We start from the raw sequence: 72,089 nt of genomic DNA on the forward strand, positions 1-72,089 counted from the left end.
GTGCAAAGCAAAGTTCAAGGCTGGAGAAAATGCCTCAGAGATTCAAATTTTTAATTGGACTTTTAATGAATTTTGTAAATGACAGGAACACCTTATTTATTAAAGTGGTGTGACATTTTGTGGAGAGGGTATTCTTATTTGAAATATAAAAAGAAAAAAAACATACAAAGAAGCTCTGAGACACAAAGATGGAAAAAGAAAATAAATTTTCACAACCCGTGCAGTCTTTATCTTATTATTGTAATTCACCACATGCAACATCTTTTGTCAGCATTCATTTGCATATGATTAAGGTAAATAATGTGCCTGTATGTGCCCGTTTCAGCATAACAGGAAAACGGGCTCCAGTCTGTGCTGTATTGTATCTGTGTTTGTGTTTCAAACACGTATCAAGGAAACAGGATATTAAGTCGAAAAAGGGTAGACAATGACATCCAAACAATCAGGTGGAAAGTTTGAAAAAGAGTGCAAACTGAGAACACAACTCTCACAAAGCAACAGTGAGCAAATAATACTTTGAAAACCTTTGTTGTAGTTGTGACTCCCAAAGCAACCTGAGATGAACACATTAACGTGTGCGAGCTTTAGCACTATTCTCTCACCCCAACACACCTTCTGCTGCCACTACTATCCCCATTAACACACCTATAATGGAGTTTACTACACTGTACTTTCTGTCTGAACCCGCAGCAGAGCAGTGCAGTTAATAGCAGCTGCACAGTTGGAAAACATGGGTGTGAGCTGGAGTTAATGTATGCCGTTAGGGTAGCGTTGGCAGACAGGATCTTGTTATCTGCTGTGGTGTGTATGGACCCAGCCCATCTGTACGGTGACATCCTTCATAAATGAGCCCAGCTGAGCTGTGATGGCTGTCTCTTAGCCTGCTGTAGTCTTACTTCTGCACTCTGATGCCAGCGCTGTATCTTGTCTTTGTATCATGAATAGTAATATGATGTGCCACATTTGTGTATCACACCTTCAGGTTCTTTCAGCATGAGCATGTCTAGCGGTTTGAGTTAAATGGATGGAAATTACTCTCATTTAGCACTGAAAGATTGAAAAGACGCCTTACTCTCCTCAGGATTTTGAACTTTTCTTCCCCTCTTGTCTTGACTATTGTAAAAAAAAACATAAATCTGAGTTAACATCCCTCTTTTGTTTTTGTTTTCCTTAAAGGGGCAGATGGCATGTTTTCCCAGCAGCCACAGGACCTGGTGGTAGTGGCAGGCCAGCCTGTGACGTTACCATGCACCATCCCCGGTTACCATGGCGTTGTTCTGTGGATCAAAGACGGCCTGGCGCTAGGAGTGGGCAGAGACCTTTCTGGTATGAAGCACCATTTATCATCATTTGTTTATTAATAACACTCTCATATGTAACTGTCAGATTCAAATGGATGCTTTTGTCATCTCCCGCCTCCACATGTCAACAAGCTACCCTTTGCCAAATGCATGATATCACTGACAGATGAAAATAGCTCCCATAATAGTGTGCTGAAGAAAAACTTCCCCACAAGAGAAATCTTTTTATTACAGTGTATTACCAGACAGAATCCAAAATAAATCCAGGACTATATGCTTTATGTGTTCTGCTTTGTGTTTGGTAAAAAGAAAAGAAAAAAAAGAGGAATTAAAAAGGGGCTAACAGAAGTTTTACTGGTCTTTCTCTGGCGCTTCAGGCTGCTAAATGGCATTCTGATAAGTAACTGGTGCTCCACTAATTTCATCACACCTCATGGATAATTGTTTAATTTGAAGTAAAGTGACTGCTGCACTGTCATTTAGTGGCCCGTTGCCATACCGACTGTGGCTTTATACATATTCATGACCCTGCTGAAATTCAAGGCAACACATCAACCCCTCCAAGTAAGAATTTACAACCTTTGGAAGGAAAAGGCCACAGGAAAGTCTGGTTCTGTACCGTGTTTTGTGAAAGTCATCCCATGTTTCTGTGTTTTGGTCTCATGGAGTTAAATTTTCCTTCAATTTTAAATTGATCTATGAAAGTTTATGAATTGATTTATTATTTATTTCATTCGTTTTCAATCCAGCCCACTCCAGTCCCATGTAATTGACTATTTTCAGAGGATTTTTTTTTTTTTGTTATTGTTTTTGTTTGCTTGTTTTTATTAATTAATAACTAAACTGTGAATCACCAGCTTTTCAAGGCTTTTCAGTAAATGGATTAACCATCCCCACATTATAAATAACACACAAAAGTTTAAACTAGTTTCCCTTGGCAGACACACCAGCAGCATGTTGGATAAACATATGATCTTTTATGCAACATAGTGACAGTTATAAAATTATATAATTGTGGGAAACTTATAAATAAGTTAACTCGACAAACGCAGGGCAAAATAAGTGGTAGGTCTGAAAATGTTTCTGCAACAGATAAATGGTATCTAAAGGTATTGACCTTAAGAAATATATTTTAAAAGAAAATAAAAACCCTGCAGCAGGACATGAAAGATGCATCGTTCAGTTTTTTCATCTACTGTTTGTAAAAGCTTCATCCTCAACAATTCTTAAGGATGGAAAATGGAATAAAACACTGAGGCGGGAAAAATTACAAAAGAACTGGAGAAAAACAGCAGCAACAGATGTTATGGGAAAATAAATCTGTAGACATTGTTAACTCATAAAACTCTAAACCATTTTTTGCTATTTTTAGGACACATTCACATCAGCCTTTTTGATTCGAATCCGATTCCGTTTGCTCAGATAGTCCGCTTTGTTTGGGGAGCTGTGAATGCGCCAAACATATCCTGATTCGGACCAAAGAAGAAGACTCTGTCCACCTACAAATGCAAGTCTCGGCCCGTTTCAAGCGGACCAAATACAGGAAGCGGGCTGCAAAAAAAGTCTCTTCCTGCATTTGACCTAGCGTTGCATTGCAGGTAAATACATAGCAATGGTGTAAATAGTCCTCTGCCTCATCTGTTGTTCATACTGCACCCATTGTTGCAAGGTATTTTTGCAGTATACTTGCTTAAGACAAAATAAATAAAAAAAACATAACAGCGATAGTTTTCTGCTCCATGTTTAACTTGTAACAGAGTTTTCTTCTTTACATGGGTCTTGTCCTCTCTTTTGCTAAATTCTAGTGCAGCACCACCTTTGGTGGGAATGGGGATATATTATTATAAAAATTTGGCTCGTTTGACCAAAGTGCAGGGTGGATACGATCTCGCTCTGCATGGATACATCCCCCTACAACTGAGCCCAGTCCCCAATCGGACCGAGTCCAGTGGACTACCCTGATGTGAATGCACCCTTAGTTCACTTTCTTCTCTGATTTTTTCAAATGAAGGTCAAACACTTGAAAGACAGTCAACGTACAAACTTTTTTTGAAAAACGGTCAAAAGTTTGACAGGAAGTGGCTTCATCACAATTTCCACATTGACAGAAGGCTGGATTTTAGACCTCCTTGATGGGATATAAATACCTGGAAAACTTTCATTGATCCCCTAAATGGTAAACTATGGATGACAATTAACCCACAGAGTTCCACTCCACTATTCCTGAGAAATGCTGTATGATGTAAGTGATAGTGTGTTTGATTGTCTGCAATCTAGCAGTTTTAATGGTTCAAGTACTGTGGGATTATAATGGCAGAGAATGGAAAAAAATACAACATCCAAAGAAAAATTGTAGCACGAAGACCTTAGAAGTATTTCAAAAATTGAAAGGAAATGAGGGTTAAGTAAAGCTTTTTGTACACAACATAGTTTACAGTAATTCTCCCAAATACATATAAATGTGTACTCAGCAAGCAGTACAAAGCAAAATGCATTAAGTTGTTGGCAAAGTCTTTGTTTTTGAGGTTTGCCTCAGACACCTCCAGACTGCAAGCACTGAAAATTCTGGATTTAAATGCAATTTAGTGCACAATGGCACAACTGTGGCCATTTTCAAAACCCAAATGCTTCTTGTGGTCGTGAGTGATTAAAAACTGTTATGTATTGCGATGGGGATTGAGGGTTTTCTACCCTCTGACCTTTGGTGAACTCCTTTCTGTTGCAGATTGGGCTTGTAATTAAACCTCAGTGGCTGACAGAGCCCCTGTAAAGCCATCCTATTCTCTCTTCAGGTCCTTATCAGGCCCAGGGGAGGCTGAGAGGTAGCTGTAAACAATAGTCCTGCAGCCTTCAAGTCTCCTTTGGAGGAAGAGAAGGTAGATGGGGAGAGTACTTATGATTGCTTGAGGTAGAATGAAATAAAGAGGCAGGGAAGGAGGGAACGAGGGAGAGAAAGTACAATTTTATAGTGGCCAGGAACCGAGCTGAGATGTTTATCACTTTCTATTTTTATTGATTTAACATGACAAGATGATCAAGATGAAATCTTATTTCAACAATGTGAAAAGTCAGGGGAAGGCATAAGAGGGAGAAAAAAAAGCAAAACAAAACAAGAACATTGGGTTGCAACACTCGAGGAGCCGACAGTAGATCACCCTTCAATGATACATCTGTGAATAGCTTAATAGTCATGGACAGGATGAAGTATTCCTGGCCCTCTTCACATCCATTCACTCTCAGACAAGAGCTGAAGTGTTAAAAAGAGGATGGGGACTTTTATGAAAAGGAGTAGCCACCTGGGTGCAGGAAAAAAAAAAAAAAGACATATGGACAGAGGTCGAGTGACTTCTATTGAGACAGATGACACTTTCTCAAAGTAAACGCTCCACAGCTGTCCTCTTTTATCACTCCTGCCTACCTAAACATGCAACACATGCAGCAGCAAAAGAGCGATGGTACATCAGCGCAAGATGTACACAATGAAAGGAAAGTGGCAGCTGTATACATGAAAAGTGCAACGAATCACATGTCGCACGGAGCATTTCAATAATATAGGTCTGCTCGGCTTTTCATAGAGAGAAGCTGCACTGGCAGCGTGCTCCGCCTGGGACCTGTTTCCATTCACGGGAGCAGTGATTAAACCAAGAGAACTCTTTCACCATTCAGAGCGAGAAATCACAGCACAAAAGCCAATGATTCCTATCTGTCCCTGAATTTCCTCTTCATTCCCTTTTGTGTCACGCTTTTCCACTCTAATTAAAGAAAAGTGCAGTAGCCCCACAGCGGCTCAACATACCAATCAATGTCATGAATATGCATGACGTGGAATGTATCTGCTGCACATGACGACGGCAACAATGGAGGCGGCGGCTATAACGGAATTCTCCTGGTACGCCACCGGATGAGAAGGAGAGGGATGTGTTTGTATACGTTTTGGAAAAGAGGCCGATGGCAGACCTTTGGAGGCACGTGTGTGTCACTCCGGCCTCTCATGAGAACAAACTGAACACCAGTCATCTTTTCTCAGGTGCAGCAAACCTGTTTCTATCCCCTGGTGGTTACACTGTGCAAAGCGTGTTCTAGGTGAATGCCATAAATCACCAGGCCATGCCTCAAGTGTCTGTATAGTTACATACGCGCACGCACACACATGCACGTACACCATTGATTCAGCCTCAAGACAAATCCATTTCTCCCTGATGGATTCATTACTCCTTAATGGGCCTATTTTACATTGTTTGCTTTGGGTAACACATTGTGTCTTTGAAATGTGCTGAGATCTAAGATCAATGGCCCTTTGTAGGTACACATCACATGTGCAGAGGTGATCAGTCTTCATGTGTGCTCGCATAATTTCAATCATACTGACAAAATGCGTGATCAAGGTGCTTATAAGGTGGCAAAACACATTACGGTATGTTTGTGTTCTTTGAAAACGAGATGATAGCCGTCTTATCATTTACAATCCATCACAAATGCAAATGACTTTTCATTTTTTTGGATATGACTAATGCATCACGGTGAGACTGGAAGAGAGCCACATCCTCACTCGGTTATGTTATCCTTAGTCGGCTGGAGATGCAGATGAGCTAACTGGCAAAAATCATCTGTTTGTGAAAGGGAAATTTACACAGCTGATGCAGCACTACCATGAAGACAAGCTAAACAAACTGAGTGTGACGTATGTTCTGTTTTGCTGCTTGGTGCTGTTAAGCAAAGGCATGCAGAATGGAGTCAACTCAAGTTCACGTGCGTTCAGATTTCTGCTATGATCATTACCCTTGTGATCCACAGTGGCATTATTACTTTGGATCTCATCAATGCACATAAAACCAAAGTAAAATGGTTCTCTGGGTGACCTTGTGTGTATAATGGGGGTTCCTCAACTTTTGGCATCATTCTTCGCATGAAACAGGAGAGAGCCTGTTCTCAATGGTTATTAATGGAAGCTTTTACTTGTGATCAGGTCCCTGTTAACCCCGCAGCAGTGACAATCTGTTTTACTTAAGATCTGCTTTTTGAAAATGTAGACACGTTACGGCGAGTAATGTCAAAGTCAAAGTGAGGAGACGAGTTTTTCCTTCAAAACATCACCCGATGGATCTTTCTTCTTTGCTCATTTTAGTTGTCTCACCACCTATTTTGCCTCCCACTGTTTATGTTCTGCCTAGCTTTAATATTTTTGTTAAGTCGTTCTTTTGTCCTCCTTCCTCCTACAGTATAGACCCTTAAGATTAAAGGCTTCACGTAGGAGGATGAAATGCAGAAAGTGGCTTAATCGGCTGGAACTCACCCCACCAGCCTATAATGAGGCCTACTTCATGCTCTATTAAAAGCTACTGGATTCAATAAAGCAACAGTCAGTAATTGGACCAAGAGCATACGATGGCAATAGACATATTCAAGGGCTTATGAGCTGCCCAAACTGGGTGTGAAAACAAAGAATTAGTAAAATCAGTGCATATCAGTTAGATGTTGGACTAATCAGTCTTAACCCTCAATATTTGGAAACAATAAACAACATACTTCTTTTGGGAGCCGACTGACAAGTTAGCAAGCTCAAAGTATGAAGTTTGGTTTCACTCAACAATGTATAAAGTTGTAGTGAGGGTTAGTGACATGTCTGGCCTTGTCCTCCAGTAAAATTCAATACAATTCTTTGGTTTCATCGCCAATCAGTTATAGAAGGACAACTGGAAAAAAAAAAAGTCATTTAAAATACTTCACATTTTTTTTAAGTGTAGTTTTTTTTTTAATTTCTTTTTACTTTCTTTATGAACATAAATTCTCATTTCTGTTCAGCAATTGTATTGACAATAATCATAAAGAAGGAGCAAGATAAAACAAAAAAAAATTAGAAATAAAAAGGGACCTTCAGAGATGAGCAATTCTGAGAATGCCCAACTGTGTGCTCTCTGGTTAAACAGATAGTTCTTCCCATTTATTCCCCCCCATGGACAGATGCTTAGTGCAACAGAAGCGCAACAGAAATTTTGATAATAGTGAAGTGGATATCTTTAAAACCATCTTCCTTGACTTTCTCAGGTCTCCTGGACATTTTTCTGATTTGCTCCATTATTAAACTATAAATCATTTGATGGAGAAACAAGTCAGACTATAGTTGTTCCTGTTTACTGTTGCAGTAAAACATAATCCTGCAGGATGCCGCAATCTCCTCGGCTGCTCATTAACACTGCCAAGAGTGCTGTAATAAAGATATGCATGAAAAGGTATTACCCAACAAACAATTTCACAATATGCACCAATAATGTAACCATACTCCCTACCAACCCACATCCCCCTCCCCATTTTTAAATGATCTGCTTGCAGCTCACTTAATGTGCTCACAGCACTACTGAAACATGGAAACATGAACACAACTGTTAGTACATGACAATAAAGCACATATTGCTTATGAAAAGCTTCAAAATGACAAATCTACCTAAAGGCAGATGAGCAGGTTTTTGTGTGTTTGTATTGGTTTTGAAGGTGGTTTAGAATAAACAAATGTATTTGCACTGCAGGCTATCCGCGTTACACGGTGATTGGCGACCATGGTTCAGGGGAGCATCATTTGCGGATCCAGCGCGTGGAGCTAATGGATGATGCCGTGTTCGAGTGCCAGGCTGTCCAGGCGGCCATGAGGTCCCGTCCAGCCCGACTCACTGTGCTGGGTAAGTCCGAACTGAGCAAACATCGACATCAAACACTCCAATTCAAGTGAAAACCCTGATCCAATCACTGCGGCTCAATGCAATTCACGGTCGCTAACTAACTTCCCACATTTTTTTTTTTCTTTTTAGTGTGCTGTGCATGTGGTTCTGTCAAGTTTAAAAACACACTGAAACATCAGAAGGACACATCACAAGAACATGCCTTTTTCTATCCTGGATTTGTGTGTGATTTTTATTAGAGTAAACTTCTGTATTTCAGTACAATGAACAAGACAACAAAATCTCTCAGAACTGACAATACCGGTGCTCAAGAAGACCTTCAAACATTCCTGCAGCTTTACGCCAACAACAGCCTCAGTTTATGACCTTGTTTACTTTTAAAATACAAAGAAAATAGACAAGTAGGTACAAAAACAACCTATATTCTTTTTAAGTATTGAATAAAGCATGAATAATCTCAAATTTATCCAAGAGGGGGGTGGGAAGACAGTATAGCTTAAATACAGTTACGCATGTGTAACTGAGAAGCTGAACTGATCAGATCAATCAGGGATGACCTTGTGGAGATGCAGGCAGTGGGATTAGTGTTGCAGCTATGGAGAAAAGGCCCCATGCACAAAGCAGCTGCATGTTTTAAATGACCAATACTTTGATTTGTCTGTCAGCCTTCTTTGTTTTGACTTTAGTTTGGGAACAAGACAAGGAAATAAATATCCAGGGAACTGCAATCTTATCAGACTCTGTTGGTGCATCTGTTTGCAGCTTATGACAAGTATCTTTATGTTAAAGGTGTTTAAAATAAATCAGAAATAACCGAATAAGTGCTTACATTTAGTAGACATTTACAATATGTATGAATGTTAATGCTGAAGTTTCCATCCTCTGGAATGCAGCTTCCATTTTCAATATGTCTTTAAGGCTTGAAGGTTACGGGCTCTTAATTAAACTTTAGGGGGTTTTCGTTTAGAGTTGCCATTTGTGTCTTACTGTGCAGCGATCTTCCAACCTGTGGCTCATCTTGTCTCTGGCTTGGCCCCCCCTCAGCCTTCCCACTTCCCTTCATAGCCTCCTCTAAATGGCTGCTGAGGAGAAAATGTAGCTGGAATCCATGACCGAGCAAAAGAGAGCAAGAGAAAAGAATGTATAAGAGGAGCAGGGAGACTGAATGGGGTGTCTGCCATGCACTCCACACCACCAGCGACTGATCCGCCTTATTGATCCGGCCTAATGAAAAGTGAAACTAACGATTTGTAGGAGAGCAGGAAGCAAGCGAAGAAGAGAGAGAGTAAGACAAATTGTGGCATAACGTTTCTCTGGCTGGTGAGCCCCCTGCCGATGGTTATAAGTGAGTAGTTATGGATGTTGCCACAGCGAGCTGAAAATGTCCGTCGTGACTGCACTTTCCTTTCTTCTTTTATTTTGTCTTTATTATGTTTATTATTATGTTTTCAGATTTTTTAAGAAAAGGCACGGTTAAAAAAAGAGAAACTTACAAATCAAAGAGTTGTTTACTGAGAATGATTGCCTACTTCCTGACCATCCACTCCCAGCCAGTTCTCTAGCAGGTCCAAAGCTGTAACATCACTCCTACTGCATGGGAACTGGCTGGAAAACGGCTGACCCACACATCTGTACCGGACCGCTGCTAGCAGATTGGATCAGTTCCACTGTTTAACCATTCACATAGCTGTATTTCATTTCAAATTTGAGATATTTCTTCCTTTCAACTTCCAAGATTCTCCATTACACTTGTCATTTGACAAAGCGATGTTACCATGACTGAAGACTTGCAAATACAGTGACTTATTAATTTGCATTGGTTTGTGTCTCATCTCCACGTCGCACTGTGGTTTTCTGATCAGGCTTAACTGACGCTGACTGCACCAAATATTTAAAACAACAGTCTTATTTGCTAATGCTTGATGTATGTGTGCGAGCAACAACTAAGCAGCACCGTGCTGTATTTATGTGAGGAATCACAAATGAGGGGGAGGGAAGTTTTTCTTATACCGATTTGGCTTACTGAGGGTGAGAGAGTTTATCATTTTCTCCCCAAAAGCCAGAACAGAGGGTGTTTGTTTAATCCCCTGCCAAGCTAGATGACTTGTGAAAGCACTGCCAAAGTGAACTCCAGGCTGACGTACATACAAGGTAATGGAGGAAATATATGCAAGGCCTGTGTCACTGCAAACTTCAAGCTGTCAATTACTTGCCAGTGGTGACAGAGTGTGTCTATCAGCTTGGTAGACAGCTACGACCACACTCACACTCACACACACACACTGCACATGCAGACAGAGCTACTAAGGCACATACACATTATACTTTGACACACACAGACACACACACACACATGCAACCTCACCTTCTTTGAGCTGACAGCAGAATAAATCTGCAGTAAAACTCTCTCCTCCATCTTTCATAACTCAATATCAGCCCAAACTCTTCATGTGCCATATCAGAGGAATCTCTCTCTTCCTGACTTCCTGACTCCCGAAATAAGACAAACATTTCACATCACTGCCAAACAACAGAAACGGTACGTTTTCCACTTTTCTGCTTTTCATCTTAATAACAACTTGAGGTTTTCATTGAAAGGGATGCGGCTTGCTTGAACCCAATATGCAGCACCGGTGACCTTAGCTAACCCGCTTATGTTCACAAAACTAACAAAAAGCCTTCACTGTACCTCTTGCGCTTCAACGAGCTGTTGAAAAGTAAGAGAAAAGAGGTAAATATCGCTGGCGGCGTCAAAATGTATCAACACTAACGAGGTTTCCTCATCATAAAACACTGGGAACTAATCAGACGGCGATATTAAACCATCCGGTCCTTCGCCCGTTTTGCAGGCTAAACCCAAGATGCCAAAGGAGAATCAAGGTCTTGCGAATAAGTTATGAAGGAGGAGATTGCAGGGTCTGGGGGCCCAAAAAAAATATCCTCACGGTTAATTATACACCTTGCAGCAAGTTGCTGCCTTTCTGGATCTTTGCTCTAATTGTTATACCTTAGGTCAAGAAACAGCGAAATGAAGGGGAGAAAGATCAGCATCATTTGATTAATGTCTGTGGCTGGAAAACTATTCTCAGGTGTCCTTTTTTTTTTCTTGTTAATCTGCAAAGTGGTAATCCTCTCCCCAAATCAGAATGTGTCTTTATGCTATAATTAAAGATGGTGTTTCTATTTGACTGTCATTTTAGTAGATTAGTCTCTTACATAAGTCTTTTTGTATCTTGGATTCTTTGATTTGTTCTTATATTCCTCTTTCTTTCGCTCCCTGTCTCTCTTTTGATAACTGTGTAAACTCATTATTACTCGTGAACTTAAGTCATCTCAAACTGAAGAAGTCATAAAAGGAAATGAATGAAGGTAAAAACCAAAGCAGAGAGCTTTTGCATGAAGAAATGTTTAATCCAAGTGATTTCTCTGGATTAGTTTCCAAATCACCCATCAGGGACTTACCAAACAAGGGTCATAACATTTAATTGATCAATAGAGTTAATACAGATTTGCAGCTGATCTGGAGTCCTTATATTTATCACTGAAGCAGGCAAATTGTTACTTTTCACAAATATAACACTGAAAGTGGTTCAAATCGAGAGGATTTCATGATTTTCCATGAACCTGTTGCAGCTCTGCTCATATGCAGCTCATTTTACTGATCAAACTGCTGACATTGGCAGGTTCCTGTAAATATTTTGAAATCCCAACCTTACTTTAAGTAAACAAAGCAGTTAGTTCATGGCTGTTACATTCATTTAAAAAAAAAAAAAAAAAAAAAAAAAAAGCTTTTATTTATATATTGTCCTCCCAGAGGTGCTTCATGTTGTACTTTAAATAGAAAAAGGCACACAGAGAAAATATGGTATATTCTTTAAAAAGCAAAAAATCATTTAAATGCAACAAAAGATTGAAGGATTCAGAAAACGAGATAAAAAACTCCACTTAAGTCGGTATGAACATAGAACTAAATACTAGAAGAGAGCGTAAGCTATCTAGAAGTTTCCTATTGATGTGATCAATTTTATTGAACTTGTGAAGACAAATAGAGATTCAGCAGCAATGTTACAGTTTTTATATGGATTTAAAATAAAACCTAATGACAATCATTTATTCAACATAGCATCCAATAATAAAAGTCCTATGAATTAATTCAGTTAAAAATATGTAAATGATATTTTAACACATAAAATATAAACTATTAATCACAATTATGAATGCAGTTTATTTGTCTTCATAGCATGCTCTTTACTTTGTCTGATTGCAGTTTTATATTTACATTTGACTCAAGTTGACTGTACAACACTTTTCTTTTCAGTAATTACAATAAGAGTTATGTGCAGTTGTTGCAGACAGTGAAACTCAAAGACCTTCCTCAGCATCTGCCACAATGGAAAGCAGAAACAAAACAATATGATGCAGGTTTTCTGACAAACATAATTGATAGCATGCCATTGGAATGAACCATTGTGCACAAGATATTTGTTTTCCATTTCCTGCATTGTTAATGTTTTGGACCCACGCTTCAGCAACAATACTCATGTGCACAAAAGCCCAAGGGTATCTTTTGTTATTGTTGCTCCCAACTGCCAAAGCTGAATCAGCCATTTCTGTGAATAAGTCTGAATTCATTATTTCTCAGGGATCACACTGCCATCCTTTTGGTAATGAAAATGAACTTTGAGGGCAGCGTAAAAAAGACAGAACGAGGCAAAAGAAGGAGAAAAAGGCACTTAGGAATTTAAGTTTACATTGTGAATACGGGGCAGAAACTGTTCACGTTGCACGTTAATGTCATTCTCTATGTTGCTTTTAAGCTGCAGAACGACTCAGGAGGAGACTGATATGAGATTAGGTTAGTTTAGAGAGCATTTTTACGATGACTTTTATGATGTGTGATTATATTGCAGGGGTAGGCAACTCTCCTCGAGCGCCACAGTCCTGCAAAGGTTAGGAGTTTCCCTGCTGCAACACACCTGGCACACATCAGACCTGATTCGCAAACTTGTGCAGAGCTTCACATCAAACTCTGCACAAGTCTGCTAATTAGCCATTGATTTGAATCAGGTGTGTTGCAGCAGGGAAACTCCTAACATTTGCAGGACTGCGGCGCTCGAGGAGAGTTGCCTACCTCTGTTATATTATTATGGTTTTTAACACATCATGTAACTTCAAGGATTTTCACCAGCTTGCTACCGAATGGTATGACGTCATATTTAACCCTTTCATGCATAGTGGCCATATCATGGACACCTATTTATGAGTTTTTTTTCTTGCAAATTCATGAACGAGGATGCTATTTTTGTAAATAAACCACTTCAGTGGATGTTAGTGAGTCATCCAATGCCTTTCCACTCACTGGAGAATAAATAATTACAGTGGGGCTCCAAAGTTTGCGCACCCCTGGTAAAAATTTATTTTAATGTGCAAATAAGGAGCTTTAAAAAGATGGAAAATCTTGAAAAGGCATCAAAGTACAGTTTAGACATTCTTATAACATGTAAAAAAAAAAAAAAAAAAAAGTTACATCTTATTTCCATCATTTAAACCTTCAAAATAACAGAAAACAAAATATGGCTTCTGTAAAAGTTTGGGCACCCTGCAGAGTTAGTACCTTGTACGCCCCCAATTTGACAACAGAGACCTGACAGTGTCCTGGATTGTTTACAGTTAGAGTCTGGAAAGACCAGTCAATGTCAATCTCAAAGGTTTTAAATGCTCAGACTCATCTGACCTCGCCTCAACAATCGGCACCATGGGTTCCTCTAAGCAGCTGGCAAGAACACTGAAAATAGTTGATGCTCGCAAAGCCGGAGAAGGGTGTAAGAAAATAGCAAAGTATTTTAAGATGCTAATATCCTCTGTTCCGAATGTAATCAAGAAATGGCGGTCATTGGGAACAGAGAAAGTTAAAGCAAAATCTGGAAGACCAAGAAAAATATCAGACAGAACAGCTCGCAGGATTGTAAGAAAAGCAAGTCTAAACCCAAGTTTGACTGCACGATCCCTCCAGGAAGATCTGGCTGATACCGGAGTTGTGGTGCACTTTTCCACTATAAAGAGGTACTTGTACAAATATGGCCTTCATGGAAGAGTCATCAGAAGGAAACTTCTTTTACGTCCTTACCACAAAAATCTGCATTTGAAGTTTGCAAAGGAACATATAGACAAGCCTGACGCATTTTGGAAACAAGTTCTGTGGATTGATGAGGTTAAAATTTAACTTTTTGGCTGGAATGGTACAGGTACGTTTGGAGAAGAAAGGGCACAGAATTTAATGAAAAGAACCTCTATCCTACTGTTGAGCATGGAGGTGGATCAATTATGCTTTGGGGTTGTATTGCAGCCAGTGGTACAGGGAACGTCACGAGTAGAACGAAAAATTAATTCAATGGGATTTGAGCAAATTTTGGATGCTAACCTAATGCCATCTGTGAAAAAGCTGCATTTAAAGAGAGGATGGCTTCTACAAATGGATAATGATCCTAAAAACACCTCAAAATCCACGGTGGATTACATCAAGAGGCATAAACTGAAGGTTTTGCCATGGCCTTCACAATCTCCTGACCTCAACATAATTGAAAGTCTATGGATAGACCTTAAAAGAGCAGTGCGTCACAGATGGCCCAGAAATCTCAAAGATCTGGAAGACTTTTGCAAGAAAGAATGGGTGAAGATACCTCAAACAAGATTCAAAAGACTATTGGCTGGCTATAAAAAGTGTTTACAAGCTGTCATACTTGCCAAAGGGGGGAATAGAAGGTACTAACTATGCAGGGTGCCCAAACTTTTGCCATAATTTGTTTTCTATATTTTAAAAGTTAAAATGATGGAAATACGATTGAACTTCTTCTGACGTATTATAAGAATGTCTAATCTGTAATTTGACGCCTTTTGGAGATGTTCCATTTTTTGCTAGCTTCTTTTTGGCACATTAAAATAATTTTTTACCAGGGGTGCCCAAACTTTGGAGCCCCACTGTATATGATATAATTAAACATAATGTAATTACACAAGTTTGCCTTTGCGATAAATAGGAAAAGAAAATGATGCAGCAATATTTTATAAAAGATTTACATAATATAAGGATGATTATATATTATTTTGTAAATATTTTATGTAATATAATAAAATGAATCATAAATCATTATAAATTCTAAATATCACTAATAAACAAAAGAGTATCATTATAGCTGTAGAGGTAATAACTGTCTTCAAAAATGTTGCATTGCTTTTTATTATTCATGCTTAAAATGGTTAAGATTAATTTGAATATAGTTGTAAGTTACAGTTAAATGTGCATACTTTAATACAGCGCTTTGTACTGTCAAGTCACAAACAACAGTTTATATTTTTTTTCTTTTTTTAAAGCATAAAAATGTATTGAATGTATTGTTCATTAACGAGAAGCACTCCATCGTACTTAATGATGCTAGTGGGGACATTTATGCTCACTCTTGCACAAAGTAGTGGCGTCACAACTATCAAATGTGAAATAAATGTTTGATTATCTCTTGTACGTAACAACTGACAAGTTTGGAGACTTTGTAAAAGTCACGTAGTGCTGCCAAAAAATACATCAGCCTCACTTGTCCAATTTCTTTCATTATCATTATTAGCATTTTTCAATAAATTTCTTGATGAGGAGAACAAGAAATGAGCAATAAGTCACATGCAACCAAATGTCTAAATATATCCAGCTGCAGAAGCACACACACAGTTCAACCAGGCATCTGTTTAAATAGTCTGTGAGGCTTATCAGCTTAATTTCTACTTACAAACAACTACTTGCCTCCACCAAAACAGACCGTAAAATGATCATCTGTGTCGCTATAAAGAGATTTGAACTGAAAATTGCATCTGTACATGAGCTTCTCTCCAGTTCAGCTCATGTTTATTTAACAATTATTTAAAATTTAAAGCTGGTTTTGTGTTAGATTACTCAGTGAAATGTTCTTACGGATCAATCTTTCGTCGCCAGTTGTTTAGGAAGTTACTGGAATTTACACTTATAATCCACTGGAAAGGCAAAATGCTGTCTCTTATTTTGTTATTTCAGGAAATACTATTCAAATATCCTTTTATTCCTTTTATTGTGCAGTTCTGCTTAAAAATGGTTTTATATTTTTTTGAGAAACCCATATTAAATTTCTTGGCCTACTGTGTAATAAACCAATTTGTCTCATGCAAAAGCTGATTTAAGATATAGCCAAGCATCTCTACACTTGTGAGCAGAGATAAGGTATCCTAAACAGCAGTCATTTTAGAAGAAAGTCTGACTGTAACGGGCGCATTACGCTGCTTTTTATGCCATTTTGTCTGCAACGCGAGATGGGATGATAACTACTTCTATGATATCAGAGATGCTGTGAACAGGTGCGTGATTATGGTTGACAGACTGCATGTAGGATGAACACGCACACACACCCCTCCCCTTTCTCCATTTCAACTGAAGGAGGAGAACTGATGTGAATACATCTGCAAGAAAACAACAGCGCTGACTGTGTACAGGTGTTGACCTGATTGGAATTCATATTACAGCAACTTTTATCAGAAGGTTGATTTGCATGAAGAAACTTTTAAAACTACAAGGCCAAGAAAGTGGAAATAAAACCTAAATATAAGATGATTTTTCTATGATATTTTTAACTTTGATTTAGAATCAGTGAGCCAAAACCGCCTCCTGACTTTCAAATAAACACACACACACACACACACACACACACACACACACACACACACACACCCATGCACACTAATATATATAAATCCACAGTAAAAGCGCACAGCTCAGCCGGATGGGGAGCGGCAGTGTCAGCACCCTCCCAATCTGTGGAGAGCAGCTTCTGCGGCTGCACATGGCTACGCTGTGACGGAGCAAGTGCTGCATGTCTCTGACAGCTCTGGCATCTCCCCACTCCTTATTTCATCTTCATCTTTCCTTCCCTCCTTTCACTTGGCGCCGTTCATGGAGATTGTGGCGGCATTGCCACCCAAAGCTAACTGTTCCCCCCCACCGAGCATTTCTTTAAATAATGTGAACGCTTGACTCTTTTATATCCCTTCTTCTGTCAGTTTGTTTCTAGTTGCCGTGTTTGTGTTCTTATGGTGCTTTTGTGTACTTTTTGCGTGTACCATTTGCCATTTTTCTCAAATGTGAATTAGTTGATTTGTTACACGCGCATTTCTTTCTGACTTGCATGTGTGCAAAGACTCTTGTACTTTCAAACAGATGTTCAATGACAGCTTTCAAAGAGGTGGTGCTGATCTGGGCCAGTGAGCCACACATGTTTGATGTATCCACCTGTGCTGGGTGGTACTCTCTTTCTTTTCTTTTTTTTTTTTTGTTTTCTATTTTTCCCTGATCCATCAGAAACTCTGCAAGCTGTCGTGGTGGGGGTGACAGGCGGCCCGTGTGAGCATCTTTCTGAAATAGACAGGACAGTCAGGAAGCTCGTTGCTTCTCTGGACACGTCTGTTGGAGCACGGCGCTACAGCAGCTACACATTGCCAGACTTCCCCTCCTTTACATCATCCAGCCACCCCACGAGGAGCCCTCTCTCATTCTTTTGCTTCCAAATTGCTTTTCCTTCTGTTTTCTTGCAATCCTGGGAAGCCAGAGTGTTTGTAGGATTCCATTGGCTGGTTTGGAGAAGTTCCCACAATATTGGTTTGGCCCCTGAGAACCCAGCGGGTCCACCGTCAGCAGTACCAATCTGAGGCAGACTTTTCAGCCAACTACAGTGTGTGTAATCAGCTTGCTCTCATAAACTCTGGTTTTATGTTTTGTGGTGGGGAATTTTATGTTTTTTTTATGTTGGGAGAATTCATATGTATCACAAGGGCAAAAGGCAGCTTTATAAGGCTCCAGGGTTCATTCCGACCCCTCTTGGAGGTGACGGGCTTACAACCTTGCTCTGTTGAGTTAATTACACATCAATATGCCTTCGCCTCATTTATGGATATCTTTGATTTTGCACTAAAAGTAAATGATCACACTAAAGTCCACATTTTCTGACATCATCGTCTCCTCTACTTTTATTTGTTTATTTATTTTTTAGTTTTTGGGTCCAAGGCAGGGTTTGTAATTATTATGTTGGCAAATGGACTGGATTTATTTCAAGTAAAAATTAATCTAACAAAGCAACTAATCTGACAGATTGATTAAAACTGGGACATGTTCATTTGGATTTCTCCCAATGCAAGAAAAAAAAAAAAACAAAAAAAAAACACGACTACTTGGAGCATTCAACCCACTATGACATTTGTAGTCCAGGAAGTCACTGAATCAAAAGCCAAATCAAAGCAGCTAAAAGTATTAAAACCATTTTAATGATTAAAACAATGAACTGGTTGGATGCTAAAGTTATTTTTCTCCCACTGGAACACACACCTTACATGTTTGATTACTCCAGACTTGCACAAAGCTCATCATTACACAACTTTAGTCTTTTAGCTTTGATTTTTTTTTTCTTTTTACAAGACGTGCATTCACTGAACTACTTGCTTGAGTTGGTATCTGCAGGTGTGCACGCCTGTGGTGTCCATGTCTCTGCATGAACAGGAGAATGCAAATTTGCTAAAGTGTTGAAAGGGATTACATTATTATTTCTATGGGGGAAAAATGCAGTAAGTGGAGCAGGGTTAGCAGTGAGTCAGCCTGTAATTAAAGAGGAGCGATCAATCTGTACCACTGACCACACTACTTATGCCAAGTCCATCGAATAGCTGCAGTAAAGAGCTAATTTAGAACCATTAGGGACTGCCAAGTTTGCAAACAGCCCAGTAATGATGATGGCTGATTCAAGTTCAAGGCTTGGCCTCTGTATAACTGTCAGACCTGGCAATCATGAGACGGGATCAGCGAAAGATCTCACATGAAGAAAGAAATCTTTTTTTAATTATTTCCTTTTTTCCCATTCATTTCTATCTTCAGTGGATGTTGCGTTATTGATCAAACCTTCCTGTTTCCTCAGCAAATAAAAATGCTCCCATTTGCCAGGAAACACAAAAGTTTCCTGCTTTGCAAGATCAAGTCTAAATGCCCCGTTGCCTTGATTAGAAAGCTTCCCCTTTCACTGGTGACCATCACACGTCAGTGCTTGCAGATTTGTTCGTTACATACAGTAGCTGACAATTTTAGCTCTGGCTGTATCAGCTGGCTTCACATTGGCACTCTGCAAAAGACCTCAAACACAACGAAGGACAGAAAGATACAAAGGTATGACTGCTGGGGGGGGAGGGAGGCAGCCAAGCATGTCCGTCATCTCCTTGTTGAGCTAGCCGTTCACCTCAGAGTTGTGCTGGCAAGCAGCCCTCCACCTCCAGAGGGACATGACCTGAAAGTGCACCAGAGCAGTGTTCGCATGTGATTTCCATGTAGCTCCACTATGCATGAAATCTTAAACTCCTCTTGCACTCTACGCTCCAGCATGCCTCGATACAAACATAACACTGAATGATGGCAGAAACTGACACTAAACGCCAAAGGGAGGGGCATTGCCACTTATTAAAACCACCCATGAAGGTATAGCCGTATTAATTAACTGTGTCACTCTCTGAACTTTGTACCGTTTTATAGATTTCGATGTGTTAACCTGCATGCGGCCAAATGTTTCCTTGAAAAGGAAAAAAAATAAATAAAATGGGGTTAAAAGCCTCTGATCTCACTTTCTTTGAGAGTTTAAAGCACTTTAAGGAATAACAGGAAAATCACCTCAGCTGAATGTGAGCTATTCCACTCTGAGTCCTATCAGTCACATCCTGTCAGACTCCTCTATCTAATCTCCCCCTCTCCATATAAAACCTTTTATGGCTGCCTTATATGCTTGACATTTAATTAATGTTTCAGTCATGTGTGGAGGAGAGCGCTGACAGCAAGCCAATAACACTGGATCTTTGCAATCAGCTGTCATGGAGCAATCACTGAGCCTCTCTTCTTTTTTTTTTTTCTTTCTTTCTTCTTTTTGGCGTGAAGAGTCCTGGCTCATAATGCTTTTCACTTGTTCACTGTCTCATTTGCATACAGCCATGCAGTTGCCCTATTCTTAGAATGACAACAAACTAATGTGATCCTCCTGACCTTGTTTCGGGTTGGCGATAGAGGACCAGAAGGTGACCACATTCTCACAGAGATTCTTTCTTACTTGCCAAGATCAGCACGCTCCCTTGTCTGATCTGCTTGTGCTGACCTGAGATTCCTCTTTGTCCCTCAACCTTCCGCATGTTAATGAAGAGCAGATGAAAGAGAGCTTGCCAGAAAAAAAAAAAAAAAAAAAAATACCGCATCTCAAACTCGAGCACATATAGGAACCAGGGAGTCTAAAACGTCTTTGAAATCGCAGATTTACTGGTCCAGCTGGTCAGAGTTAGAGTTGTCTGGTCTAGTCAGGGGCACAGACTTTAATGTTCCCACGCAGGACTGATTCAGTGATTACTCACTGTAAATTTGAGCAAGAAAACATTTTCCATGTTTTAATCTGTAATGTTATGCAAATGCATTAGTCATGAGTGCAAAGAAACATTATGCCACCCCCATCCTCAAATCAAACTGCAGCAGGAAAACTAAGATGCCCTTGTCTTTAAAAAAAAAAGGGGGGGGAGTCCATAATAAAAAATGCAGTTGGACTGTGGTGCTTTTAATATCCAGTCTCACCAGATAACTTGTAATTGGTACGTCTATCCACATGTTTTTTCACATGATGTTTAAATCCATGAGTAGATGTGGTGAGATAGTATTGATGGCAGTGATCTGCTGCTGTTTTGTGCAGGTTGGAGCAACATCAGAGAACAGCAGTTTTGACCAATGAATATTAAAATATGTATTCTGGTAATACGAACTTTTGTAATTCAAACTGCATATTTTTTTTAATATCTCAACTGAACCACAAGCTTTTAATGTGTAACCTTGACATTTTGTTTTTCAGAGCAAAACAGATAAAATAAAGCTTCCACATACTAATGCACGAGAGTCATCGAAGTATCACCATCCTCCATAATGAACAGTGTATTATTGGTACTGTGACACGTACCTAGATGTTGCAAGTGAATGGCATCAACATTCAAAAGTTGAACATCATTTTGTAGAAATAATGTGAATTGAAGTAGAGCGTAAACAACATTACATCAGCTGTGTCTAAAATGAGCAACAGAAATGTAGTTATGGTGGAACCGTTTTCCCTAAAATGTGACATTTTAAAAGCCGTCATGAGATCACACAAACTGTTCAAACTTAACAGCCCATGAGTTAGTTTAGAGTAGGTTTTCAGGCCTTTGAAGGCATTTTCAAATGATTTAATTGCCATTAAGCTCTGCATCATGACACTGTCAGGTAGTCTCAGGTTTTAGCTGGATGTGTCTCTACAAGGCACAGTTAAGAATTCAATACTCACATTTGCATGTTTAAATCCAAGAATGGGAAAAGCTTGTGTTTATTGGCTGTGACATCTCAAATGGAGGATCCAAAACTGACAGTAACAGGTCGTGTACATAAGAAAAAGATGGAATGGGTTAACTTTACTATCATAAGAAGAGACAACAGCTCCTTCATTGCGACATCTGATTTCCTATTAAAAATAATGAACTGGCTTAAGGTTCTTGGAGATTTCAGATTATCAGAAAACGTTGTTGAACACGCCCTGAGGGATCTCATGTAATGCCATCTCTTCATGTTGTGGTATTTGTAGACATGTCCCTTGGGAGGCAGTGACCTCAGAGCCTTCAGAGCACTGAGGGTAAATAAAGTACTACTGACAACGGCAGGATTTATGTGGCTTGTTTTAGAGGATGTACTGATGTTTAAAGCATCATGTTAAGACATTTTCTGAATGGAAAAACAGCAGGGAAATTTCAGCTGTTTTACCATCATCTGCAATATGTAATCATCTATTTTGTAATTTTTGATTAACTATTATCATTACTGGTACCAGCGCAAACACTGAGTTTCCTTTTATTGCTATACAGTGAATGTAACAACCCAGCTACATGTAAAATATGTAGTTCCAAATTATTTCCCATGAATGTTTGACATTAATAACAGTTCATTTCAGGTCAACTGGAGCTACTATCATTAAAAATGTGATATAAAGAGGAATTTATGAAACATACACCAATTGGCCACAATATTAAAACCACCTGCATATATTTTTACTTGAATAAATTGAGATCTAGTGAGTTCAGAGAAGAGGTTTTCTAAACATTTTGCTTTGTATTAAAGCAGCATTAATATAAATGCCAGCAGCCATGGTTTATCAATGGAAAATTACATTTTAATGAGACAACCAGTATCATTCATTTCACACGTCACTGGTTTTAATGGTAAAGTTGAAAAAAACATATTTATATACTGCAAAGATATGTCATCCATAACTATAATCAATTCTGTGGTTTGTTTTAAGTAAGATCTAATAAGGCCGCAGCTTTTAAGTGAATGTAGCTATCTGGGACTGAAATAAAACTTAGAGGATTTGTTTGATCACTGGGGGAAAAAAAAAAAAAAATCCCATTTACCATCTTCAAACTAAAACTAAGTTGAGGAAAGTCATTACACTGTTTCTTTTTCTTTTTCTCTATCAGCTATTTCATTTCAAGATTGTGCAACGCAGAACTATAAGCACGCTTTTATGGCCTCACGCTCTCACTCACATCTGCCATGAAAGAGTGCTTTTATACACATTGTCATTAAATCTACAAACATATCGCAAATTACATTTTCTCTCTTTTCATCCATCTCAGGTCTGTTTGACAGCAGAAATCTAACCCATAACAACCTTCCATCCAATCATAATGCTATTGCAGGGGAATATGGCAGCTGCCTGCAGCCTTTGATTTCATCTTGCCCCAGATCTGCATTGTAATGAGCACTCAGGTCAATCAATAATTCACTGCAGTTTCACTTATGAAAAAAAAAATAGAAAGAAAGAAACAGATCAGCTCATGGGTAAAACAGGAATAAGACTTTGATCTGTGCCATTAGAGGCGCACACTCGATTGAAATGCTCTCTACCGCTGTTGTATTTGTCAACAGTGAGAGAAGTAGAGGACAGAAGTGTACATCTGCCTCTTTGATCAGATCGGATAACTTACATTTAGCGCTGACACGTACTGTATGTGTGTATAGCATCTGTGCTGACTGATGACAGCTGATGGTTATTTGGAGACTCACGCTGTGACTTCTGCTTTTAATGTCTCAAACCACACTGTTCAGGTTTTTCTGTAAGTGCAGGGTAAACATGTTTCTCACTGTGAAGTCATCACCTTCACAGAGCAATTCAACAGCAGTTATGGGTTTTATTTGTCAGGAAAAACGCAACGAAACAAGCTTTTTGTTTCCTATCAGCATCATAGCAACACTTCTAACAGTAAAGTAGCTAAATAAAAAAAAAATAAATAAAAAAAAATAAAAAAAGGGACGTTGTATGTAGTGTGCGATTTATGAAAAAAACCAGAGGGGGGGGACATTTTAAAAAATCTTTTTTTTTATAAAATAACAGGCAACACGTGATTTTTCACACGGGTTTCCGCATTCCAAACTGGAAGAAAAATCTGGAAAATAAAAATGAAAATCAGTATAATGTTCGCAAAATTTTGGCCTACTTAAAAGATTATTTTTTAATGCCCTTACCTGTAAACTTAGCAGAACAGTTTGGTATGGGGGGGGGATCTCCGCTTTGTTTGACCTTTTCCCCATGTATATAGCTTTTAATATAGCTCTTTGGCTGCCTCGACCAAAGACTGGAACATTAGTCTATCCCAGGATGGAAGGGGGGGGGGGGGTAAAACCCCCTCATCCCCCCAACAAATTGCACCCTGGTTATATGTCTTCAAGTCCTTGCTGGTAGCTTACATTTGTGTTTCCATCAATGTAGTTCCCCCAGAGGACCCTGTGATCAGCGGTGGACCAGTGGTGAGCCTAAGGGCAGGAGACCCACTTAACCTGACCTGCCATGCTGACAATGCCAAACCTGCAGCCTCAATCATCTGGATCCGCAACGGAGAGGTCCTCAATGGGGCCATGTACTCCAAGGTAAGCGCAGAGGTGTGTGTCACAGCAGGTATGTAAACAAGGGTTGATGGATGAGACTCTGGGAGAACATTTCATTGGGAAATTTATTCCTTTAATTTCCATTTCCACTATGTTTCTTTTTGTTTTTTCACGTGTCTTTATGTTTAATCTTTTTTCATGTAAGTACATTGTCATAAAAGTAATAAAAAAACAAAAAAAAAAGTTTCTAGAATGCTGCGCTTGGAAAAACTTGCAATACAACAAACCTTTATGACCCAATGATTGGTGGGTGTTTGTCTTGGCATTCAAAATACTTTTAAAAATATAATCCTTTTCCTTCTTTCCTCTGGTCTACAAAGCATATAGCGAGCTCCTGGAACTATCATACAGCAACAAGTTTGCATCTCTGTAGTGTTTTAATATCCACCTACCGCTGCTTATGTCATCCCAACCTGTTGCATCCCTGGAATCTGCCTGGATCTTTTCATGATACACATCCCCCCCCAACAGCACACTTCTAATGCTGCAACACACCAGGGTGGCTATTGCCGCCATCTTGTGCCACCGTCACCTGACCCCACGGAGTCTTGATTGACACCAGCCCTCAAGGCTAATCATCCATTCAACTTTGTCATGTTCTATTTCTGGTGAAACAAAGCGCAGAAAGAAACGAGGCACTTAGAGCTCAACACCTCCCCCGACTCCCTGCACTGCCTCATCCCATTATTGTTTCTTTCAAAGAGCAGATAAATGTCATTGATCTGACTGAGGTACCACACCAGGTCGTTTTAAATAAAGTGAGCACTGGAGGTGCTGTTTGCTAATGGTGGGTGGGGAGTGCGTTTTCTGCCGTTCACTTCCTCCTCGGAGCAAAGGCAGATATGAAGACATTCTGTTCTGGTGGTTGACTGATGCTCGCATCCTTTCGCTCACCCCAATATGTGCTGCTCGCCTCTTATCTCTATTGCCTGGCATTAAAAAGCAATGGATTCAATTAAAAGAAGATGACTTTTTTTTGGGTCCGGAGAGCAGCGGGGGGGACATTTTCCAAGCATAATCATCTGCTCTGATGGTCTTCTCATATCCCACAGATGAAGAGGTCTAATGTGAGCAGATGTGGTGGAAGATTCACTGAGATGGCTTTCCTGATGGTGTCATATGTAATGATAGTTCTGACCCCACCCTTAATTTCCCACTAAACCTCATCTCTGTGCCCTCATAGAAAATTATTTACTGGACCAGTGATTAAAAAGTGCGCGACTCAAGTTATCACTTGGCAAAACTGTGTTAGTTTTCAACACAGCAGAAATGATGCATTGCTGATCATTAGTTAAGGTAGCTCTAAAGAATTATAAATGTAGTGTATAATGGAGGAGGCTCCTTGTGTTGTTAGAAGAAAAATGAAGATAAACAATTCAAATATGAAGACCCTTAAAATTTCAGCAAAGTGGGTTATGTTGAAGGATGCCTCTTGGTGTATGAAGTATCCAGCTACAATCAGCTCAGGCTGAGATGCTCAGAGACAAACTGCAAAGGAGCTCCAGCCTCTTGGTCTGAGCTGTTGCTTAGAGGTGTCGCAATGCGCATTAGAGTCATTCACCAAATTAGAAAAAAAAAAAAAAAGAAAAACATGCTTTCTTTAGTGAGAAAGTCTGTCTTGTTGACGAGTTACATGTTGTTGTTTTTTTAAGTTTTATGTGGCGAGCTGAGGAAACCATCAGTTTTAAAGACCTTAAGGAAATAAACTAAAACAGTAAACACATCTTTTTTTTTTTAAATGTGAAGAACAAGATAGCATTTTCTATTGTACACTAACTGAGCCTTGCAGGTAAAGTTCTGTCACTCTTTGATGGCGAGTAAAGTTTAATGCATGTTAACTTCAGCAGGTTTTGGTCTTTTTCTCTGCAAATGTCCAAGTTGAAGCTTTTAACGCTCTTTCAGTCGTTCAGTGTTTTCTTACATTTAAATCTCGACTGTCACTGCAGAACAGCTGGGAAATTACTAGAAAACAGTAAGTAAATAAAAGACTTGGACATTTTTGTATGAAGCACGGGTATCATGTTCTAAGTCATACAACCTGTTTTTGGTCTGTCGCTACAGATTTATGGGATCTTAGAAAATTTTAGAGAGCCAATCAACACCATTTAGTCATCACTTATAAAATCGGTACCGACATTTTGGAAATTTGCTGTTAAAACTGCACAAAAAATAAAAATAAAAAAACAATTTTCAGATCTGCATTAGTATGTAACGTAACAATTCAGCAGTTAATGTCACTCTTTTGTTTAAGGCAACCCTGTGTGGTGGAAAATTAACAGTGGCTGATTGAAAATACATTTGATATCAAATCAAAGGTGTGTCGGAAGGTTATCTGAATTTTAATGATGCATAAATTAGCCTTTTCTTACACGGTAAGTTTAACATCATCGCTGTGATTCTTTCCACTGCTTTCCAGCCAGTTTGCATTCAGCCATCTTATTTGTTAAATTCTTTTCATGAATCAGTGAATTTACGACTAAATGAAATAGTACAGGGCTTCAACTACTTGTAAAACACATATCATATTTATGATGTGCTTATAAGGTACAAACGTTTTATGATCCTTTGCCTCACCAGTTTGTGTTGCGGTAAACATGTAGTCATAGAAATGGATCAGGAGCAAAGAAACAAATGTTCAGAGCTAACAGTAAATGAGCATGACTGACAGCAAGATACAATCATTTCGTTCCGGAAAAGTAGCCTTTTAGAAATGAGCAAATAGCTGCAGACAACAACCTTTCAAACCTGCTTCCCAGCAGCACGTCTTTCTTTCTCCCCCTCAGCTTATCCCGCCTCTGAGCTTCTTTTAGTTAAATGGCATCAAGGATGCTTGCTAAGACTTGCACAGAATCCTCTTTTAACTGAGGATTGACTTTTTCCCTCCATGTAATTTGCCGGTTAGAGTCATTTGTGCATCATTCAGTGGACGTAAGGCATAATTTTCATTACTTGGACGATGGTACCCTATGCTTGACATTTTGTTTTTGGCCAGTTTTCTCTCTCGCTACTAAAGTTGTTTGTGGCTTGCAAGTAATATTCATAACAATAATAAAATATAATGCACCTCCAGATCCTGATTAATTTGATTGACACATACTTTTATGGGCAGGACAGGTGAAAGGAAATTTTTCTTGCTACTCTATGGTCATATTCCACTTATAATTAGGGTGCAAGTCAACATGTGGTCAGGAGCAGTCCCACTGTAAGAATGGAAAACATTATGTAGTTTATATGAATTAGTTCAATCATAAGTCTTTTGCTCTCTGCATATGCAATAACTTTTCAGGTTCACAACAAGATTTTCTGTGTAACAAGGCCTTCATCAGTTAACAGACTGTTTTACCTTTTATTTCATTCCTTCGATATGAAACAACCACATGGATCACTAAAATCAATTTCACCGCTTCTGAATAAATCATGTTGAGCAGAAATTCGACATCTCTGCTTAAACGCTTATCAGACTCCTTGTAGTTCCTAGTTAAAATGCCTGAGAAATATTTAGGAGCTGTCTTTTTAATTGAAAAGTTCCTGTCTCATTGGGTTATACCACGGGCTGTTGTCATTTTTAAAACTGATAAGCAAGGTAGATTGGTAGATTGGTAATATGGATTTTTTTCCTCTTACCCCCTTTCAGGTAAAAAATTAAGAAACTGTGATTACATCTAAAAAAAAAAAAAAAAAAGGAGAGAAATGTCAATCTAGCTACCTGTGTCGTTCTTCCCCTTGCAGGATATTCTTCATAGGAGCAGGGAATATGGAAATCTATTAGTTTATAATGTGGAATGGTGTTGAGTTCTGTGCTGCAGCCAGCTAACCCCCCTTTGCAAGATTAATGACTGCAGACAGGTCCAGAGCGACGAGGGAAACAATCCCGATTGTGTCACAGAGGATATTACATTGACATACCCCACGTCTGACAGCTAATGTGTTCTCCTTTAGAGGGGCTCACGCACAACTATGAATTTCATCACATGGTTCTTCACACTCAAATGGGCTTCATGGGGCTGGGGATCTATAATAAACTTTTACAACAAAGTACAAAAAGTAGAAAAGAACATGTTTATTTTGGACTTTGTTAGTCAGATTCTTAAAAGTCAGATAGATTTCAACGTTGTACATTTAAGTGCTTGAACTGTTAGATCAAAAGATCTTTCTTAGAATGTCTTCCAATCTGATTCCCATTGGCATTTTAATTACATTGTACAAGCTATGATACTGTTGAGGTAGCAGGACAACACATCATGAGACTTTGGTTTATCAAATTAAAACTCTCGCATTAATGTGGAAAAGATTAGCCCATGATTAACACTGGTTGTACTTCCACAATGAGCCAGAGTTTGACACATGCAGTGATTAATGGGTAGTACTTGAAGTCCACATGTTGCTTAGGGGCTTAAATGTTTTAGTATAAAGAGCGCGTAGCTAAATTTCAGTCATGACATCTAAATTCATCATCCACGTCATTTGTGCTGTAGAAGTTGTTGGTTTTTATTGAGGCAAGCTGCTGATATGTAAAGTGAAATTTGTCGAAGCATTTGTCTGCAGACCAATATGCTGATTAGTTGATGATTTGGCACATCATTAGTTTTTTCCTTTCATGTTGTGTTTGCAGGATATGTCATTCCATTTATTCATATGTATATACTTATATGTCAAGCTAATCCAAAGCTAGCAGTGCAGCAAATCAAGTCCGCGGTGAGCTTCTAGCAGTCATACTATTAGTTCTGTTTCTACTTTAGGAAAATGTTTGATGTTCTTCACTGGTTGGGTCTTCTTTTTTTTGTGTGTGACAACAGCAGAGCAACAGGGAGCGTGCTTTAAGGGATGGCAAGGAAATGCATCTTGACTTTGTGGTTGACCACACAGCGCCCCGTTGCCCACGCAATTTGTTCTAGTCAGTGGCTTTGTTCTGTCCTGCACTGTTTAACATACACTCCCAGAGCCCTCCTCTGAGCGTCTCAGAGAAAGTGAGCGCTACTGAGCGCTACCAACCGATTCCAGATGGCTTCCACAATGTAGGGCTCAGAGGATGAGCGCTGAAAAGAAGATTGATTTCCTTTGTGGAGTATGACAAGCCGTGCACTAGAGCGCAGCTCTCCAGACAGACAAAAGGAAGCTGAAAAAACATATTTCAAGTTTTTTTTTTTTTTAATTTATTATTTTTCTCCTCATATCATATCAATCTACTTTGCAGTAACACTACGAGCTTGAATGTTCTGATGGTTTGCCTCTATTTTCCCAAGGGAACAGATATGTGCATTCATGAATTGTCTGCCATTTTCCTTTGATTTTATTCCTTTTTTTTCCAGTTTCACACCTTCTTCATCAAAGTTTACCCAGCAAAGTGTTTGCTCTTTCTCTGTTCTTCGTTTGCAAATCATTCACACAACTTCAGTCGACAGTATTGAGAAGTGTATTTCAATAACCCCCCAACCCCCCTCCGCTTCCTAACTGTTAACAGATTTCTAACAGACTTGCCTGTTTACTGCCCCAGTAGAGATAGCCGGGTGTTCTGTTCATTGGTTGCAAACACTTTTAAGCACATTTCATCTTTTGCTTTACAAAGTATTTCTCCGCTCCTTTCAGACCTTGCTCCGAGATGGCAGGAGAGAAAGCACCATGAGCACACTCTACCTATCACCGACCAACATCGAGACCGGCCAGCAGATCATCTGTAAGGCCTCCAACAAGGCCGTGCCCAACGGCAAGGAGACCAGTGTCACCATTGACATTCAGCGTAAGCACTCCACTGCTTCCATCCTTTTTCACGTTTTTCAATCCCCCCAACTAAAATCTTAAAGTGAAGTTTTAAGACAAAATTGAAAGAAAAAGTCTACACATGAAGAGCATCTTTAACTATTTGAATATTTTTCTTATGTGGCAGCATGACACTGTCAAAACACTACACGCGCATAACACTTTGAAATGTGTAGGATTCATTGTAGGCTCTGATGGGCATTTATAATTGCTTTTCTTTCTGCTTTCATACCATCTAGGTAGATGGACTGGTGATGCAGCACAGTTTTTATTTATTTATTTTTTTTTTTGTCCTCTATGATAGTATATCAAAGGATCTGTCCATCTCCAATGAATGGAGCGTCTTCTTTTTCTGGTCCAGCTACCTGCTTGCTGTAGCACAATGCAAACTCTTTCTACCTCCTTTACTTCCTCTCTCATGCCATCAATCTTTTTGATGAGAACATCCACAATCCCCCCCTGCAAAATAGGCGAAGTAAGCCCAGCGTGTAAAACACATTCAGCCTCAATTGTCAGGGAATCTTTTTTCGATCAAGAACCGCTCACAGTAAGAGAGGGGCTCAGAACAATGGGATTTTGCATCATTCACAACCCCTTCAACGCCATTAAGTATGACTAATAAAGCAGAAAATGCTATTTAGAGAGCCATTATGACTGACGGCTCCATTCTTTTCATTATGTACATTGCAAGAGGCAAGCATGGCGTGAGCGGGCACAGCACAATCAGACCAACTCAGGCACGAGAGGGAAAAAATGATTAACAGTTGTTGGTGTTTGCAACCCTTGCAGTTTGTCCTCTTCATTTTTCTGCCTTGCACACCGAAAAAAGGGAAGCCTGCCCACATGTAAACTGATTTGTCACCACGCATGATGATGTGTCTGTGATAAATGCTTGCCATCTTAGCGCCATCCTTACTTCTGAGTGTATGATTTAACCCTGAAAAATGAGCGGGGCGGATTTCTAATTAGCATTCCAAAATGTCTTGACGCAATTAAATCTCCCGAAAACATTTTTCACAGTGTGAGATCAAACCGACTAATTGTCGAGATTCAAACTGTCTCCCACAAGGCTAAAGCTCCTGTCGCCCCCCCCCCCCCCCCCTCCCCCCCCAAACCTCTCCTCAGATTTTTGACAGGTAGTGTTTTCAGCAGAGACGTTGCAGTTTGTGCTGAGATCCTCTTCTCCAATTAAGTCCCCTCTGGAATGTAACACGCTGCGACTAAACTTTGAATCATTTGGGTATTAATTTGCCTAACTTCTGTGCAGCCTAATTTGATTGTAAGGTCAGTGGCTTGAAAACAGCATGTGAAATGCTCATACACAAACATGTGTGACAGGTTAGGTACAGATCGCTCTTTAAACTTTCACCTTTATATGTAAACACAAGCTGGAAACCTGCTCCTCGGGCAAACACTTGTGTCTGAACACACTATTGAACAGGTGCTGAAATGTATTATAGACACAGTGTAACAGCTGCTGGTCTTTCAAGTCAAGATGGAGGTAGGACACATGTTAAATGACCACCACATATCTGTTGGCAAGATTACACGTGATGGAAAAAACAAGTAACTTCAGCATCATTTCGAACACTTTGTTCTTAATCAGCAGTTTTTATTCTTGTTTTCTGCTGTCACGTATTCCCAAAGTTTTTTGCCTCTTCTTGTTTCTGCTGTTAGGAATTAAGTGATTCACCCAACAGTGCTTGTTCATGCATTAAATAATAACTATGGACCTTGCATTAAAATGTTTGTATCTATCACATTCTCACAAAACAACGTCACTTTCTTATTTTCTTCCATCCTTTTTAACAATGTTTTTATTGTACATGTCTTTCATGGCAGTACTTTGGCTATTTTTTTCTGAAAAAAAGGACCCATTGCACAAATAGGCTCATTCTAAGGTAATAAAAACATGATTAATTTGTGAAAGCAATTAAAATCAAATAGAAACATGGGTGATAATAATACCTTTTTGTTCCATCAAAGATATGTTATTGCTGTGTGCTGCTAGAGGTCAGAGTTGTAATTATTTGCAATTATTCCACTGTCTACTTTTGATATCTGCATGAACTAATACAGTTATATTAATTTGGTTTGATTGAAAATTATAAGGATAAAATCTGTGAACAAGTTCAGTGAAAATGCAGTGTGAGTTGCAGAAGATGCATCACACAAAAGCTGCGCTTTAATCAGGATGCTGGATCCTCCACTGAAGATTAGTCCTCAGAGAAACTGAAAGCCAGGTGGTACCAAATCGGATGATCTGGATAATTCAATTATTTCTAAGTTAATTACCAGGGCATTTACCTCAAATAGCTCGCAAAGTGTTAATAGCAGTGACTTAACACGTAGAATGATACTTAAATGATGTTGCTTACGTTGTTGGGGTTAAAGACTTGTCTGAGTGTCCAGGGCACGACTTACAGATCATTCACAAATCCTTTGTGAGATAATCACTTGTTTTTGGAGTGCTTTTTAGGAAATACATCATTAAAACATTTAAGGTAATAAGGATTTTTCACGTTTACAGATTTGCACACAAAATATTATTTAAGACATTTAGAGGTATTTCTTTTTTAAATAAACTTGAGTTTGCTTATCGGCATGTTGAAAGGCTTACTTGAAACTGGGCAAGGAAACCGTCATCTGTCTTTTTTTTTCAAGAAGCAATAGAAAGAAAAAGAAAAACGTTAAATTTAAGCATGCACAGGACAAGAATCAATACAGGACACTTCACAGTTGACAGGAGAACAAATCAGTCATATGCCATGTTAAAATTTAACATCATTTTGTGATCCATTTGCTCTCACAGGTCTCGAGAACAAGACTGATATAGTGATCTTTATCATCAAACCTAAATACTAACAATTTACCTGTCTTTCTTTCATGCATTGCTAAAATACTTGACAAGAGCATATTGTTACCTCTTTGGAGCAGCAGAAACCTCTTACTTCGCTCCACTTTACTGCTCTCTCAGTGAGCCTTTTCTCAGAAAAGATATAAGCCATCACGCTGCTTATCAAGCAATGGCTCCTTCAGGGGCTTCCTGTCAACTCGTGAAATAAATTAAACACTTGACAATTTAGTCTTTACAATGGTGCTTGAATGTTCTCCCTCTCTTTTTTTTTATAGCAAGAGTCAGTCACACGTCACTATTCAACTAAACAGATTCATAATTGTTGGCAGTGTTTAATGCCTCAGCCGGTAACCAGGAAAGCACAAATGTACAATGCGATAATAATGTTCCACATAATTTGATCCTCATGCTGCTGGATGTCTTCAGATGTTGTCAGGGTTTCCTGTTGTTTCTTCTACTGTTGCAGGTAGAGAGGTATATCATCCAGTGTTAATATAGACATAAATGTTTCTATATAAACGTATAGACATTTTTTAACTTGAAGCGTTGCAATGTGGATCAAACAGTAGGTTGGTAATAGTCTGTGCCAAAAAGGACAGCAGAAGCAACCGGAACGCAGTGATGTTGCATAGTAATTATATCCGTGGCTGCTGTACACATGCCGTATGCTCAGTAGATGTGCATAACAAAACGCTGCCTTCCTCTGTGGTAGGATGCATTTTACATGAGTTTTATCAGCGACGCTGCAGTGTGCCTCCGATCCACAACAACGAAGGAGGGACTGACGACATTCTTTGGTGAACAGATGCTAGCAATCTCAACAGGACCCTGTTGACTGCACACTCAAACCACTTTTGTCCCATCAGACATCTGCCACTTCAGGTGTAACTATTATGGGTTTTGTTTTTTGTTTTTTGTTTGTTTTGTTTTAGCAAGGCATAAAAAGTCAAAAGTGCATGAGGTTAAAAGTGCAACCTCATTTGGACCACATTAAACCTTGCTTCCAAAAAGTTAGGTTTTCAAGTTGGGGAAAATAACTTTCATGCCCAATTGTTCTGAATTGCTCAGCAACCAAAGGGTTAACGCCTTGCAAATATTTCTCTGATTCGGCTCTGTATTGACCGTGCACAGATGAAATTGATATTGATGCTCCCATCTCGCTGTCAGTAAGGCAGCAAATAAGCAGATTTCCCCAAATGGTACTGTATTCCCTGAAAATGTGAATTATTTTTTAAGAAGTCAATATGATTCTAATCATAGATTTAAAAAAAAAAAAAAGTTATTAAAACCTTTGCAATCCGTCTGTTCTTTTTCAATATTCATTATTCCGCTAACTTTGGTGCTCGGAGGACATTTTTTTCACCCCAATTTCTCCTCATTGCAATCCAAATGAGAGTAATCTAAACACAAGCAGGGGCATTGCTCCACAGCTTAAACTATCCTAAAACCCAATGGTTTTTTTTTTTACAACATTATTTTCTTTTATCATGACTTTAATGCTCATGGCTTACACCTACCTCAGCATTTTCATTCCTACCAAAAGTCCATCCAGTTATCTGACCATGGTTTAGACAAATTAGCATCTAAATACAGTATGCACTGACGATGTTGCCAAAATGAGAGGGATTTAGAGCCAACAGAGTAGATTCAGAAGCTCGGATAGACTGCTGACTTCAGTTGTCCATACCATTCCATTAGCTGGCTGTAATTATTTGATAGCAGAGGGGCGGCTACCCCCTGATGCTGTTTTCTCCGGCAGCACGTCTTAACTTGCATTATGCCTCGCGGACTTAAATCAGTAAACTTCCCCGACACCGTCATGATGTTTGCCACAGTTTCATGTCCTGCTAATTCCCTCTCATCACACAAATTTAAATATTCCTCAACTATTTTCGAGTGCAGTTGCATATCTGCAGAGCATTGCCCCACATAGAAACACGCTTTGAAATGCGAAGGGGAAAATGAATGCACTGGGGACGAGCAAAGCCAAGGTTCTTCATGTGTTTGCATTGCAAACAAGCTGAGCCATGTGGGGGGAAAATGAATGCCATTTGTTGAGACTAATTAATAAAGAACATGCAGATGTGCAATTGGGGAGGATTTGTTTGGAGTAGCTTGCTCAACGACAACCTTTCCTTGCTTAATCAAGTAGATAATGGCAAATTTATTTGAAGCAGGATGTGAGTCAGAGGAAAAGAGTACATTTACAGGAAAACTTTAAGCTTGCGAACATATTTCGCCACATATGTGCTGCCAGAAACACCGCAGAACATCTGCTTTCATTAAATTAGGCAAATTCTGAATTTACGTAAGTGAATAACTTATGATCAATATGTCAGACCCTAGGTTGTTCATCAGTCTGTTCTCCCTTGAAGTATCCCACTCAGCCAGGCATGTGACAGCGTGCACATACTGCAGAGGCTATAATCCACGAGTGAATTGTCCACAAACAGCTTCTCCATCCTTCAGAGGCATTTGATGCTCCTGGAGTTTTGAGGCTGGTCCTGCCGGAGAACAGCTGTCTACAGTGACCCAGAGAGATTGGAAATTGAGCTTTAAGAAACAGGAAGGAAACAATTTATGCTGGCACAATTTCCAGGAAAGAGAGAAGTTGGAGGATTGTTCCAAAAACACCATCTGTCCTCCACTTTGAACTAACCCATCAAACGCTGTCAGTAGCTACAACGCCACTCTGCTCAATTCATCCCGTTGTTTTCACTGAAACTCCGATCAGTCTCGGTATCCCACCACCCCCTTTCCTACCATCTACCCTCCTTCTATTCCTTCATTACCCACTACTCTTGAAAAAAAGTGAGGAATTAACGGTGCTGAATATTGATGCCAGCACACGACACGTTGCCCAGTAACTCATGCATTTATACATCAAAGCGCAAAGTGGACTTCTTTAGTAAGTAGATTTCTGTCACATCAACAGGGTCAAAGGTTGGAGACGGTCCCTGATTCACAACCCTGGGTTACTGCTGACAGACTTTTGACAGCCGTTGCTCCCTTAGCTGTCTTTTTAGCTTTGGGGAGATGGAACGATCAGCAAATTGAACTCATCATGACATTACCTCTTGCTGAAAGGGACTGAGGAGGAAGGGTTCCTAAGAGGGGGTCAGTTCAATCATTTAAGAAGAACATTGATTTTGTGGTGGGATTGACGGTAATGAGCATTTGTATCCTTAGAAGTCTTCTGGCAGCCAGAAGAAAGGTTGGCATGATTAAAAAGTCTCAGAAAAGGAAGAGTTTCTAGTGAAAATGGCTTCTGAATTAACTTCTACATTGAAATGTCTATTAACACAGACACTGACTTCAGATCTTCCCACTTTCTTTTTATGTGTGCCTCTCTCTGTATCCTTGCAGATACTAACAGAATTTTTATTACCACCTCCACTACTGCCACACCTGTCATTTTGCCCGTTAGGATCCTTCTGCCTACATCTCCGCTCAAACAATTAACACAATGTTGGAAACACCTACTAAACAGTGAAGGCTATCGCTCAAGGCATGGATACCTTTCTTGTTTTATCTGTGGTGCACACCCATGTTCTCTTTCATATACACGCTTCTACTCACACATGAAAATAAGTAGTCCAGCTGCCCGGTACCGGGGGAGAACTACTGGTTGATTTTGGCCTTCGGTCTACCAGAATCCACAGCGTTGTTTGTTGGCTTTACTGGCCTGGAGAGAACTGGCACAGATGGATTTTTTAAGGTGTTAGAATCATTGGTGAGAGTAAGGTTTGCATGTTGTGGAGGGGGGTAGGAGACGGTGGGTGTCCTGGAAGAGGAATTTATCTGTTGATTGGGAATATGGTGTGCAAGTGGGAAGGAATGCGGCACCTGGACCGTTGCCTCTCTGGGGTTTTGTGGCAGCTGAGCCAGCCTGGAGCATCTGCACAGCTACAGGGTAATAAGCAGTTTTCCTGCACTTCATGCCCACACACACTCACACACACACACACACACACACACAAATACACTTACAGGAAGACTTTCCATAACTATGCAGAGCCATTTGGTTACATCAAAGTGGTTTGTAGTGTGATGCTTTAACTTCTGTTAATCTCTGTGATCCTTATCCTGTTCCTTGTTTGGTATGGTCATGTAATCAAACAGAAAGGAAATATACCTGTGAAAAATATTGTCTCCCTTATGTCTAGTGACACCCTGCTATCAAAAATCTTGGTTCCATGAATGAAAAAGTTAAAAATAAAATAAGAAAAATATCCTTCTATTTTTTTTTTTTCCCCAAATTCAAGTCTCACAATTCCATTATCTTTAATTCCCAGTAAACAGTAAAGATGTTCATGAAGCCACGTGTTGGCTAAAAGGCTCCGAATCAAAACACATGTAGCATCAGTTTTCGAAAGCCTGACAAATAGCTTTACCTGCTTGAAATTCATCCTCTGGGCCTGGGAGGTAAATAGCTGTTTGTTTCACATGGGACCGGATTGATATGGAAATTAACACGTATCTTCAAAAAGAATCCCACCTTTGTCAATTAGGATAAATTAAGTTGTTTACGAAATTTGCATAATCCGAATATTTGTAATTGTAAGAACTGTTTTAATTGTACTGTATCACTAGAGGTTGTTCATTGTTTTAATCGTGCTGAATTACACTATGGACTATACTCTGTTTGCAAATTAGCATTTCATGAAACTCATTTTCAATTCAACTTTTTTATTCAGTTTGTTCCTCATAGCTTTAATAATGAATATATTAGAAAACAAACACACACACACACACACACACACACACAAACAATTCTGCACTGTTTCACACCTGTGAAAAACACTACAGTGGTGCTAAACAACATGGGCTTAAACGCACGGTGGGCAGCAGGAATATTAAAGACTGAATTATTTAATTGTCTATTATTTGGGAGATAATCCTGACACAAACTGTGATAAGATGTCACAACTGCTCACGGCTTGAAGATTATGACAAGTTTTGGCTTTAAGGGGATCATTTTAACCTACAGGCTAGTACACGTGGTAAAGCCATTTACAGACCTGCCACATCACAGCACATTTGCAAAGTTTAGGGTCTCCTGAAGCGACTGAAAAAGGTTATTTTGCACAAGCGTCTTCCTTTCTTTGAAGGTGACAGTTTTCCCGCTATCTCTCAACTAAATGTGTAATAAATTCTTCATTTTGTCCACAAATGATGTCAGAAGCAAAGGGTCTTGTCAAGGCTTACAGTTGTCTGCACCATGCTGGAGGAGATGCCAATCGTGTAATTGGTTGTCTTTGTGTCTCTATGTTTTTATAGATCTCCCGCTTGTCAATCTTTCAGTGGAGCCTCAGGCTGTTCTGGAGGGCAACCTCGTGAGATTTCACTGCTCTGCAAAGGCCAACCCTCCTGTTACGCTCTACAGGTGAGGCCATGAAAATAAGCATCTCTACAGTTTAAGCCATGCATGTGTATATTCTGTGAAATATTCTGTGAGTACGGGAGAATGAAGAAGAGTTATGTTCGAACGAGGTATTTTCTGATTGATGGAGCTGCTGGATAATAATTTTTCACATGGAGTAAAATTTAACACTCAATATTGCTGGCATTAATCATTGTCAGACACCTTCTTATGATGCCATGACACCATTATTTCTACTCATACTGTGAAATGGGAGAAAGACAAACAATGAAACGCTGAAAGATGTACGATAATGGAAGCACATCAGAAAAATCAGTCGGGAAATCTCACCATGTTCCACTGGGCTGTGGCAAAGCGACACAGGGTTTTGTTGTGCCGCTGTTTGCTTTGTGGTCACATCCTCTCCCTTGAACTTTAAATGTCCATCAGCGTGTTGGAGGGAAGCTGAAAATATAATTTACGTGACATCTGAAGAAGATGTCAAGATTAAAAGTCTTGGTTCTAAAATTGAAAGACAGGACCTGCCCCAAGGATCTGCAAGTGTTTCTGGTTCAGTGGTGCTTGAATTTAAGCCTTTGATATTATTTGAATGGCTCACTTATTTCAGCAATTGAATTATGTACAAAAATAGTCCATTTTCAGGAAATCCATTACCTCTACTGTCAAAAAAAAAGTGGTCATTTTCCTAAACTCTGGAGAGAAATTCATGCAGAAGTGACTGAAAATATGCTGTTAACAAGTCAGACTCGCATAGTGTGTGTTGAGAGCCAAATATTGCCTTTTTTAAAGCCACAAAGACTACAGATTGGAAAAATTATATGTTTGGGAACAACAAGAATATAAAACCTTTTCAACGGCTCATGCTACACAGCACATACTTGACTGTCTCTAAAAAAATCACTTGAATGACTTAAAGATTACTGTTGATAACATAAGTGGGCCACATTTACTCTTTCTCTGATGTTCAATAGGTCTGCTGACAGTTCGGAGAACATGTTTTTAGTCTGGCTTTCATGTGAAAGTTGCTGACAAAAGTCTCTTTTAGTTCAGCCGTTTCACAGAAGAAAAAAACATACATAAAATATTAAGAGATTTCAACATTTTCTGAAGCTTTTTTATTGAGGAAAAATATATTTTGTTTCTATATACTTGTTATTTTTGCTACTGTGTGCTCTCAGATGCACTTGTTTCCTCTCACATCTGTAATTGTGATGGAGCCAAAAGAGAGAAATTAGTTTCTCAAACTCTTGCATGGCCTTTTACACGCACAACACTGAAGTGATTTGTCAAGAGATGGTTCTCTGTGTGGGAGTTTGTTTTTTTTTTTTTCTTTTTTTTTCTTTTTTTTTTTTTTTTTAAACAAGGCAAAAATAAATGGAGTCAAATCGATAGGAAAGGGAATTGGCTGGCTCTGAATCTCATAATGGTACTGGGAAATGAAATGGATGTACAACACACTCACAGGTGTCAAAACAGAGATGTTGCCTTTTTGATGGATCATGCCCTTTTGAAAAGGAAAAGGTGGAGGAAGGGCAGTGATATTGTGGAAAACGAGGTTTGTATTTGATTGTGCTGGTGCACAGCAGAGACACAGCGTCTATTTCACCTGCAAAGGGATTTCACCTCTGTTGTTATGGGACTGGATCAATGCTAGAAACGGACTTCTCCGCAGGGTATCAAGAGCTAAGACGCAATGGAAGCTGAGATTACATTTTCTTTTAGTTTGACGATCTACAGAATAAAAAATGGTTAAAGGTTGGATCTAAAAGGAACTAAAGCGCTCCCTTTTTATTCTCTAATTTATGTTTTTTTCCCATTTTCCATCTTTTCCCTTACCTCTGCTAACAGAAATAAATCGGTGTAGGACTGAAATTATGAAGTCTTACTGATAAGGTTTAAAGCTTCAAGGCTGCACTCTGCAGCAGTCTTTCACTGCCTCACATTTAGATTTATCTGGAGTTTATATAAGAACTTCGGGACTCCTATGCATCGCTGGCATTCAGGAAAAAAGGGATTTTCAGCCTCATAATGCTTGCCTGAGGGGCTTCAACTGGAGGCCCCCACAAAGTCCCCTCTAGAGAGCAATATCACAGTGGAAAGCAGGAAGCTGGTCAAGCAGTGTGGGATCATTATTCAGTACTAATACACTCTGTCTACCCCAGATCAGATAGAGCACAAGGACATAGTAGTTCTTAGACGGATGGCCTCCTTTCCATTCCCGAGAGAGCCATCCATTCCCAATGTGAACTGCACTGCTCTGCCATCCTCCAATTCAAGACACTTGAGACACAGAGCTAAAATAGTGCAGGGCACTAGTCAAAGGGTTGGTTCCTCCTGCCGTCTATACCCCCTAGTGATTACCACAGTGGTTCAATAAATCTGAGTTAAGACATGAGAATGGAAATGAGATATATTTCTACAGATAGCTAAACTTTTGCCAGATCACAGCTCGAGGGGAAGAGTGACGAAGGCAGAGTAGGTGAGAGAGGTGGAACAGAAGATAAAAGTGATGCTGAAGTGTCTAAACTAAGTAAAAGTAAAAAGGCACGTGTTTCAGTCAGCACTCAGGGAGACAACTCACTGTGGGAGGGGAAGGCATATGGGTTGGAACATCTTCATTACTGTGTATAATAGGAGGAGGAGGAGGGAGACATTGCAAACATCACAAGCACTCAGCCAGCATCTGATGAAGACACAGAAGGATTCCTCAGATCCACATGACAACTCACCAGAGAGAAGAGATGAAATAACAAACAAAGAGAACCAGGTCCCTCGTCTGCACACATAACCACAAACAGACAAACAGACCAAAAAAAAAAAAAGGAAGGACTTTAAAAAAGAAAAAAACTTTTTGAGCAGGATTTTCATTCTTGAAAGGTTTGAACAACAGCGATGATTATATCTTTATAAAAATTCCTTCCTTGTTCAGGGTTTAAGCTTGTAAGCACTTTCTTTTGTCTTTTAGACCTTTTCTGCCCAGAAGGTCTTAAATGATGTCAAATTCTTGACCTAGTGTCCCTTTCCTTTCTTTTTCACTTCAAAGACGCAGTTAAACTCCATGCTTGATACTCCATTCGATGGCACAGTGACATTCATTATGCACATTTCTGCAGCTGTCATTACCTGGCAGCATCGTGGGGTTGAGACAATGCACTTCACAGCTTTTTCTTTTCCTGCCCAAGGCATCGTGTGACAGTTGTGTTTCGTTTTATGGCACAGTGTCATCCTCCAACACCTAGATATCAACACAGTGGCCATTTTGAACACACGCTGTGGCTGATTCACATAAAGAAAAAAAAAAGAAAAGAAAAGAAAAAAAGGAAATTACTGAAGAACATAAGGAGAAAAGGGAGAAAGTGAAATAGCAAGAGATATTATTACTTTAGACATACTTTCCGTCTTTTGAACTTTTCTTCCTTGTTTTTTTTATCATTTTGTTTTCCATGAATGTCCTACTGCTTCTTTAAAGTCCAAAATAAATAAATAAATAAACATAACCCAATAGAGCTTTAAAAAGAAAGAAAGATATATGCTAAATGAGCAAATCAACTGAATTAATGAAACATTATGTAAATCTAGATGTTTTCAGGTGTTCAGATATTAGTTGATCTATGAGCTGTAAGAAATAAAAATATCAAAATGGATTAAGAGCAAAGTAAGACATTTGTCTTTTCTTAGATCTACTCTGCAGATTCTGACCAGTTCTTATTAATACACTGCACTGGAAGTTGAACTTTATGGGGTCTTCAGGTAAAACTGGCACCCCAATGTGGGATATAATGCTAAGGAGTTAAGTGAAATGCGTACAGAGTCCTCGATGTGCAGGATAAATGACCTCTGTCAACATTTTAAACAACAGATTATTGAGGAGTATTGTGGATTGTTATATATATATATTGTCTATAAAAGTTTAAGGATTGATATCAGCATCCCATATTTTTTCTTATTTTGTCCAAAAGTAAGATGCAGAACTTATTTCAGTTTCCTGAGACATCATAAAATAAGATTGTAATTTAAGTCCATGTAGAAATGACTGGATTATATTACTAAACCTGCATACTTATTTTATATCCAACTGGGAGAATTCATCACTTTAAATATGCATGGAAGGCTGAATAGAAGCACACTGTGCTGTGCTTAACCATGCTGATAATAACTGTAGGGCCTGATTTAGTGTTGAGTCTTGAAGCTGATGGCGCAGATACCTGCTTAATTTAATTGTTACTCTTTTATTGCCTTAATCACATTCCGCAAATACAAAACTCTCCCCCTGTTCCACGTCACTTTCATCCTCTGATTCCATTAAAAGCAGACCTTTTATCTTTGAAACAGTGTTAGCTTACACACTCATGACAGCTATGCATGTACACACACACACCATGGACACACACACACACACACACGTATATATACAGTGTACTGCGTTTCTACTTAAAGATTTTACATAGCTGGATTGGATTTTTTAAAATACATATGGTATATAACATGCCATAACCCCTTAAAGCTCTGTGCCTGTTTTCTGGCCTCCATTCAAAAATTGCACCCATGTTCACATAACAAAACAAGTAAATCTCTGCAACCACAAGGTCTACATAAATACTTTTGGAGTCACTGTAAAGGGAACACTTGTGGGTTTTTTTTTTTACATAAGATGTAGGTTTCACTACATGAAGAATAAGTGAACATGGTGGATAGCATAAATAAAAAAAAAAGTTCACTTAAAAGATTAATGTGAAAATCCCTTTGGATTGGTGCAGCTGTAGCTCTAAACCTCTGTCAAATAATATTACAGTATTTGAACATTATTTTCTGCCAAGGCCAGCTTTGATAAAGTAAAGCAGAATAGAATTAGAGAGGTTTTACCACAGACAGCAAGCTCTCCAAAAAAGCCATTTTGGCACAGTTTTCCACCATCTGTTTTGAAAGTCCCCCAAAAACCTTAGGTTTTAGAAAGGTTAAAATTCAGCAAATAAAATCTTAGATGAATAACAACATGGTATACTGTACTGTATAATTATTTATTTAACAGAAACTAAGTCAAAATGCGAAAGCAGTGTGTGGGAAACTACGATTAACATTAACAATGGCAGTAACCCTTTTCTGTATGACAGGAAGTTGCCGTTTAGAATAATACTATATTTTCACTTATATCTTTCCTGTTAGAGGTTAATAGCCCAGATACTACTTTGCAGGTCAAATCTGTGCTCCTCAGTTCTTTGAGAAAAGGTTTTCACTTGAAAACCTTTCCAAACAAGTAATATTTGTTGAGTTGTTTACAAATTTTACTATCATGTACTTTTAACAATTACCATGTGAAGTGAGGTCTGTTGCATCTTCAATCCGTTTTCTGAGTCTTGGGTTTCTCTGAGGATTGCGCAATCTGACCTTGGGCTAAACTTGCTGGGATGTCCATTCCTGGGAAGACTGCCAACTGTTTCTGCATCGCAACTGTAAATAACCTTTCAGATTGTCCAATTATAATTGAAAACAATTTAAAATTGCCGCTATAAGCCTTACCAGAATGATGACTCCCATTTATTGATAACCAGTTATTCACGTGCATTTGGTTTGCAGTACATGCTGCTACATACCTTACCAACTTACCTCCTGTTCTGACTTCAGTTTTGTTCATTGAAACATGTAACAGAGTCAAATATGTTATGCATTGTTGTATTTATTTCATTTTAATACCTGGTAAGGACCAAACGATGTCCTTATATGTAAAAATTTTTGAAAGTGTACTTGAAAGATGGTGTACCTTTTCATAAGGCATACAAAGTCAGACATCCAGGCTTCACACCCCTTGTCTGAATCAAATCCCTGAATAGGGTACGGCAGCATAGAATGAGTCAGCTATTGAATAAGCTTCCTTTTGGCCCCTCCTCCTCCCGAAGGGACTGCAGGTGTTTGTGTTACCCTGGGCCAACTATGTTTAGACATGAGTTTTGGACAAGGCCCAGCACACCAGCAGATCTGCCTTGTTCCCTGAGGAGGACAGCATTCTGTCTCTGTTCCCGCTAACACCGTCAAGGGCTCTTAAAGCTGGCATCTGCAACCTCCACTCGGGAGAAGCCGGCAGCCCAAACATCTGTGCTTACCTCATTATGACTCCTGCAGTGTGAGCCGATAAAGTGGAGGTGGAAACGGTGACATACTCGTATGATGTCATAGCCATCAGTATCACAGTGGCCTTGATTATTGCTGCCCCGGCCAGTTTATGAGGTTTGTAGTTCAGGAATTATCAGATGTATGCATCATCAGAAGTAAATTTAGCATTGATGCAAATATAATTATTATGAGCACATCCCAATACCCCTTTTCTTTATTTACGTCTAAACATGGATTTAGGATTTACATGTGAAACTTCCAGGGGAAAGACTGGTTTCTGAAACTCATCATTCCAACCCCCTCCTCTTATACCAATATCTTATTTGTTGCCAACATGGTCCTCATCAACACCATCATTCCCTCCATGTTATTCATCATCATTATCATCTTCATCAGAAGCATGATTAATAACTTATTAACCATATTCATCTTTATCATTTTAGTCATATACCCTGCAACCCAATCATTAATTTTCAGAAACAAAAACAATTTTCGTCACACATCCTCTCCATTTCCTTTGTTGATATTTTGAATACATTTGCAATGCAAATAATTCAACTTTGCTGGAATGAGACGTGTGCGCTGATATTCTGCCCCCAAGCTATCCAGTGTACAAGCACTACTCAGTCAGATATGTGGGCAGATGGGCCTGAGATGTCCATCTGCGCCGCTTTAAACAGTTTCAGAAATGCAGGTGTTGCAGAACTCCCCCTGTCAAAGAAGAACCAAAACTCTGAAAAGATCTACAGCTTAGGATAAACGAGCACGAAAAAAAAAAAAAAATCCCTTGAAGCCCAATTAGGATTCTGCTTCACTTCACTTACTGATTGAATGAGGTAATCTGTTCTCATTTAAATGATAGCATTTCAGTCAAGCATGTGGCCAGCTTAGTCATGGAAAACAAATGAGTTCTCTGTCCCATGAAAACTCTTCACAGTACTGGCAGGAGTAGAAAATGGAGACAGCCACCAGTTCTGTTGTCACGGTTTTCATTTGCCACATCGGGATGCAGCCACATGTCTATTGTGGTGGCTTTTTTTTTTTTTTTTCTTCCGTGTGCATGATTCATTGAATGTCCCACAGCACCGTCTACATTTTCCAGAGACCCAACACATCCGCAGATACCTTTGCTTCATTTTTATAAATGGGCCTTGTCTGCTGCAGCAGCGGCGAGCCATCCACTCCGTGCAGAGTGAGACGCAGCTGCCCGCGACATCATAAAAGTCTCACCTAAAAAACACGTGTGGCGTGCCACCACAGCTATCAGTCACAAACACAAACAGATGTTTCTTTCTTTTTCTTTTTTTTTTTATGTGATCCCAAGTCAATTTATTAACGTCAGCTGTTGTGTTTAATACAGTACGTGTCGAGCAATGTCTTCAAAGCTGGAGGAGCTACCCATTTGTCATTCTGTGATTTGTTTTTCTTAGCTGGCACTCTGTGTCTGGCGTAATGAGGAACGCGCTGTCTGCTCCGAGTTGCCAGGGAGCTTGTCACAGCACGGAGGGCTGCCACAGAAATATGCTGAAGCCAGCATAGAAAACCTGATTTATTCACACAAAAGAACACTTTTGACACAAGGGGTATGGAAACCTGCCTTAATGCTTTTTGATCCTTTTCCCTCATTTTTTTTTCTCTTAATTCCACTGTTCATATCAGGTGGGCCAAAGGAGGAAGCATAATAAAGGAGGTCTCAGGAGACACATATGAGGTTGTCGTGGACCACTCCTTCTTTACTGAGCCTGTTTCCTGCGAGGTTACCAATGCTCTCGGAAGCACCAACATCAGCCGCAACGTCGATGTCTACTGTGCGTGGCTCCCTAAGTTATATTTTTTACATTTCCTCTCTGAGCTCCAAAAGCTGATCTTGAGTTTATGGATGTTTGAAAGCCGGTTTATCTTGTTTCTTTCAATAGTTGGTCCTCGCATGGCTGCAGAGCCTCAGTCCTTACAGGTTGACCTTGGCTCAGATGCCGTCTTTAACTGTGCCTGGACAGGAAATCCTTCTCTCACCATAGTGTGGATGAAAAGAGGTTCTGGAGTGGTGAGTACACACCGTTTACTTCATCTGACTTAGTTTGTTTTATGTAGCATGCAGTCATCTGTGCAAATAGCAGAGCTGCTACAATTCCAAAGTTTCCACTGGCCTACACAGAGTACTTTTGGATCTATTCCGCGCCATGGCGATGTGGCCTAAGGTTTGTTTTTTTTTTTTGTGTGCTCCAACCTTTTGGTGACCTGCTCTCATATGAGATCCATTGCTTTGATCCACAAATTCAAACTCATTCCACCTTTTCCTTTGTCAACATCAAAGGCCAAAACCTTTCTCCACTGAGCTCAGACCCTAAATTGGATTTTAATAATTAAGAAGAGGTGCCCTTTAAGGTATTAAATTGTCCATGTGCTGCCTTGGTTTTCCCATTGCTTTGCTGCCATCACAAATGCAAAGGTTCTTTTTTTCTGCCACCGCATTTGATCGTCTGTGACGTCTTTGCCACAGGTTCTTAGCAACGAGAACCTCCTGACTCTGAAGTCTGTGAGACAGGAGGACGCCGGGAAGTATGTTTGTCGTGCCGTGGTCCCACGCGTTGGAGCAGGAGAAAAGGAGGTCTCTCTCACTGTCAATGGTACGTTTCGTCTCATAGATGTGTCTTTCACACAAACGGGTTTTGATGCAGCCACAAAGGAATCAAATGTATAACACATGAAAGTGTGAATCTGGAGGTTTAGGGTCAACAGTGGTGAAGAAGAAAGCAATTTGTCACAGGAGTCAGTATTCTGCTTCCTCTGGAGTTTTCAGACGCTTTTCCACATGATATGCTGCTCGATTCTTTCCTGCTGCCTTCCTTTTCATTTAATGTATCTTTTTCCTGTAGACACGCTTAATTTTACCAGGCAGGCATTGCAACTGAACACAAAACATCACACACAGCAGAGGAACATGGTAGAAAAGTATGCAAGTACACAAATAACGGTTCCTAGCAATGGTAACGGGATAAAACACAGTCCTTTCATCAACAGCTATTATTGTGAAGCCTTTACATGTACAAAGAAACAGAATAAATATAAACTTGTGTTTCTGGGATATGGTTTTGTATTTCATAAACAGGTGAAATGTGCTTAAATGCTAATTAGATTCCGCATGAGTCACAGGGAAGCTGCCTTTTTCTGAGGCCCTGACTGACTAATGAATACCAGCCTTGGTGGGAGACCTGGCAACTCTCAAACAAATGACTTCATTATCAGTGCTTGATATTCATGAAGCATGCTTCACTGTGGCAGAGGTTCTTAGTTGTGGGATTTCCATGTTTCTTATTTTCATCGTGCCCATCTGAACAAAACCCTTATCGAGCTGAAAAAAAAAAATTGTCCAATGAAATTAAGTAAAGGGACGCGAGCAGAAGAGGTTGGGTTCATGCTCATCATGTATCGCTGCACATTTCCAAAGCTAACAAAAGAGGTTGCCTGTGAGCAACACTTGTGCTGATTTTGGGATGAAGACACACGGAGAACCAAACAGTGTGTTTAAAGATCTTCTTTTCAAAATCCAGACGCTGATTTTGCATATCAGAGAGAACGGGATGGCAGAATTCCCTCCAGCTAAAGATCAGAACCATGACTTTCTATGAACTGAAAGGAGCCCCCTCGTTCTCAGGCAGGAATTAAGTTGAAATCCAAGGATAAGAGGAAGATTCGTGGCTGCTTCTATTGTCTCCCATTCTTTGGGAGCAACCTAGACTTGCAGCCTTTTATATCTCCACAGAATACATTGGATCCAGTGCAGCAGTTTACCTCTTTCCTGCTAATAGAGATTATGTTGTTTTGGAAAAATTCTGTCAAGAGAAAAGGATGATAGACTATTTTAATAAAGATTACAACATGAGTCAGAGCACAACTGGAACCATGACATGTTAATTTAGGCTCTACAGACATCATGCGAGTGAATCTGCACTTCCTTTCAATCTTTTTTTTTTATTATTATTTATTCCATCCTCTCTTTTTTGTGTCTTTACATCTGTACATGAATTAGCAGTTGACGTTCAAAGCGTTCCTTCTTTTTCCACCTTTAAAAAATTAAATCTCATCTTCTATTTTCTTCTTAAATTCTTAACCAAACCTTCAGGCGAATCAGATTGTCAAACTTGTGAATGTGCAAACGCTGCGGTTGAAGTGGTGGCGTGTTGGGAGCAAACTTTCTCCCGACGCTCATCGATTGTCCTATGCCACAACTTCAACAACGCCGTCCCTCTCGTCAGCCTTTGAGCCGAACATCATTGACAGTCAGATGCACTCAGTTAATTGTAACAGTGACTTACTGAGATAAGACGAGCGAAGTTATTTGTTTATTCATTTTTAAGGAGGGCAGCCTACTTGCAGCAACAACCCAAGCAATGCGGTTCGCATTCAGAAAGTTCGGGATGCGATGGCATCTGCTGCACATTGGAATCTTTCTGTGCTATTTGTTTTCCCTGCAGTCCTCCCCTTATTCCTTAAAGCCATCATTTAAATTACATGTGTTTATAATTTGTCATCCCCTATGTCTATCTCCCTCAGTTGCTTTGTGTCAGCGGCTCCAACTGTGGCACACCACACAGACATGAGGATTTTTCTTTCCCTGGGGAAGAATGTAATTTAATTATAATCAAACAGCTAGCAGGGGAGACAGTTTGTGTTTAAGTCACTAATGGTTACATATTGCTTACTGTAGTCAAACATTTCTTTTCAAACAGAAAGCTTCTCAGTGTTTTCCAGAAAGTTGTGAAGTGGCTACAAGTATGTCTTTGCATGTCATTGGTCATATTGGATGCAATATGTTTTTTACTTTACTCTGCCGTCCTGCAGAAACTGGAATAAAACAGTTCATCGGTGTGCTTGAAAAAAGGTTTAAGCATATTAAACTTAAAGAGTGTTTGCAGAGGCTCAAGCTCATTTATTGTTGTGTGCCAACAGAGTTACGGTTCTATTTGTGAGTCTCCATGGGTAAAGTAGTATTTATAATGAAACACATATAGTACTTGGGCAGCCTAAGGAGAGAAAAGCCATTACATCAAGAATGGAGAGGGAGGGCCAGAGAACTCCCCCAGTATCCCACTGAGCAGTGGGTTGTTATAGATCTTTTTTATTCTGTCGTTTCTAGACTGTCTTTATGTAGCTGGTTAATTAGCATCCCAGGCTTTTTTTTTTCCTTTCATTTTTTTTAAACCAGCAGCGACACCATATAAGATATAAAAGTGTGGTTTAATGAAGGAGAAAACGGCATTTAAAATGCAGCACATTTTATCTGACCAGCTTCATTTAAGCATACAGCCAGATATGATCTGCAAGATAACCTGCTGTATTTTGAAGTCACATTCTTCCATTATGCACCGCTTTCACGTGCAAAGTCCCTGCTCAGCTCACACACTGTTCAGAAGATGATCAAAATATGTTTAATTTTTGTTTGGTTGTGTTCTGTTTACTTTTTTTTTCTTGGGTTTTTGTTTATTGATTACTGGTATATTCAAATACAGTCATTACAAATACATTTCTCAAAATTCTGATTAATTTGAGACTCTAAGTGTAGACTAAAAATAGGCGTGTGTTTTTATTTACAATAAAAGGGATGCTTGCATGCATAATGCAAATTAAAAGCCTTCCAACAGTTGTATTATTCTCATCTCTTGAGGCTGAGCCACATTTTGATGATGTTTTGTGTTGATGCATCCAGTGCAGAGATCCTGTTTGTAAATAGCGATTGTTGCTTCAGTTTTGCTATAAGCATCACGCTTGGCTAGAAAAATGAAATGATGAGTGTTTGTGGCCCGTGGCAGTGATACTGAGTTATTACTGTGAATGTGTTCCACTGTGTGAAGTGAAAGCAAATACAGATCATGGTGCATGCAAAGCAAAAATAAATAAAAAAAATAAAACAGGCGATATAGAGAAAAAAAAAAATAGCCTGTTGTAAAAATGAATTCAGCCACAGCAGGTTAATGTGGCGAAGCTGTCGGAGTATTCAGGGCAGTAAAATTTGTATTTCCACCGTAGTTAAACATGGTTATAGAGCCAATCAGGGAAGGAGGTGTGACTGAGCTACGTTCTCTCTAATTTTCTGCCATTAATGTGATACAGTGTGGTTGAAATATAACAGCATTAAATTAAAAATGATGATTTTCTATGGCAACTGATTAAAAATAACAGCTTAATAATAATAGTTTTTACCTCCTATGTACTTACAGCTGTAGTACTAATGTAATGTATATTAGGTTCATTATATCCATCAGCGTAATTGCATTTTTAACACACTGACAGAAACTAATCCTGGCTGACAGCTTCAGAACATAACAGACAAAGGACGTTGTGGCCCTGAGTAAACCAAGTCAGATTCTTTTCTTTTGATTTAGTTGCCCAGTAGCCGTTTGTGCACCTTCTTTCACACACACTAAAGGAATACATAAAGAAAGGAAGAAGAATAACACAGAAAGCCAAAGAGCTGCATCTAGGTAGAGTGGAAATGTCAAGCTGCTGTTCAAAGCTCGGTTTAGGAAGGAAATGTAAGCTCCAGCATTTTTGACTCCCACATTGCTATTGTGTAATCAGATTGCAATGTCCACTCCAGAGTTAACACCTCCTCAAATGAATGAGTGAAACATTGCACCCAACATTTTGATTATCTCCCCTGCTGCCTCGCATTGATGTTGTAGTGCCACCCACCACCCCGCTCCTAATGTGTTTGTGCTCTGATCACACACTGCAAACAGCAAACACTCACTCTTGCTCACACTAGCATGCAAATATGCACACACACTTTCAACCCAAGCTGAGCCAGAGAGATAAAGCTATCTAATTATATTCCTAATTTGCTGTTGTGATCCATAGAATAGATCCTCCCTAACCACTACAACCAGCCTTTTTGCCGCCTGCGGGCAATTGATCTTGCTATGTGCCGACGTTTGGAGCTAATGCTAACCACACAGATACAATTCATCCGCAGTCAGTAGATAATACATGCAGATGGCATGTGCACAAGCCCTTACATGGACAGCAGCATACACTTAGTGTTACTACAACCATTGCGTGCTGATAAACCGGGGAACAGAAGTGAATACCTTTAGGGACACGCATCTTAAAATCGTCTGAAGCGTTCAGTGTGGGGCAGTAGCTTCCTTCCAGCACTCCTCCCGTAGCATACCAAGACACCATCTGGCAAAGTCTCATTAAAATGCTAATTCATTTTAATAAGAGACAGGTAATAAACTGCAATTATGTATCGTCAGAGAGATGGCAGAGAGCAGGAGTTTTGGGAAGTCGGCTAGGATGTGAGGTGTCTCAGTAATAAAGAAACTGCCGCACTTACACCCCCTTTTCCCTCGCCGTGTCAAACCCACGCTCTTAACCTTTACCACAACACATATCATTTGTTCTAAACTCTTTTGAAAAGCCTCTTTTTCTTCTCCCACTTTTTTTTTTTTTTTTAACCTTATAAATCACAGATGACGAGAACTTTTCATTCTGGTTTTTTATGGAAGCTTCATGGTAATAACCCTGCTTTTAAATGCAGAAAGCAGCGTGTGCTGTATGTTCTGACATAATTACATTTTTTAAACTTAGTTATGTCCACTATGTTACTAGAGAGCTCAAATTAAGACTCAAGGCAAGAAAATACGTACACAAATAAGATTAAAAAAAAACAATATTGAACCACTTTGGTCTCCGTGTCTGTTATGTGAACAAAGTCAAGGCAGCTGATTTTGATCTCTGCAGACATGCCTGATAATGTCAGCCAGATTGGGTTGCTGCTTTTTGAAGATATCCAAATTTGAAATGTCAGACTGACGGTAAGAAGAACCAATCAAGAACAGAGAAAAAAAATAAAGATATTAAGGATAAACATTAGACAAGACAAACAAAAATAGCCCACTACTTCACAAAAATCCCACAATTTCTCCTATTTTTCCTTCACTGAGCCCTTCAGGACCAAACAGTGACTAGACCTGAATGACAGAATTGGGTTATGTGTGACATCTTGTCTTCATATTAGTGCTGTCACCTGGTGTGAGCAGCCTCCAGACCAGATGGCAAACAGATCAGTCGTTTAGGCTGAGCTGCCCGTGTCAGGTGGGATTTTATAGGCTGACCAGGGTTTAACACACTCCTGGCTTTAAGTCTAAGCAGATTGATCGAGTCTTGTTTAAATGGTTTGTCATACCAGTAAAGTCATTTAATTCAATCAGGTTTTTCTTTCGGAGAATCTGAATTACACAGAATGTTTCTTTTTTTTCCTTCTGAAAAGTTTAGCAAAAAATATGAAGAATCAAAATGAAATCTAATGAAAACACAATAAAGTTGCTGAATTTTCATTTTATTTAGAAGGGATTTTTATCTGCTTTGTATTCACAAATAGCTAAAGTTTTCAGTGTTTAATGAGTGACCTATTGGTTAAGGGGTCAACTCTCCTGCAAGCAAATTGATTGCAGTGACACACTGCGACAAGTGGGTTATCTCCCCACTATGGCATTTTCTCCTTCCATCTGTGCCGTCTTGATTACGCTCCAGAGAACGACGTTTATCTCAGTGGGAGAATCAAAACGAACCATAAATCAGCAATTTATTGAGCCAGAATGAGGTCTAGGTCGCCACTTACGTCCTTTTGTTCAGTCCTGGTGTGTCTGTGCTGAGATTGTACTCATGTTCATATGTGACTACAATGCAGTCTTCCCCAGGAGTCCCAAATTAGTGAGCACTTCAGCCGTTACTGCTCGGGGCAGAAGACATTTGGAGTATGACGCAACAACAAGAATTCAGTTGAACAGAATTGTCACATGAACTGAAATTGAATATGACTAATTATTCATGTTCCAATTTTGGTGACTTTTCAGGGCCACCGACTATATCCAGTACACAGACTCAGCAGGCTCTGCACGGAGAAAAGGGACAAATCAAGTGCTTCATCCGGAGTACACCTCCTCCAGACCGCATTGTAAGTACATTTGGGGAATTGATTCATTTCTTCAACCTTTGTCTCAAGTTATCCTAATTTTAATACAATAGAAATCTAAAAGTGGAACGATTTATCAAATGATTGGTTTATTGAGCTTGCAAGAAAAAAATAACATTTTCTGCAGTAGTTTGATGACTGTGTGTACATATGGGTCTAATCTTCATTTCTGTCTATCGCGGAGCATTTTAAAGACTACTTTCTCTCATCAGATGCAATTAGATATAATTAGATTATTGAACATGTAAGTACAGGGAAAACACGCTAACTCCAGTCTGGAAGGTCACAGTTGAGATCCAAACAGGAAGATTTCCTACTGTAAGGCAACAACATTTTAATATTTCTGAGCTAAAATTAAGAAAAGCAGAAATAAACAGCTGCAAACAAGCCATCAGCAACCACACGTCGATTAAAAACGGCAGCTGACTTAGGTGAATGGCTTGAGATTCGTTAACTTACTGTAACTTAAGTAAAGTTCAAACATGGCCTCAGCACATTCAGTCTTTAGAGGCACAACAGACAGTGACTCAGTCCTGAGATGATGACAGAAGCTAACCAGATGGGTCTCAGTTTTTCCACCCAGCAGGGCATCCTGGTATTTATGCACTTGTTTTAGTTAACACAGAGACTTAATTAAGCCAGTACCCCCACAGCACTGATCGTGTCACAGCCTCGCCACAACATCAAGCCATGTAAATGATGTAAGCATAGAGAACATAAATAATACCTCAGCTGACTTCCATAAACTTTATGCCTATAAGAAGTCTGGTGATGGATGGCTTTAAACAAGTCTGTTACAGTCTTCTCAACAACTGCCAATAAAATTGATGTCATTTTTCTATATTTATGTGGCGATTAATAACACTGCATGAATGGGAATTGCTTTTATTCCATCACTAATGTATGTCCCAATAACAGTTAAACACCCCTTTATCTTTTCAAAGGCCTGGTCGTGGAAGGAGACTGTACTGGAGTCTGGAACGTCTGGTCGCTACACTGTAGAGACTGTGAACACAGAAGAAGGAGTCATTTCCACCCTCACCATGAGTAACATCGTCCCGGCTGACTTCCAGACCATCTACAACTGCACAGCATGGAACAGCTTTGGCTCCGACACTGAGATCATACGCCTTAAGGAACAAGGTGGGAGCCAAGGTTCGACAGGTTCCACCTTCCTCTTCTTCTAAACCCGTGTTTGTGGTTTTACAGATGGAGACAACAGGCAGTAATGTGACTGTTTGTGCCTGTCTCTCATGTAAATGTGTTGATGTTTCGTGTTTATGGAAGTGCACTCTTATTTTTCTAATTGATGGACATGTGCATAAAAACTATTATTTTAGCTTTCATTAGAGATGAGTCACAGACCAAAATCTAAAAGATTTGGCCAAAGAAAACATTTATAATGTCAACAATGAATTTCTTATCTATTAGTTCCTCATCTCACCTAAACTGAAGCTTCCTATTAACTCACAGCGGTGACCTTTAGCTTACACCGCATCCATACCATAAAATACAATGTGTTTCATGTATAGTTCATTTAAATAAACTTCAGAGCATCTTTATGGGTGACCTCTTCCCCCTTCTACCACGGGAACAGCATCATTTTCTCTCCGCTTATCGCAAATGATAAATTATAAGCCGCTCGCATGAAACTGGCATTGATCAATGAAGACATTAAGTGGGCTTTAATGGTGCAGGAAGAGCACTTATTTGTTTGCATTTGTTTAAAATGCAGGAAGGTCGTTAATGTGGGTGGGTAGCTCAGGTTCCCATTAAAGTGTTCCTTTACTTTGGAACATCTTTGTGGCTTGCTGCGTTTCTGGTCGCAAACATGATGCTTCTTAAACTAATGCAGGAACACGTCCACTTTGTTCAACTGAAAGCACTCTGCCGAATGCATCTATTAGCAGAAATTAGCGTAAATCAAAAGTTATTAGACATTAGGAAACCTAAGAATAACGGGAAAAAAGTTTTTTGCCAGGAACTTGCAGCTGTTTGCACAAACTTTTGTATATATATGTGTGTGTGTGTGTGTGTGTATGTGTGTGAGGGGTCTTTGGCATTTCATTTGTTTATTTTTATGACTTGGCATTGAGCCAGTGGGCTGATGTCAGTGTCACTTGCAGGGATAGCATAAATCACATCTTTCCTGGGTTTTTGTCTGCTGCACATACTTAAAAGAACAGCAAAGATTTGAGAAGGACATGTGCCCATGTGTGCTTGTGGTGGTGGTGGTGGTGGTGGGGGGGGGGGGGGGGGGGGGGGGGTCTTTGTTAACGTGTGCCTGTGTGTGCTGTCCTGCCATAAATCCAGTCTACATGTCAGATGTTTGTTGTATTTCATTATAGAAGGACATGTCTTTATGTTGCTGTCCGCAGAATCCCTCCCGGTGGCTGTGATCATCGGCATTGCTGTGGGAGCCTTCGTGGCCGTCATTGTCCTAATAGGCACCATCGGCGCCTTCTGTTGCACCCGCTCTCAGAGAAGTACGTCTCCTTTCCTCTTTACCATCGTCTCAAGCACGCATGCCGAAGTGCTGTATGTATTTCCCTTAAGCACACAAAAAGATGTCCATCTGTTCAAATCCATGCATGGTTTTGATCTTTAAACAACTGGGGAATGATTTCTGTTGGGATCTTATAAATTCTGCCACTTGGCGTCACATTTAACACAGGATGAATCACCGCTTGAGATGGGCATCTTTTTGTGGTGCAGATAGCCAGATTGTGAACCAGGGCTCATTTCATGCAATCTCAGTCTGGCTGCTTTCCCTTTTTGAGGCTATTTACATCTTGCGTTGTGTTCACTGCCACCCACCCATAAAAACCAAGTGACTCAAGTCAGAGACAGTCAGCCACTGCCTCCAAGAATCACACTGTCCTACTGGTCCCTTCAGCATGTCTATTGTCTGTATACTACAGAGGAAGCACACCTGGTTATGCCCTCACTGCCCGTCTCCATCTGTGCACACCAGAGAGAACTTGCAAGCAAACTTAAGACAGAAAGTAAGACTTTGTTATATGAGAGTTTAACATCAGCATTGTCCTGAACAGAATGAGCCACCGTAAGAAAACTCCATGACTGCATTTATGCAGAGAAAGATAATCTTGTGTTGGCAGGAAACAGATGATTAATAATGCTTTGTGTTGTTTTTTTTTTTTTTTTTTTTTTTTTTTTGGGGGGGGGGAATGGGAGCGCTGTAACAAAGCACACCCTGGGATCTCTGCTAAATCTTACCGTGCTGCAAACTGCACTCAAGGGAGTTATCACATCAGCACATAGAGAGAGGTGCTTCTTCCAGCTTATTAAGACGTGCCGTACATGTTGTCTGTTTCTCGCAGATCTGAAAGGAGTCGTGTCGGCAAAAAATGATATCCGGGTGGAGATTGTACACAAGGACCACAATGCCGCTCGAGAAAATGAAGAGCATGCGTCCATGAAACAACTGATGGTGAGTGTGAGTGTCACAACATACTACTTTCCACTTCTTCCTGCCCCCCCCCCCCCCCCCCCCCCCCTCCTTTTTGTTTGTTCAGAAATGAATACTCAGCTATTTCTTTGTTATTGCATGTCCTTTGAAAGATAAATGGATAAAGGCATTTGATGCATGGGACTTATTTAACTGAAAATAATGCTACTGGTTGAGAGCAAACTAGAGTATAAACGCTGATGCATACTGTGTAATTGTGCAGACGGTGTTCTGTATGTACATGCAGAACTTCTGAGCTCTAATGGTGTTTTGGTTTTCTTGCCGTTTGCTCCCGGTCTGAAGCTCTGTGATTGCATTTTCATTCAAAGTACTTTGTACAGTCTACATTTGATGTTAGAGTGGGGCGTTGAGCTCAGCTACCTCACAAATCTGCATTTTGTAAAGATAAATAAAAGATATTCACGGATAAATTATTTAAGCCCCCTGCCAGCCCCGAGTGAAGGTGAAGCATGTTTGACTGATATTAAAAAAGTAGAACAAGTTGGAAAAAAGAAAGAAAAAAAAAAGGCTGAACAAGTTTCTTTCAGAAATTCTTCTTCTTCTGAGTGTAGGAGCTTTGGAAAGTGCGCGGGCTCTTAATATACTTCGCTTGATGTCTGTGTAGGTTGAGCGAGGAGAGTTCCAGCAAGAGTCTGTTTTGAAGCAGCTGGAGGTATTACAAGAGGAGGAGAAGGAGTATCAGCACATTAAGGTACGGCTCATGAACAATGTCAGCATGAAGGCATGAACGTAGGAATCAGGGAGAACAAAGGAAACAAGGTGGTGGGAGAGAGAGAGAATACCTCTGGGCCAAATGGTGGTCTTCAACTCTGGAACCAAAATAGCTGAAAAGCATGAATTCTTGTTTGTTTTTTGTTTTTTTTTTACCTCTGAAGTCTAGTCCAGAGGCTAAATGACTCTTCTTATAGGACTGATTTTAATAATTAGCTTCTCATTTAAGGTGGCTCAAGAAATCAAAGACTGGTTGCCCCTCGAGCTGATTTTTCAGTTTTTATTTATACCTCAGATGAAAAGATTGGGATGACTTCCTCCACAGAGCATATAGGACTGAGGAGATGTGTTGGCCTGACTTTCCCAGTTGTATATTCTGCTATTTACCAAATTTGACCCAAAAGAAGATAATAATACATCCATTGTTTAATCAGTAACATCTACTGTACAGCAGTCCTGCTTCCGAATCTTTGTTGGTGCTTGTGTTCTGGTTGGTTATGAACATATGAAAAGCTAAAATGTCGTTGTGGTCAAATCAAACCCCGGTGCGCCTCATTCAGGAAAGAAAGGATTGAGCGAATGCCATAAAACTGACATCAGTGCTGTTTATTATGCAGCCGTGTACTTCTCTACATGGCAATAAATGGCTCAATCTGCCCAAACGATGCACTTTGCTTTGAGCTCTCCCATCACACACAAAGGCACGTAATGACTGGAAACCTCTGCCATAAAGGATCTGCAGGAGATTTTACAGATTGTAAAGATTCTCGAGTCCAAAGAATCCTTCAGTCTCTGATGAGTCAACTTCATGTGAAGGATAGCCACTGTCTTTTTTTATTATTATTATTTCTTTAGATATTTCATGATTTTGCTATGGTTGTAACATCAAATAAGTCACATCAGCGATCAAAATTTCCCCCTTCAGGTTACCATTTCATTCATTTCTTGCCATTGCTTTCACACAAGTAAATGGAGAATTCATTTAGCCTTCTTACATAAACTTCCAATCCTATTAACTGGACTTTTTTTCAATCAACGATGCTGTGTCTTAAGCCATCTAAAGTAAAGTGATAATGCTGAACCTAAGCCATGTCCTTAAACTTTAAAATGAAGTCCTCCGATAGCAATTAAAGAAGAGAAAGGGTTTATATATATATATATATATATATATATATATATATATATATATATATATATATATATATGTATATATATTCTTTTATTTAATTTAATTGGTTTTCATTGAATCTTATTCAACAGAATCTCAGTAGTCTTCCATGTGTAAGTTTCTGCTGAAGGCATTTAAATATGTGATGAATGTGTTCACAACTCTTTGAGAAAATGCCAAACTGAACATGGCGGGTTATCTCTGCAAGTGTTTGTTCTACCTCCGACCTGAATTGCCGTCAGCGAGACTGAAAATGAATGCTCACTAAAGGTGCTACAGGTGTCTCCAGTTCCACTTTTACATCTCGCTTGAGTCACTGTCACACAGACAAACGCTGTCCCTTTCCTTTGTCCTTTCATCTGGCTGCTTGTTGGCATCACCTCCCTGGAGTGCTCCTGTTATGTTTCTCTGCTTACCTGTTGCCTCAGGGGCCAGATTTTTTTTTTAAGCCCAGTTAATGACTGCATGCATGAGACAGGAGCAGAGAGGAGCCCAAACAAGAGATAAAGGCCAGATGCAAACAATCTCCCTCTCTGCTGTCTGGTAATGACAAGCATAACGAGGATCCTCTCAGGTTGTCTCTCCCATTATGAGCATTCTTCTATTGGGATTTGCCACCACACTCACTGTGCTTGACATTCACATCTATTCACACGAGGACATAGAAGAAAAAAAAAAAAAAGCACCTGCTCTGTCTGGACCCTTAGCAACAGCTGGGTGCCTGCAGGCGCACAGAGAAACAAATGGCACACTGTTCAGAATTATGTGGAATTACAGACAATACAATCCATTACGGTCTAATTAAAACTGGTATGTGAGTGAACTTTGCAGTGACAACAGGAAGCCTGACTTAGAAACATCAAACCTTGTTTAATTAGTGGGAGACGTGATTTTAAAGCTGGAGCAGGAACTGACTGAACTTAACCTTGACTCCAAGTTTCATCACTGATTTCCTTGTGATGTACGCAGCAGTATTAATGGTAATTACTGCCGGTTTACCCTCATCTCATGTCAGCCCCTGGCTTTCAGAGTATTCATGCTTATTCCTTTGGAATAAATTCAAAACATAAATAAATATTGCATATTTATTTATAATTATAATCTATTTGTGTGTCTTCAATAGGACCCCACAAATGGCTATTACAGTGTCAACACCTTTAAGGAGCACCACACTCCGACCATGACAAGCAATCAGACTGCTGAGGTGAGGAACCCCACCAACACAGGTACCCTTGGCAAGCAGCGGGTACCAACAGGCATGTCCTTCACCAACATCTATTCCACCCTGGGGGCGGGCCCCAACCGTCTGTACGACTACAGCCAGCGCTTCGTGCTGGGTATGGGCAGCAGCTCCATTGAGCTGTGCGAGCGAGAGTTCCAACGCGGCTCGCTCAGCGACTCCAGCTCCTTCATCGACACGCAGTGTGACAGCAGCATCAGCAGCTACAGTAAGCCGGACGGCTACGTGCAGTTCGACAAAGACAGCAAGGCATCAGCCTCCTCCTCCTCCCACTACTCCCAGTCGTCCTCACAAAACTCTGACCTCACCCGGCCCCTCCAGAAGCGTATGCAGACCCACGTCTGACCAGCGGGAAGGGAGGGTTTTTAAACGGGGTGTGACGAGCAGCGAGGATTGTAAAACTACTTGAGAAATCCACCACCAGGAGCCCGTGTAGTATCAGTGTTACAAAATGTTTCCTATGGATGCCCAAAGATGCTGGGGCTGCTGGGTTGGACTTGTTTAAATGTCCCCAAAAAAGAACTAAAAAATATATAAAAAAATAAAAATAAAAAAAAAGAAAAGAAAAAGGATCTAGAAGCCTTACTTTCCTTCATGCTTAATTTATCAACTCCCTCCTGCTTGAACTGGTAATACAACTGTGCCACAGAGGTTTTTTTTTTTTTTTTGCCAACACAGACACCACGTCAGTTTGGGATTTGAACTTTCAGGACTCTGTCTAAGCAGTAAGATTGTTAACAGAGCAGAGCGCAGAGATCCAAAGCTTTGTGTGGCAATCGACACCCCGTGGCACGGACCAAATTAGCTTTTTTTGGAGATTGTCATTCAGAAAAAGCAAGACTGCGGTGAAACGCTCAGCACAAACCGCTTGCCAACGAGTGTGAGCCAGTGTCCTGCTGCTCTCCTGTTTGAAAGCACAACTATGAATGTGCATGTGATTTTTTTTTTCCTTTTTTTTTCTTTAATTTGTTAAAGTGATAACTTTTCCCCCACCTTCCTTTCAAATACTGTGTGTTAAACTCACTTTGTTAAAACCCATCCTCTCGTGTGGGCGGAAGAAAACTTTCACCATGTGCTAACAGATGTCTCAATTATTAAAAAAAAATGTTTTTTTTTTTCTTTCCTTTTGTTTTTTTTTTTTTTTTTTTCTTCTCACTCTGCCGCGGTATCTGCAAAGCTGAACAGATAAAGAATGGGCTGAGATTTTAAATCCTTGAGTCATCATTTCACTTTGACACTCTGAGATAAAAGAATATCAGTGTACATATGTGACAGTAATTTCTTTTTGAAGCATCTAATTTCTGACTGATTTCCCACACGGATGACTTTAAATGAGACACAAGCGCCTCTTCTTGTCCATATCTGCTTTGCCTTGAGGGTCTGTTTGAACTGGGTCAATACAAACTTTGGCTAAATGAGACAGACAAACACTATCAGCCCTTCTGTGGACGGAGAGCTGCATCCGCGCCGAATCCCTCTCCGAGGCATTTGCAGCTTGAAAAGCCCACAAATTACAACTTGTGTTGCACTTACGAGTCTTTCCTCTTAATGCCACACATCATTATCATCATCATCCATACCTAAGGGTTCCTGTTAAATGAAATGTAAACATTATATTTTAGCTCCTTATTGTGTGTTTTTACCAATTGCTAGCGTCAGTGTCACCGCTCGCACTGGAGCTTAGTGCATCCTGACTACCTGCAGTAGTGATGGCTGCTATGAAAATAATGGTGGCAATCTAATGCTTTTTATGGGCACAGTTTTGTTTTATCCTCCACTCTGTGTGACATGTGTGAAAGCAGATTTATAATTTAATCACTGAGTGTTTTTTTGTTTGAGTTGAGACTAGATGCTGAGTAGGGATTTAACTCGTAGGAAAAATTTGTCAATCATGCTTTGTTTTGATGGTTAAAACTTTTTCTGCTCCGCAGCGCTGAACACACTGGCATTTCCAATTTGGAAACTGTTCACAGCAGATAGTGTAAAGCCTTGAGTAAGAAAAGTTTTTGTTTTTCCTTTTGGCCTGGATGCAGCTGCACACGTAAACGCTAACGCCTGTTGTCATCGACCTTGTACTGTGTTAAAGCAGGCTCTGTCTTAAAATGCCAGCCAGTTACAGTAGTACAGTGCGGCTGCGGTTTCATCGTGCACAACATCACATTTCATGAAAGCATTCAAAAGCCTGGCGTGTCTGTGGATTCTCAAGGTTTGTTGCAGCCATGCTTCATAAAATCAGATCGTTTGTGATTTGATCGGTTCTTTAAAAGATAAAGTAGAGTTCCGGGAAGAACAAATGGCTCGAAGACAGGACTGAAAACCAGTGGCTCATCATGTCATTGTTAACTTTGTTTTTGTCAAACCAAACAGACGCAAAGTACAAGTGGTTGCAAATGTTATCTGTTCAGGTCAAGGGGGTCTTTTTTTTTTTCCCTGCATGTCGTGCAGCAGTCATTCAACCAGTATGATACCATGTGAGCCTGAAAAACTATGAAATCTGCCTCACAGCCCATGAGTTATTAAGAACGGTATGGGAACAAAAGCAAGTTGTTATTGTAAGCACTTTACATACGATAATGTCGGAGGCATTTGAATGAGGTTTTCCACTTGACTGGCAGTGGTTTGGACTAATTTTACAAATGGATTGGCGCCCGTTGTACAGCTTAAGACAAAAAGCTCTGTTTCAATGCTGATAATCCATCTTAGCACTTAGCAGACTGTATATAAATCTCTAATGCTGTCTATTCTGTATATAACTTTTTTTTTTCCTGGCTTTTCTTTCTTTCTTATTCAGATATCACTACAGTATATTAGAGCTCAACAAACACATTGCGTCAAAACTGCACAGCCAGACAATCATTTTCTCTTTGTTTCCTTTCCAAAAAATGTTGCTTGTTTCTCACATAATTACACAGAAGGCTTGTGCAAGCAGTTTTCTCTCCCCCCTGAGATCTCTGTACACCAAGCACACATGAGGCTATAGGACAAGCTTAGCTGGGACAGCTTTGAAGTGTGATGCAGTAAGAGGTTATTATACTTTCAGCAGCTCGGAGAGATGCCCAGCAATGTATTGCATTTGGCACCGTAATGACTGTCAAGTATGTCTGTGCCATTTCTTTAAAACATATATTTTCTGTAGAATTCATGAGTACAAGATTGTTTTCCCTATAGGCAGCATTCAATTATGGTGTCTCATATGCAAGAGACAGATGGGTTTCCATTAATATTATTTTGCATATGTTGGACATTATTTTGCAACACATGAAAATCACATTTTTACCATATTGCAAACTTTCAAAAAGGCTCCCATTAATAACATTTACAGTTCTGCTGTCCTGTCCAGAAGGCAAAGTTTTCTCAATTAACTGCAGCTTCTGCAGTGATCCAAACATAATGCATTTTCCCAGTCCAGAGAGCCTGCACACTGCACAGCAAACAGATAAATATTTGATAGGCGCGCCTTCTGTCCCATCCAACCCCCCAATGGCAACAGCTACAGTGGGCATGAGAATGCTACAGGATGAGAGTGCCATTTTAGTCCCTGGGAATGAAAAATGCCCATGTGAGGACAGAGCATGCTGGCTCACCTGTGGGCGGCTCGCCGGCTGGTGCTGGCGTCGCCTGTTTGCCTGGCTACAAGCACCACACAGATGCCAGGGCATGACAGATGATTAAACACAGAGACCCGAAACAATTACAAGAGGTTGCTGGCCTTTCCTGATAAAACACAACCACCCTTTCAGAGCAGAGGATGCGGGGTACTTTGTTATTCAGAGATGCCAAGGACATGCTTGTTATACACCAGTGAAGAGCATTACTGAGGTGAAGGACAGGAATTATGAGCAGTGAAAACTGCTTTTAGATATGTATAATGTCCTCTTTCCACTGGCTTTGTTATGTTGTGTCTATAGTATAACAGACTTTGCTTTGAATGAATAAACTGGAAAAATACATAAAGGAACGCCGAACATTAGCGCTGTCAATATCTTGACTATGTCTGCAAAGGGTGAATCAAGTCATGCTGTTTAAGGTTGCCTTTTGTGTACGTGCTAATGCCCACGATGCAACACTTTAGAGCAGGTGCCATTTGAAATCACTGAATTGATCGACATACTTTAAGCCTTTTCTTAACAGTGTAAATGCTTTCACTCTTTCTGTATTTTTTTCATTCCTAGCAATCAATACCTTGTTAGTACTTTAATAACATACAAGTGTAAGGCCTGGACTAAACAGTATTTGCAAATAATCCTCAGATTTTGCTTTAACCTTCATGGCACAATGGCAATCAATTGGTTTGGGTTTGTAGTGTTGTGTGAGTCACAAGACAACTGAAAGCATCAGAGAGAAGCCTTTGAAAGTCAAATGAGTACAGTTCTCTGTGATTGGTTGAGTTGCTCTGTACTTCAAGTAATGCAAACAGGTTGCAAATACTACACGGCACAGGTCGGACAAGTACGTTTGATGGTCATTTCAAAAGTTTGTATAAATAGTAACCATAAACACACAGTAATTGTTATAATAAGACAATGTATAAACACATTTGGGTTAACCACTATTTTCAGACAGTGGCCCTCTGTATCTAAGGTAAAAAGAAAAAAAAAAAGAAAAGAAAAAAAAAGAAAAACAGTTGTATTTTAACTGTACTGGTCTGTGAATCTATGATGCTTTTGCTCTGTATATTTGGAGAATAAAAGTAATGTTTGAGTTTGCGTTTATCTGCACTTGTGTCTTTTTGTGGGAAACAGTGGTTGATGTTACAAGTGCAAAATTTCAGTCAGGTGTGTTGCAGCAGGGAAACAACACAAACCTGCAGCATGGAAGCCCTGTAAGACCAGAGTTTGATTCGTGGGGTAAACAACTATTATGCAAAACTGATGTGGTATAGCAACCACTGTATACAGTACAGAGTTAACTCAAACTGATAACTAATTTGTTTTGAATAACAAACATGGCCTCCTCTTCAGGATTCTTCTTAAGTAGCCATATTTCAACTATTAAAACTCTTTAACCCAATTCAAGAGAGTTCCACCCACAATCCGCTGATGGGTCAGTTAGTCAGTTAATCACTAATACTTAATTCTTAGTATCCCACTTGAACTTGAAGAGGAGAAATGGTAGAAAACAAGCAAACAAAAAGTGCATGTAACAAAAAAACCATTACGTAACAACAACAAAGCAAGAACAAATGAAGCAAGGTTTGCTAAATTTAAAACACTTAATCTGCGATTCCCCCTGTCTCTTTTAAACGCAACTTTACACTTAACCAACTTTATATATGAAGATCTAGGTCATTTCTGCTTTTTTGGTATTCAATCTGTGTACTGACAACTGAGCCAATTGTGAAATATTTGTGTTATTCTTCCTAGCATCCCAGTGTCATCCACATTACTAACCCTTGTGAATTATTATTATTACTATTATTATGATTATTATTAATAGTAGTAGTGGTTTTGTTTCTGTGTGTTTGTTTTGTTCTGATTTTATCTCAAGACAAATGAAAAGGCAGGGGTGCAGAATTAGCAGCGCAGCCCCATTTCTGGCAACATTTTGCAGTTAAAGCAACACAGAAACAGACAGTAGCATGTGTCATCATTCATATTAAAGTAACGCAGCTTTTATCTAGTTTTTGTCTAGCTTAAGTGTACGTTTATGCTGTTTGTTAAATGTAAGCACACTGGTGTTCATTCATTTCCTTGTTCTGCTACTTTCTTAGGCAGTCAGCAGATTTCACACCATTACATTAGCATGCAGTGCTTTAATCCATTAATAGGACCATTGCAGACTTACTCCAAATTAAATGAACTCACATAAACACCTTAGCTTGTCTGAAATACTGGCTCCAATCCTACAGAACTGAAACTTAAAAGTGATTTGAATTCCCTCATGCATAGAGTCAATACAATGCTAGGGCAATTACTCTCCAGCTGGATTAATCCACTTGCAGTCAGCTTGGAGACATAGCGTTCTTGTAGTCAGCATCAGAAACAATTCTCTGATTTATGAACACAGTGTAGCTCAGAGGAGGAAAAAGTAGGCGCTACACTGTGACACATAAAACTAGCACCCAAAGCAGGCAAAGGACTCACTGTGCCACTGTAAGGTTATGTGAAAACAAGTGCTGCGGCCTCTCTCCTTTTGATATTAAGAGCCATCTGCCAGAGCATAATTCCCTGGAAAGGCTTTCCATGGCAGATAAAGAAAAGTGTATGTGTTTTCCAAATATTACACAAATAGTGCCATTTGTAAAGGATTTGACTAATCACAGCACTCCGGCTCATTACCGACCAGATCTAGGCCAAGCATTTGCTTACATTATCGCTTTAAACACTCTCCTTGGAACTTGTTACTGGAAGGCACCAGTCATTCATTCCTGCCATCGCTGACAAAGTAGAAAGCTTGCGGAGCTCCCAGTATCCCTCACCTCTTCCAAGAGATGCAGGGTTTGTAGCAAAATGATTGATAAATGGCTCTGCATCCTCTCAAATGAGAGGACACAAACAGTCTACTCTGTCAGGAACCTTTCTGGCAGAAAATTGTGTTTGAGATGTTATTTAACAAAAGGATTGATATAAAGCAATTGCCAGGCTGTGCATCTATCAATCTATCATCTATCAATGCACTGTTACAAAACTGTTATGGGCAGGTATTTACTCTGCGAAGGAGGAGCGTCAGCAGACTGACAAAACCTTCACTTAAAATATAAAAAAATAAATTAATAAATAAACAATGTAACATGTTCTTGATGTCAATATTTTGTTGCGTGTCAAGCAGTAGTCACATTCAGGAAATTGTTTTGTTGTTTCTCTACTCGCGCAGTCTAATTAGATTGTCAGTCAAGCTTGTTTATGGCCTCAGCAATGTAAAGCATTTGGTTTGATTGAGACAGAAAAGAACAGCTGAGTGACATATAAAGGCAAATTTCCATACTGCTTCCTCTTCAATTGCCAATGGCATTCCTTTTTTGTTGTAATTTGTTTATTACAGCTGTCTGTTTTGGCTGAAAAAAAAAAACAATAACCAATGTCTTAGCAAAAACACAGGAAATGTCCAAAACTAATGATCATTAAATCTTTAGATTGATAGAAAGTTTGAATCAGCTCTACTGATCTTTGGCAGATTTTTACACTTGGGCACCCACTAATGAAGGCTAATGTCTTGCATCCTGTCTCATCTCCAAACTCTCTCCAACAAGGACAAATCAGTCCAGTGTTTATGCTTGTTGCATCTCTTGCTCTGTAATGTTTTCTCAGTAATGGTGGATGTTCAAAATGGCCAGTGTGTTGACATTCACTTGCTAATATGCCACACCATGTTGTTAAATAATACACAGCTGTCACATTAAGCCCTGGGCTAGAATAAAATAAATAAATAAATAAATAAAGTTGGGATGTAGTTTTTCAGCCTCTGGTTGATGCAATGGAACAACTGCATAAGGAATGTCACTATGCATTAAATGGAGTCAAATCAAAAAGTTTAAGGTAGGAAAGTAATATTATATAGCTTTAAGCTTTCATAAGCAATGATGCACAACTAATCAGCAATGTTAGGGGAGCAGAATAATTTTGTAGGTTGTCTTTTTTTATTGGTTCGACACAGTCCAGTCTGGCCCAATAGGTATATTTATTCAATGGTCATTATGTATTGGTGTAAAAACGTAAGTATTGATTACAATTTATACTTGTAATGCCTAAACTTAACCATTAGTTGATTAGGATCCTGTAGAAATGTTGGAGAAAAATAGAAATCATGGTTATAATTGTGTTATCTATGTGAACATGTCTTCATGTGCTGGGAACACCCATCCTGTTCTTTTATAATGGGAACGCTGAGCAAGACGTTTCTCATGGGAACGACCTTCCTAAGAAGATGCAGTTTGTACTAAGCACCTGTTCTTCAGTTGGCTCTTAGCTCATATACGGTTCACATCTTTTCTGTATTTGTGCTGAAAGTGAACTCATTGTAAGATAAATTTACTCTGCCAAGATTTTGTTGGTCTGTCATTTCTATTTTTAAAGGTTGTGATATTTTTTATCCAACAAGAAGTAAGTATGTAATATTTGTGGGAGAAGTAGTAAATTTCACATTGTTTTGAAGCATTAAGCATGACACGTCTAAAGTTTGCAATTTTTTTGCACAAAAATTTGTGCTGTTTTACAAAAATGCAGTTCAGCAAAGTGCAGGTTCTCCTGTGATAGTGAGGTCACAAGGATGTGGAGAAAATGGCACTTAAGGGTTTTTCTGTATGTAACTTGCTGGGAGTGAGAATGATTGCACTGGGAGCTTTTGACCCACAACCACACAAAAAACAGTCCACAATGACTTGCTGGTGTGTAACGCAGTCTGTAAAGCCAAAGTAAGCTGTAATGTTGGAACAGTTTCTCAGGGATGGAACCAGGAGTAGACCTACGCCAGTATGCAACCAAAATGAGTTGGAAACATATACTGTTAAGTTTAGAGAGTATCATAATGCTACTTTTAACACAATTGTCTGCATTTCACATTTACCAAAACCTTTTCCTGACCTTTGGTGAATTAAATGCCAGCTTTAGATGCCAGCCTTGGATCCATGTGTACTTGTGTACGCCCACCATTCACCTCAACCATCGTCAACTTTCAGATGTACCAGAACATTTATTTAGTTTATAAATGTGGCTTTTTATTTATTCAACATCAGTCATTCAAAATCCTGCATGCGAATCAGGGATTTGACCACACCGAAAAAGAACTGAGAGCTCCTCTGGGACAAGGTCAAAAGAAAACACTCTAAGTACACATGCTCATGCATTCAGTCCTGGTTTTGGAAAACCTTGTTTCTCCCCTACCTGGATGTGGCTTTGACTGGCATTAGGGTAAATATTTCAGACCAAGCACGTTTGGAGCGTTTGAGCTTGCATAGCCTCTGGATCCTTCCGCTCAGCAGGGCTGCATAATTCAAATGAGTGAAGAGGAGAGGAGGGTGCTCCGTCTGTGAATCAGACATCCAGTCCTGTTAGCGCTGCATGCGTGAAATAACCTGCTAACTGAACGATGCATATTTGAAAACACTGCAAAGTATGTTCTTTTCCAGAGAGATTTAATTAAAATAAGGGCATTAATTGTGACTTGGGTGCTATTTGATAAATGGTTCTTTTTGCTATTTCACACATAAAAACATTAATTTGAAGCTTGAAAAATAACAAGTAATAGGCTTCCATTCTATCTTCCTGCACAACAACATCAAAATGTCACCAGTTATCGTATTTGTACAGGGCAAACTTAAAGTTTAAAGAAATGCTCACCCTTCATTATCCTTGAATTTGTCATTAATTGCTGCTTGTCTTCATTCTTCCTTAGCCTTTCCCATGTGTCCTTAGTGGATGCTTACCCTGCTGCTGAAGCCCCATTAAAGAGCTGCTCCTTGCCTGCTGAGGGGTAAATAAAATGGAAAAATCGTGGCCTTGTGAAAGTGCTGAAAATCGACCGAAGTGGCACTGTGTGTGTTTTTTTTTTTTCCTTCTTTTTTCCAGCCAAAGGAATGTGCATTTAAAGTTGGTTAAGAAAAATAAATCTCCCCTCCTGATTACAAGCTGACTGCCGAGTCAATCCCAGGGAGCATCTTAAATGAATTATTGATCCTATGACCTTTCTCTGTGTTAAGGCTTGCTCTTGTTTGTTCCAGCTCTGTTGACTGGACTCACAGCACAGGCAATTTGGGTTGATCAAACATTTTCTTTCCATATCAGACTGTTAATTATTCTGGCGGTATCTTTGTTGTATTATAATAGGTAGAAGCATGGGGCTGTGGACATGAGTGGGTAAACATGCATCAGCAGATGTGTTTGAGACCAAGGGCTCTTCATTTCTGCCTTGTTGTTAAACTGGTTTTCAGTGCCGTTTCAGTGTCTGCAACACAACAAACAAAAAAAAAACAAAGCTTGTAAACAATCTTTTGGAGTTATTTGAGGGGAAAATGTCACTATGTGTCAGATATTTCACTTAATTGTATTTTCCATCACATAGTGTGTTTGACAAGGCTTGTTGACAGAGAATCATCTGGAGCTGGTCTGACTGTGACCATTCATAGGAGAGAAATGTCAACGAGTTAATCATATGTCAGTTTTGATGTGATAGCTGCATCTTCCTTCCCAGAGACCAGCTATAATTTCATCTCTAGCATGTTGACATTTTGCATGTAGACAAGTGGAAGTTTCTGAATTAAGTATAGAAGGTGGTATATGAGAAAAAAAATAAAAAGGTTGGGCAGCTGGAAAGCGAAATGAGCGCACACGCTGAGCAATTATCATTTTCCTAATTAAGGTTCAGTTTGCACTTCAGTAGTGAGGGCTCTTTCTAATGGCTAGAGCTCTTAAATTGCTTTTCATTTGGAGTGCATTCAAAACGAATGGAACAGCCTGCAGACGTGACATTTGGAGTGCAAGCCTTCTACTGCGAGTCCATTTGTTAGACTCATCGCTTTGAGTCAGATGCATTCAAGAAAGCGTTAGCATGAATGAATATTAATAATGCATGGACAGCAGACACGCTTTCTTAGCAAATAACAAGAGCAGTTGTTTTGGCAGCTTTAGACTTGGCGTGGTTTGGAACCAAAGCTTATCTGGTTAATTCCTGTCAATCGTGATGAAACATTGTTTATTGCAAATTGATGAAAGGCAGCTATGACCTTTATTTCAGCTAAACCACGGAAATAAAAGATATCTTTTCCAAGGCTAGAGAGAAAAAACATCACGTTGGTTTCTGATGTTATCAATGGAGGGGGGGTGACTGGAGGTGTAGTGTGATAAAGAATAAAGGGGTGTGTTGTTGTCAGCTGTTGATCAGCTTGAGGGAGAAAGACCACACAAATACTGGCCTACCTCCAACACTTCAGTGCTTGAATTCTGTTACAGTATGACAGAATTTGTTAAAGCAAAAAAAAAATCATGGTTTTGTACTAAACAAAATAAAAAAACTTGAGCTGAGATGCTCTGACAGACAAATTCTAAATGGCAATGCTTACATTTTTACAGACGTAACCATTCCACATGAAACAGCAGCATTTCAATACTGGCGGCTGAGCTTTAAAGCTATTTTAACTGAAATAAGGTGTCAGAATAGACTGAAAAAAAGAGGTCAAAGATGGTCAGCTATAGATCTCAGTGTGGTTCAATCCTGTGTGTATGGGAAAAGATGCGTGGGTGACAGACAAGCTCAAAGTGCAAGGTGTCACACACTCTCTAGCAGCCACAGATGACTGACGGGAGGCAGATGGCTTCCTTCATGCACTGCAACAAGAAGAGAAGGGTAAAAGGATGAGACAGAGGAAAGGTGCCCACACGCCGCCCTTCAACCCCTAATGATGCTCACACCGCCCCCACCCATTCCTTGGCCGGATGAGTGCCCCACATGGCGCCCATTGCACAGCTGCTGGCACTGACATGACTCACGATGCCATGTTTCTGCCTGCTGGATGGAGACAGCGGATGGGGCTTAAATGTGCGAGCATGTGCGTGTACCACGACCGCTCAGAGAGATTGATTGTGTGTTGGTGTAAAAGCGGAGCACATGGGGAGTGTAAAATGGGTCAGGGATAAGAGTAGCCAAGGCTTCGCAGTGGGCCGGGACTTACTGAGTTGGGGTCAGAAAAAGCCCTTTGCCCCCTTCAATTCACCCCAGAGCATGGGGTCCAGCAAAGGGTGTAATAATGCCTTAATTGTGCCATGGATGAGAGTTATTGGGTTATTCACACAAGGGCAGAAGGGGGAGGGGGTTAGAACCAGGAGTTGTGGCCAAGCCCGTAGTGATGGAAGGAATGAAAAAAGGGCAGAAAAGAGTGACTCATTTCTCTAATGAACTGAACATTTCCCTCTAAGTGTCTCTTGGCAAGTCAGATGTAAAGCATTCACATTACACAAACAACGTCTTTGATGACATAATGTGGGCTGAAAGCTGCTAATGAGAATCTCAAAGCAAAATCCAAAAGGAGTACAACACTGATTGGAGTTTATGTTTTTAATTCTTCAGCCTCTTTTTTTTTCCCTTCACTTCTTTCTGTGGGAGTGACCCTGTATAAAAGTGCAAATGGCTAAACAAGATTTGAGGTTCCAAGTGAAAAAAGAAAAAGGTAAAATTGGATTGTGGCAAAGACCAGATTTTTTGATTTGCACATACCGTGTTAAGAATGCTTGAATTCTGCTTATGTATGTAAAGCTGAGTCAGAGATGATGATTCCATACTGCCCCCCTGTGCTCGCAGGCGGTAACACCACTTTTCTGGTCACAGACTGTAAATTCACGCAATATTTTTGTTTGATGGAGTAGGAGCACAAAGCTCTGTGATTCACAATAGCAGCTCAAACACAGTTATTGCAACAGGAGAGTCATTCCATGATAAAATATTGTCAAATAT

General features: G+C 39.7%; 1 protein-coding gene across 1 annotated transcript; it reads left to right on the forward strand.

Moving 5' to 3' along the window:
- Window positions 1–1,187: 1,187 nt before the first annotated feature.
- Window positions 1,188–60,053, forward strand: kirrel3b (kirre like nephrin family adhesion molecule 3b; the record flags this gene model as incomplete). The annotated part of the gene is made up of 14 exons (XM_079246907.1): window positions 1,188–1,326; window positions 7,826–7,975; window positions 23,842–23,999; window positions 29,604–29,754; window positions 37,912–38,017; window positions 45,782–45,930; window positions 46,039–46,166; window positions 46,623–46,749; window positions 52,981–53,081; window positions 54,044–54,242; window positions 55,478–55,585; window positions 56,441–56,550; window positions 57,194–57,280; window positions 59,592–60,053. The coding sequence occupies 14 exons, from the start codon at window positions 1,188–1,190 to the stop codon at window positions 60,051–60,053; spliced, it is 2,175 nt and encodes a 724-aa protein (XP_079103033.1).
- Window positions 60,054–72,089: the final 12,036 nt, after the last annotated feature.

This window comes from Telmatherina bonti, assembly GCF_933228915.1.
Source record: "Telmatherina bonti genome assembly, chromosome: 9".
NCBI classification, from domain to species: domain Eukaryota; kingdom Metazoa; phylum Chordata; class Actinopteri; order Atheriniformes; family Telmatherinidae; genus Telmatherina; species Telmatherina bonti.